The sequence below is a fragment of the Dendrobates tinctorius genome, unplaced genomic scaffold (assembly GCF_039654945.1).
Source record: "Dendrobates tinctorius isolate UK_male_01 unplaced genomic scaffold, ASM3965494v1 ptg000064l, whole genome shotgun sequence".
NCBI classification, from domain to species: Eukaryota; Metazoa; Chordata; class Amphibia; order Anura; family Dendrobatidae; genus Dendrobates; species Dendrobates tinctorius.
The window spans coordinates 55,873,751-55,945,839 of NW_027361732.1; the positions used below are offsets into that span (position 1 = coordinate 55,873,751).

The 72,089-nt window shown below is 43.9% G+C and overlaps 1 long non-coding RNA gene across 1 annotated transcript; it reads left to right on the plus strand.

The window, feature by feature from the left end:
- Nucleotides 1-26,809: 26,809 nt before the first annotated feature.
- Nucleotides 26,810-46,225, plus strand: LOC141094623 (uncharacterized). The gene is made up of 4 exons (XR_012233132.1): nt 26,810-26,895; nt 36,201-36,257; nt 40,874-40,955; nt 46,029-46,225. It is a non-coding gene; the product is annotated as an uncharacterized lncRNA (long non-coding RNA).
- Nucleotides 46,226-72,089: the final 25,864 nt, after the last annotated feature.

Sequence of the window (72,089 nt, forward strand, 5' to 3'; positions counted from 1 at the left end):
CCATGTACAGCATGAGCCCCACCCAGGTTCCCAATGTACAGCATGAACCCCACACAGCCTCCCCATGAACAGCTTGAGCCCCACCCAACCTCCCCATGTACAGCATGAGCCCAACAAAGCCTCCCCATGTGCATCAGGAGCTCCACACAGCCTCCCCATGTACAGCATGAGCCCCACACAGCCTCTGTATATACAGCATGAGCCCCACACAGCCTCCCCAAGTACCCAAGTACTGCATGAGCCACAGTTTCCCCATATACTGCATGAGACCCCACACAGCCTCCCCATATACTGCATGAGGCCCACACAGCCTTCTTATATACAGCATGAGCCCTACCGTCTCTCCACATACTGAATGAGGCCCCACACAGCCTCCCATATACTGCATGAGGCCCCCTCAGCCTCCCCATATACTGATTGAGCCCAACACAGCCTTCCCATATATTGCATGACAGTATACAACCTTCCCTTAGCCTCCCCATGTGCAGCATGTCACCCCCATAGCCTCCCCATGTGCTGCACATCACCCAAATAGAATCTCAATGTACTGCACGTCACCCCCATAGAATCCCCATGTGCTGCACATCACCCCCATAGAATCCCCATGTGCTGCATATCATCCCCATAGAATCCCCATGTGCTGTACGTCACCCCCATAGAATCCCCATGTGCTGTACGTCACCCCCATAGAATCCCCATGTGCTGGACGTCACTCCCATAGAATCCCCATGTGCTACACTTAACCCCCATAGAATCCACATTTGCTATATGTCACCCCCATAGAATCCCCATGTGCTGTCACCCCCATAGAATCCCCATGTGCTGTACCTCACCCCCATAGAATCTCCACGTGCTATCACACCCATAGAATCCCCATGTGCTGTCACCCCTATAGAATCTCCATGTTCACCCCATAGAATCCCCATGTTTACTCCCATAGAATCCTCATGTCCACATCCATAGAATCCCCATGTGCTGTCACCCCTATAGAATCCCCATATTCACCCCCATAGAATCCCCATGTCCACCCCCATATTCATACACATGAAAAAGAAAACAAAAAAACACCTCGTCCCGTTCCCAGGCACCCTGCTTGTGCCTCTGCCTCTGGAGTGCTAACTCTCCGGTGCGCCAGTTGTTTCACACGCTGATTGCTGGAGGAAGTGGCCGGAGGCCCCTCCTCCACCAATGCTGACAGCGGGCAGGAAACAGCGGGCGGGAGAGCATGGTGCGGCCCGCGGACCTCAGGTTTCCAGCCCCATGGCTGTCTCGGTCCGTGGGCCGGACTGAGACAGCCAGAGGGCTGGATGTGGCCCGCGGGCCGCACTTTGCCCAGGTCTGCATTAGACAGTAAAAAGACATTGGTGCTTTTTTGGAGAACCAGCAAAATATCACAGGGTAATACTGTACTATTTTGTTTCACCATCAGAATGATGGTGCAGAAAATAAAATCTGCTGATAGGGTTTCATCTGGCATTTTATAAAAAGAGAACAGTATGATGTCCAGCTCTGAACTCTGAGAAACCTTCACAAAGAGAGAAAAAGGAGAGGAAGAAAAAACAGAAAAAGCACATTGATGGCGTGATTAGAAAGATGTGAGGAGTACAAGGAGGGAAAGAGACTGATGTCAAAATACTAGAAATGTGTAAGGACTGGCATCAATTCATGTAATCTCTAAAATTCCCAAGTACGCTGACAGTTTCAATTGAATTATAATGATAACGATAAGGTGAAATATACAGAATATATTTTGCAAATATAATCTGCAGCACTTTAGAATTCCAGGAGTACATGTACAGGCAAAATCTTTCATTCATTCTATGTCATTGAATGAAAGGGCTAACAATCTGTGAGAGATTAGAAGTACCACAAGAGATAAAAAAATAAAAGGGTAGTTCAAATAAAGCCCCCTGAGACAGTCACCCTGACAGTATGTGTGAGTGCACACCTATAAGGTACATTACAGTAAAAGGATGGTTATGGGGCAAAATTTAGGAATAGTGAAAGGGGGTAAAAGGTGAAGCACTGGAGAAGTACCGTACATTTCAAGGAGCTGGTGCAGCATGGAAAAAGTTTTGGAAATGGAAAAGGGAGGGTCGGATAATGGAGTGTACTAGTCTTCAAATGGAGAACATGGATGCGGTGATAGACAGAATGTGGGAGGAGCCATAGGGTGGTGTACTACCATAAAGAATTTAATGGTGAGAGTTATAGGTTAAAATTTTTATGCTAAAGTGAACAGGCAATAAGTTTTGTGATGTGTACAGAGGTGAGGAATAGGTTTGACTGGAGAAGAATTTACTGTGGAAAAGAAACATAGATATTGACTTGAGTTCAGGGCCGGCGTTTGGGACAGGCAGACCAGGCAGATGCCTGGGGCCCCCACCTACAAAGAGGGCCCCCTGCATCTGCAGTCCATTTATGAAGTGCCCAGATGGTGTACAGCAATGAATAATGCTGTGCATTGTAGTCCAGAGCGTCTGTCTCGCAAAGCCCCTTGAGCACCCCTGTCTCTTTATTCAGGTTAAAAGTTGAGAGTGAGGGGGAGTGGTCGATTGCAGCACAGTGACAGCCAGGAAGATGCCTGAAGCTCTGTATGTCTCCTCCTGAGTCCTGATCATGGCTGCTCCTAGCACTGTCCTGAGAATGGATATGCCTAAGTGAAGCCGCAGAACCTGGTAAGAGCAGCAATAACACGTTAGAGTGCAGTGATTTACTCACTATGGTCCCAGAGCTCTGTGCTGATTGCTGTAGGATCAAGATTCACAGCCACATACAGCAGCGATCAGCTTCAGCTCTGACCACAGTCACTAAATCACTGCTTGTAATGTGACAGGGTGACCTCCTGTCACTACTGTCTGGATGACACAGACAGGGATATTGTCTGCTGAACCAGTGTATTTATAATATAGAAATACATGAATTCCCATGTGAAATAATAAGGGTAAACCATACATATATAGAGTACAGGTGTGCATAGGAATCAGCATTTTTGGTGAATTTTTTTTTTGCTGCCAAAGCCTGCTCTCTTGGCAGTAAAAACACTGCTTTCAAAATGCCCATTTTTAGGGTATGTGCAGATGATCCGGAAATGGCAGCGCTTTGGACATGTGCTGCCATCTTTTGAGCGCAGGTGATTCCGCATGTGTTCATTGAACCATGCGGAATCACCGCGTCCAATACGTTCTACGGGTGAGATTTCTCTTCTTATGCTCCAACAAAGTGTTAATCCGCACAGCAGGGAAGCTCACTCAGTGCACAGGTAATTGCGTGAACTAGTGCTGCAAGCATGTATACAGCAGTTCTCCGTCAGCCGGTGTGCCACTCCAAGGAAAATAGCCACAATGAATACAAAAATTGAAAGGAACGCATGGCACTCAACGGTTAAAAAACTTCTTTATTCCAATACTTTAAAACATTGGCGTAGGGAGGATGGGAGCAGGAGTGGAATGGACGACAGCCGTTTCACACTGCAGTAGCGCTTCTACTGCAGCGCGAAACGGCTGTCGTCCATTCCACTCCTGCTCCCATCCTCCCTACGCCGATGTTTTAAAGTATTGGAATAAAGAAGTTTTTTAACCGGTGAGTGCCATCCGTTCCTTTCAATTTTTTTCTTATGAACTTTTATGATTGTTTTTTTCAGCCTGTTCACATTATGCATTCACATTATACATTCATATGATTACTTTGTTATTATGGCCAATGTGTCTATTATGTATCTATCTCCTTGTGATATTATCTTATGGTAATTTATGTCTATTTGTTCTGTTATTCCCCTGTTTGGCAATTTAATAAATTTATTTGAGCCTTTATCAATCTGGACTCTTTTTTGGTTTATTCATCTTTTGAGAAGGTTATAAGTGTACATGTAATTAAATGTTTTAAGTAAAGAAAAGATCTGAGGATCCAATTACGCTGCCAATTGCAGCATGAAACAAGTGTTCATAGGAACGATAATCTCACAGTCTAAGCAGGCTGCCAATAATCAGACAAACAACCAAAACATTCATGTGTCGCATGAAATGATCTTTTTATGCTCCACAATAGATCATCTTTCTTGGCAGTGCATCCTGTATAAGTTGAACAGCGAGATCATACCATGTGCATCTGAGGAGCAGTCTGTCTGTGTAAACAGACTACTAAACAACTGATCAGCAAACAAGTGGCTGATCGACAGTCGCTTAGGGACCAACGTCAGCCCATGTGAATGGTCATTTAGTCTAATGCTGGATATACACATCACTGTGACACAGTCCCTACATTTGTCTGATACTGTCCATGTTGCAGAGACTGGCCATGGGTCTCTGGACCCAAATTTGACTGTCTCACATTTGCCTATGAGACCGTTGAGTTCGGGTCAGGAGTGTAAAACTACAGAATCCTACTGATTTTGGCGGACTATCTTATAAGTATGGGTGTTACGAATGGGTCACCGAGGAGGATAGCAGGACCAGGCTAAGCCACCAGAAAACCAGAGAGGTTGGTAACTAAGTGGATTGCAGACCCCTGATCCTATCCACACAACTAGCAGTAGCGGTGGAGCGTACCTACGATGCCCTAGACGCCTCGGCACAGCCGGAGAGATAACTCAGCCTAAAGCAAGAAAGGTGAAATCTAAACTGCCCCGAAGCAGACCCCAAAGGAATATATAGCCCCCAAACATATATTGTCAGTGAGACAAGCTGAAAACACAAACGCAGGCAGAAAAATAGATTGAGCAAATGATGGGGCCCAAACTGACTAGACAGGACAGGAAAGGAAAGACACTGTCTCCAATCACGCAAAAAACACTGAAAAATCCAACACGTCTTATGCACACAAAAAAAACACTCAAGTCACACGACTTTGCCCCCATTATATCAGCACTCTGGTATATACTGAAAGCAAAGCAAAAAGAGACCAATATAACAGGGGACAGAACAAACTGACACAAGCAGTAACATATGGGCAGTGATCCAGCACAGCCCCAGCAAGGAGCAAGCTGACCCGCACAAAGCAGAGATAGACAAAACCAGATCCAATGCAAAAGGATTAGCAAATGAACCACTGAGCTGAACCATGCATGAACAGAGAAGGAGGCATCAAACCTCAGAAGGTACAGGAAGAAAATCACCAGCAGGGATTGAAGGAAGTCAGCTGTCTTAAATACACCAGTTAGAAACTCCAGATCTCCAATCATCATCATCAGGTGGCAAGCCTCTGTCAATCTGACCAGCTCCACTACCTACAGTAACCACCAGAGGGAGCCCAGAAAGAGAATTCACAACAGTACCCCCCTTGAGGAGGGGTCACCGAACCCTCATCTACGCCACCAGGCCGGTCAGGATGGGCCCGGTGAAAGGCACAAACCAATCTCTCAGCATGAATGTCAGAAGCAGAGACCCAAGAATTATCTTCCTGGCCATAACACTTCCACTTGACCAAGTACTGGAGTCTCCGTCTAGACAAACGAGAATCCAATATCTTCTCTACCTCATGCTACAAATTACCTTTAACCAATACAGGATCAGGAATCGCCGCCATGGGAACTACTGGCTCCACAAACCTCTTCAACAAAGATTTATGAAAAACATTATGAATCTTAAACGTAACTGGAAGAGCCAAATGAAAACGGGGTTAAGGATTTCCAAAATCTTATAAGGTCCAATAAATCTTGGCTTGAATTTTGTAGACACAACCTTCATAGGAATATTTTTTGAAGACAACCAAACTATATCACCCACTTTAGACCGGGGACCAATGGTCCTATGCCGGTTGGACAACCGTTGGGGCTTTTCCTGACAGTGGGACAACTTATCCACTGCTTGGTCCCAAATCTGCTGCATTCTATCTACCACAGAATCCACACTTGGGCAGGTCGAAGATTCCACCTGCCCTGAAGAACATCGCGGATGAAACCCAAGTTACAGAAAAGAGGTGACATCAAAGTGGCAGAACTAGCCCTATTGTTTAGCGCAAATTCGGCCAAGGGCAAAAATGAGACCCAGTCACCCTGATCAGTAGATATGAAACATCTCAAATAGGATTCCAAAGTCTGGTTTGTTCTCTCAGTCTGCCAATTGGTCAGAGGATAAAATTCAGAGGAGAAAGATAACTGAATTCCCAGTTTGGAACAAAAAGCTCTCCAAAATCTGGAAACAAACTGGACTCCTCTGTCCGACTCAATGTTCTCAGGAATCCTGTGCAAAAGAAACACCTGTTGTAAAAACAAAGGCACCAACTCAGAAGAAGATGGCAACTTTGGGAGAGGTACAAGATGGACCATCTTAGAAAATCTATCACAGATCACCCAGGTAACAGTCATTCTCTGAGAGACAGGAAGATCAGAAATAAAATCCATTGAGATATGGGTCCATGGCCTCCAGGGCACTAGCAGGGGCATCAACAAACCACTAGAACGAGAACAGGGCTTGGACCAAGAACAAGTCCCACAGGACTGCACAAAATTCCTGACATCACGAGATAAGGCAGGCCACCAAAATCTCACCAAATCTCTGGTACCAAACATACCAGCCAACGAGGAGCAATGAATTTCAGACATTACTCTTTTCCTCCACTGGTCAGGGACATACAATTTTCCCATAGGGCAACGTTCAGGGCACCTCTCAAATTGGGTGAGATGGCGGAAAGAACTACACCCTCATTTAGAATGGTAGCAGGCTCGGTCACATCAAGAGAATCCGCAAAGAAACTCCTAGAAAGAGCGTCCGCCTTATCATTCTTAGTGCCCGGAAGAAAAGAGACCACAAAATTAAAACACTTGAAAAACAAGGCCCACCTAGCCTGTCTAGGATTCCAGCATTTGGCTGATTCAAGATAAATCAAATTCTTGTGGTCGGTGAGGACCACAACTTGATGTCTAGCTCCCTCCAACCAATGTCTCCACTCTTCAAATGCCTGTTTCATGGCCAACAATTCCCGATTCCCCACGTCATAGTTACTTTCAGATTATGAAAATTTTCGAGAAAAGAAGGCACAGGGATTCATCTTAGAGGTTACCAGATCTCTTTGGGACAAAATGGCTCCTGCACCAATCTCAGAAGCATCTACCTCCACCTGAAATGGGAGTGAGACATCAGGTTGCTGTAGAACCGGAGCAGAAGTGAATCTCTGCTTAAGCTCCTGAAGTGCCGAGACTGCCTCTGGAGACCAATTCACCACATCAGCGCCAGTTTTGGTCAAATCAGTCAGTGGTTTCATAATACCAGAAAAATTACTTATAAATTTACAGTAGAAATTAGCAAACCCCAAGAACTTCTGGAGAGCCTTCAAAGAAGTTGGCTGAACCCAATCATAAATGGCCTGTACCTTGGCCGGGTCCATTTCGATAGCAGACGGGGACAAAATGAATCCCAAAAATGAAATCCTCTGTACACGAAAGAGACACTTCGATCCCTTAACATACAGAGAATTTTCCCTCAACATCCGGAACACAGTCCGGACATATTCCACATGAGAATCCCAATCACTGGAAAAGATCAAAATATCATCCAGATAAATGATCAAAAACTTATCTAAAAAGTCCCGGAAAATATCGTTCATAAAAGATTGTAAGACAGAAGGGGCGTTAGTGAGCCCAAAAGGCATCACAAGGTACTCAAAATGTCCCTCCGGAGTATTAAACGCCATCTTCCATTCATCCCCGTGCTTGATGCGAATAAGATTATACGCCCCCTGATGTCAAGTTTGGTAAACCAACAGGCACTTTTAACTCTAGAAAATAAATCAGAAATCAGGGGTAACGGGTACTGACATTTAACAGTGATTTTGTTAAGGGAACGATAGTCAATACATGGCCTTAATGAGCCATCTTTCTTGGCCACAAAAAAAAAACCAGCACCTAAAGGTGAAGAGGATGGTCTAATATGACCCTTCTCCAATGACTCCTTGATATAAGATCGCATAGCATCGTGTTCGGGTACCGATAAGTTGAAAAGTCGACCCTTGGGAAATTTACACCCGGGCATTAACTCAATTGCACAGTCATAACTCCTATGAGGATGCAAAGACGCAGACTTACTTTCATTAAATACATCAGAAAAATCAGCCAAATAGTGAGGAATATCATGAGACTGGGGAGAGGTGGAGAAAACAGGAGTGTCACTAAGAACACATTGACAACCCCAACTCACCACAGACACAGATTTCCAGGATTATGAGTTTGCAACCAAGGAAAACCTAGAACAATAGTATCATGCAAATTGTGCAACACCAAAAATTTACAATTTTCTTGGTGGTCCGGGGCGACCCGCATTATCACCTGGGTCCAAAACTTGGGTTTATTCTCCGCCAAAGGAGTAGCATCAATACCCCTCAAAGGGATAGGAGTCCGCAGGGGTATCATGGAAAAACCACAACGTTTGGCAAAGTCAAAATCCATCAGATTCAAAGCTGCTCCTGAATCAACAAAAGCCTTAGCGGAAAATGTAGATAAGGAGCAGATCAAGGTAATCACCAAAAGGAACTTAGGCTGTACACTGCCCACCGCAAATGTGTGAGCAAAACGCTTTTCTCTTTTAGGGCAGACAGAAATAGTATGAGAGGCGTCCCCACAGAAAAAACACAACTTATTACGCCTTCTAAACTCCTGACGTTGCGCCCTAGACAAAACCCTATCGCATTGCCTAGGTGCAGAAGTTTGTTCGAAAGGCAGCAATGCCTCTCGTATAGTTTAACATTCACGTAAACGCCGATCAATTTGAATGGCCAATGACATAGAGTTGTCAAGACCAGAGGGGACAGGAAATCCCACAATAATATCTTTTACGGTTTCTGCCAAACCCTTCCAAAAGAGAGCTGCTCGGGCATCATCATTCCATTTAGTAAGGACTGCCCACTTTCGGAATTTTTGACAATATAACTCTGCAGAATCCTGACCCTGGTTCAATGCCAATAAAGTTTTCTCAGCTTGATCAATAGCATTAGGTTCATCATACAACAACCCCAGGGCTTGAAAAAACACATCCACATTAGCCAGAATAGGATCTCCGAGTGTTAAAGAAAAGGCTCAATCCTGGGGATCGCCGCGCAGCAGGGAGATGACAATTTTAACCTGCTGCACAGTGCTCCCCAATGAGTTAGGTTTCAAAGCAAAAAAGAGTTTGCAATTATTCTTAAAATTCAAAAATTTAGACTGATCCCCAGAAAACACATCAGGAGTAGAGATTTTTGGTTCAACAGCAGATGACTGAGCGAGATAGGCAGAAATTCCCCGCACTTCAGCAGCGAGCTGCTCAACACGATCAGACAATTGCTTAGTCTCCATTTAGACAAAAAATATCCTCCTACGGCCCCAGAAAAAAAAGAGGAAAAAATATACAAAAAAATTCTGACTTTTTTTTTTTTCAATTCTTTCCTTCTTTAGAGTACCCTAGAGTCTACAGTAAGGCTGGTGATTCTGTTATGAATGGGTCACTGAGGAAGATAGCAGGACCAGGCTAAGCCACCAGAAAACCAGAGAGGTTGGTAACTAAGCAGATTGCAGAGCCCTGATCCTATCCACACAACTAGCATTAGCCATGGAGCGTACCTACGATGCCCTAGATGCCTCGGCACAGCTGGAGAGCTAACACAGTCTAAAGCAAGAAAGTTGAAATCTAAACTGTCCCGGAGCAGACCCTAAAGGAATAGATAGCCCCCAAACATATATTGTCAATGAGACAAGATGAAAACACAAACGCAGGCAGAAAAATAGACTGAGCAAATGATGGGGCCCAAACTGACTAGACAGGACAGGAAAGGAAATACACTGTCTGCAATCACGCAAAAAACACTGAAAAATCCAACACGTCTGCTGCACACAAAAAAAACACTCAAGTCACACGACTTCACCCCCACTATATCAGCACTCAGATATATACTGAAAGCAAAGCAAAAAGAGACCAATATAACAGGGGACAGAACAAACTGACACAAGCAGTAACATATGGAAGGTGATCCAGCACAGCCCCAGCCAGGAGCAAGCTGACCCGCACAAAGCAGAGATAGACAAAACCAAATCCAATACAAAAAGATTAGCAAATGAACCATTTATCTGAACCATGCAAGAACAGAGCAGGAGACATCAGACTTCAGAAGGCACAGGAAGAAAATCACCAGCAGGGATTGAAGGAAGTCAGCTGTCTTAAATACACCAGCCAGAAACCCCAGATCTCCAATCGTCATCATCATTATCAGGTGGCAAGCCTCTGTCAATCTGACCAGCTCTACTACCTCCAGTAACCACCAGAGAGAGCCCAGAAAGAGAATTCACAACATATGGGGACCTCCCGAATCTTCGTTGATTAATGATAGTGATCCAAAAGCCATTGATAAACTTTAGATATCTGTTCAACCAACAGCTATCTTTCCAACTCCCCCGTACGCAAGAGCGCTCGCTCTGCCAAGTGCTCTTTTGTTCTCTATGAGTGAGATGCTGCCAGACACATCTGATGGTGTCTTATCTCTTAGGGAAGAAAAGGATTGGCAATCCAAAATTGCACATGCTGGATCCTTCTTACCCATGTCATCTTCATCTGGTGACAGTCAGGAGGCCCCATACACTGTAGGCCAAAACCACGTTTATCGGAGGGTATTCCTGAAGTTAGTCTAATGTATATGGGAGTCTTAAGTTTTCAAAGGAGACATCCCATCCAAAACACATACACAGACAGTCGAGAGCAGGGTGCACATGGGAAAATTGGAAGGAACAGCTGTGAATGAGGAATTAGCTAACAGTTAGTGAAAGTGTATGAGCACATTACCATAAACCCAAGACAGTTACATAGGAGTGAAGTACCACATAGAAAAATTAATTTTACATTTAGGTGTGCTAGTAAATGGAGAAAATAAAAGATTTTAAAAAGATAATCACTAGATATAGATAAATAAATGTTACAGACTTCGAACAACCTGTGAACTGGTGTTTTGTATTAGGGCCCCGTCACACATAGCGATTCACCAGTGATCCCAACAACGATATCAACTTGTCAGGATCGCTGGTGTGTCACTACATGATCGCTGCTGAGCTGTCAAACAGGCAGCTTCACCAGCGATCAGCACCAGCGACGCCGAGCGGGCGCGTCGCTGTGTACGTTAGTTACCAGCGCGCGGATGCAGAGAGCTGGTAACTAAGGTACATATCGGGTTTCTAAGTGGCGCGCGTCACTTAGAAACCCGATGTGTACCTTGGATACCAGCTCCCTGCATCAGCGCGCTTGTAACTAAGGTACACATCGGGTTTCTAAGCACCGCGCGCTGCTTAGAAACCTGACGTTTACCTTGGCTACCAGCGCGCTGATCGCTGGTCGTTGCTCTCCCGCCTGCCACACGCAGCGACGCGTGCTGGCCAGCGGGAGACCAATGACCCAAAAAAAGTCCTGACCTTTCAGGAATGATCAGCGACAACCGGCTGGGGGGCCGGTCGCTGATAGCTGTTACACACAGCGATATCGCTGGTGAGATCGCTGTTGCATCACAAAACTTGTGACTCAGCAGCGATCTCGCTAGCGAGATCGCTATGTGTGACGGGGGGGCTTTAGAGTATGGGAGATATCACAGGCAAATGTATTCTATTGTACGTATGGATAATAGTATGGTCGCCACTCGTGGCAAGTCAAATCGAGTGCACTGGTAGAAACTGTATGAACCCACAATAATAAAAATAGTAGATACCTCTCAAAATGGAAAAAATGTTAGCATATTTGACATTTAATACCATCTCTTTGCTAATGACATCCAATACAATACTAAAAGTCATAGACTGAGGCACTCTGGTATCTTGATAAAGAATATGTAGTTATTTGAAGAAATGTACAGCTGTTTTTACAGACGACCAACACTACAGCCCATCCCGGACCTTTTTCAAGGCTTTGAGGAACAGCCGACAGCACAAACAGATTTATTTAGGAGATGCACGCTTCCAGTCCAAAGACCCAAATGGACATAAAGGTTCCAAACAAATAGTAAAGAGGAGCAGCATCCAATCAGGGTGAAAAATTGCTAACAAAATTTATTCTGCCATAGAAAACATACAATGTTTCGACCACAATGGTCTTTTTCAAGTATGGTACTTGAAAAAGACCATTGTGGTCAAAACGTTGTAGCTTTTTCAAGGCTTGTCTCGCTCAATGTTCTAGTGTCCAGCTGTCTCCATTCTATTGGATGTCATCACCACAGAAATAGAATTGAATGTCAAAACTGATCATTTGTCCATTTTGAGCCGTTTAAAATGAAAAGACCTAGGAATAAACCTTGGGGAACCCCAAAAGCATTGGGAAAGAGGAAAAGAAAAAGAGACAGCAAATGACTGAGTTAACAATACCCTAATGCAACCTACTGAAGAACTGGTGGTCTATGGCATCAAATGCTGAAGAAAACTCCAGATGAATCAATAGAGAGTAGCAGCTCTGAAGGACAAACACCATTAAGTTAAGAAAGTTAGATAAAAAAACATTCATGAGCAAATTTTACTATTTCTTCAATATTATATATTTCTTGAAATAAAGAAAATCAAAATCTGCCCACCATATGCATATTTTTATGGTTTGTCAGCCCTAATTTGGTCATCTTGTCCATTGTTGTGTTACGGAATGATCCATCTGAGTATTTATTAACCAGAGTTATTAATGAACCTGTTTGAATCAGCTCATCAGCAAACAGTTCACACAGACCTGTCAAATGACTTTTCCCCCCTCATTCACACACATTTATAGCAGCCAAGGTGGCTAGTTCTTCTCTTTACATCATTTACAAACAAATGCAAACGTGAACCAGCTGTAGAATCTTCTAGGTTTACACATTACAGGCAAACGATCATCAGTTTTTACTAAAATTACAACACACAAAGCCATCAGATCCTTAACTTTACTTGCTTTTTCTATTCAGAATTAGTAAAAACTTTATTCTAGTTGTTATTACCTATTTTAGGGTGTTTGCATTCTTCACGGATGTACTGTACTCAAGATTATTAGAGAAGGAGCTTTTGGAATAGTAAGTCATTCATGTAAAAGATTACCTAATGATATCCTGTTAATAGTAAATCATTAATTAGCAGAGTATTGTAATGCTGACCACACACACATAATTACTGGCAAGAGGCCAACATTGCATTGTGTGTGGCCGAAAAAAGACCCCTAAAATTCAACAGGATTATTATCATTGATTGGATAATACAGAATAGAGCTAAAAAATACTCCATTAGCCTGTTTGACAGTTATCCATGAGCCACTTAATTTGAGTCCAAAAACGTAAACTTTTATATTCTGGTTGGATTTGGTAATAGCTATGTCAGGGTCTTAACTTTTAGTTGATGGGGTCTACCTGATGAACAGTGCATTATCATCATGATTGTGGATTGTTTAAACAGATGTTTTATCCTATTTTCCATTTCCTCATATACATATATATTGTGTGAAAAAGTGTTTGCTCCTTTCTGATTTCCTATTCATTTGCACGTCACACGTAAATGTTTCAGATTAACAAACAAATTTAAATATTATACAAAGATAACACAAGTAAACACAAAATGCAGTTTTTAAATGAAGGTCTTTATTATTAAGGAAAAAAGAAATCCAAACCTACAGGTTTTTTCTCCTGAAGATTTCTCTCAAATATCCCCTATCCTCTGGAATGCCATACCTCAACACGTCCGATTATCCACCACCCTCGGATCCTTCAAACGGAACCTGAAAACCCATCTTTTCAGGAAAGCTTACAGCCAGCAATGACCATTCTGCCGCCTCACCACCGCCTGAGCTGCCGCCTCATCACCAACAGAGCTGCTGCACCCCCGACCCTCTGTCTCTTCCCCACTATCCCGTAGAATGTAAGTCCGCAAAGACAGGGTCCCCTCCCTGTGTGAAAAAGTGATTGCTCCTAAACTTAATAACTGGTTGGGACACCTTTAACAGCAACAACTGCTATAAGGCATTTGCGATAACTGGCAATCAGTCTTTTGCAATGCTCTTGAGGAATTTTGTCTAATTAGTGTTAGGGCTGGCGGAACGCACCAAATTATAAAATAATAGTAGGTGCGTTCGCAGCCCGGAGTCCACCGTGCAGAGGTAGTACACTGCTGCTAAGTAATGGCGGAAGAATAGAGCGGCGTAAAAACAGTTACACATGGGTTACGTCACCCAATGTGAACAGGTGAGAACACTGTTAATGCACAGAGTCGCACAACCGCTTAACGTAAATGTCGGAGCCTGTTTAGCTCACAGAGCCCGGCCAATAGAGCGCACAGTGTACGGCCACAGAACTCTACTCCAAGGACATGGGGTTAGAGTCCTTCTAAGCCCACTGAGCGCGCGGTGTCGCTGCCACGAGCGCCGCTATAGACGCTGGCTATGAAGTGGAGCACGTGCACTGAGGTGTGCCAAGTCCATGGTGAGGACTGATGCCTGACTCAACCTCTGTCCTACCTACACCTAAGCCTGGGCGCTAGCAGGCCAGGCTGCACAACACATGCGTACCAAGGGTTGGGGTTTCTTAATGAGTCATTCACCAGAGACATTCATATGTGCATACATCACTCACTCCACATAGTCTGTAAATACAGTCTTATCCTAGCACATGGCTGAGCGGCCATGCTAACCTTTTATAGCCGCGAGCATCCGGGACCTTCCTGGCTTCTCGGATGGGCCAATCCGAACAGGCGCAGGACCTGAGCACGTGACCTTCGATCTCCAATGGGAGATCACTCCACGGGCATGCTCAGTGGCCCGACATGGGGACTTAATCCCTGGAGAATCTTGCTGCTGTGCAGCATGTATTGTCATAGCTGCACCAGAGGTGGCAGCAGCAAGCAAACCCACGGAGCTAGTCTGGGCAGAGCGCCTGGACCGACGAGTTTGCTGAGCAACCTCCTCTGCAGCTGGAGAGGAATGGGAGACCGCTGGAAGTAAGGCTCGGGATTCTCGCTGTGCAGCGATAGAAATCCGACGCCTAACAATACCCCCCCTCCTAGGGCCCCCTCCCCTCTGAGCCTCACTGCATTCAAACTCCGCAATGAGAAGAGGAGCGTGGATGTTCTCCACTGGCTCCCAGGTCCGAGCCTCTGGACCACGACCCTTCCAATCCACCAAATAAAACTTTTTGTCCCGCATTACCTTGCATCCCACGATGGCATTGACCTCAAACTCATCCGAAGACAAGTCTGATGTCCAGGCAGATGACTCGGAGAACCGGGACAAGTGAACAGGCTTAAGGAGGGACACGTGTAATGTATGGTGGAAGAGCCAGACGGTAGACCACAGAGCTGATCTGCTTGAGGACCTTGAAGGGGGCAATGTAGCACGGTGCGAACTTAGTGGACTCTACCCGCAGCCTGATGTTTCGGGCGGAGAGCCACACCAAGTCGCCAGGGGCAAAAGTCGGAGCAGGGCGCCGGTGTGCATAAGCGGAGGTCCTCATTCTCTCCTTGGAGGCCTGGATAGCATCCTGCGTGCGATCCCAAATGTCACGTGCCTCCACCGCCCAGTCTGCCACCCTAGAGTCGGTGGACGACACGGGCATGGGCACGGGGACGCGCGGATGCTGGCCGTAATTTAAGAGTAATGGGGTCTGACCAGTTGAGTCAGCCACAGCGTTGTTCAAGGTGAACTCCACCCATGGCAGCAAGGATGCCCAATCATCCTGACTGGCCGAGACAAAATGTCACAGATATGTCACCAGGGTCTGGTTAGCTCTCTCAACCAACCCATTCGTCTCGGGATGAAAGGCCGAGGAGAGATTTAGCTCGATGCTGAGCAGAGAACAGAGCTCTCTCCAGAACCGAGACGCAAACTGAGGACTCTGGTCGCTGACAATCTTATCCAGCATGCCGTGCAGGCGGAAAACATGTTTAATAAACAACGCTGCCAGGCCCCGTGCTGAAGGTAGCCGAGAGAGTGGTACCAGATGCACCATCTTGGAGAAATGATCGGTGACCACCCAAATGACGGTGCTGCCACTGAACTTGGGCAGACCCACCACAAAGTCCATACCGACCATTTCCCAGGGCCTGTCAGCAACCGGCAGAGGGTAGAGTAACCCAGCGGGCCGCTGCCGAGAGGACCGATTCTGGGCGCAAGAGACGCACGCCCGTATATAGTCCCTGACATCACAGGCGATATGCGGCCACCAGTACGTCCTCGCCAGAAGCTCAGAGGTCCGTTTGGTCCCAAAATGTCCACCCGCAGATGGGCAGGGACAAAAGTCTTGCCCGGAGGTACTGACTCGAGGGCGACCGGAGCCATGGTCCTCAGGCTCTCAGACGGGAATATCAGCCGAGGCTCCTCCTCCTCCGATGACACCACGGAGCGGGAGAGAGCATCGGCCCGGACGTTCTTCTCCCCGGAGAGAAAATGCAAGGTGAAGTGGAAATGGGAGAAGAACAAGGACCATCTGGCCTGGCGAGAATTCAGCCGCTGGGTTGTTTGTAAATAGACCAAATTCTTGTGGTCGGTGAACACCTGGAAAGGGTGGCGAGCACCCTCCAGGAGGTGTCTCCACTCTGTAAAGGCCAACTTCATTGCTAGCAACTCCCGGTCCCCGATGGAATAATTCCTCTCCACCGGTGTGAAGATCTTGGAGAAGAATAAGCATGGGTGCTTCCGACCTTGCGAGTCCTTCTGGAACAGGACCGCTCCAGCACCGACGGAAGAGGCATCCACCTCCAGAATGAAGGATTTATCCACCACGGGGCAATGTAGAATGGGAGCGCTAGCGAAATGGTATTTAATAGAGGAGAAGGCCTTGAAGACAGGTTCTGACCACAACTTGGGGTTTGCACCCTTCTTGGTGAGGGCTACCAAGGGCACTACCGAAGTTGAGAAGTGGGGAATGAATTGGCGATAGTAATTTATGAACCCCATAAAGCGCTGCACCGCTTTGAGAAAATGGGGTTCCTGCCAATCCATCACCGCCTGTAGCTTGGCAGGATCCATGGCCAAACCCTGGGCTGAGATGATATAGCCAAAGAAAGACAAGGACTACTGCTCAAACACTCACTTCTCCAACTTGGCATAGAGGGAGTTTTCCCACAGGAGGTCGAAAACTTTGCAAACATCTCTCCGGTGGGAGTCAATATCTGGAGAGTAGATGAGAATATCATCCAGATAGACTACTGCCGAGGTGGTAAGCATATCCCGGAAGATATCGTTCACAAAGTCTTGGAAGATGGCTGGGGCATTACAGAGCCCGAAGGGCATCACCAGATATTCATAGTGCCCATCTCTGGTGTTAAATGCCATCTTCCATTCGTCTCCTTCACGGATGCGAATCAGGTTGCAAGCCCCCCGGAGATCAAGTTTGGTAAACACTCTCGCTCCCCGTAGCCTATCAAACAGCTCTGATATCAGGGGTAGAGGATACTTATTCTTAACGGTGATGGCGTTAAGACCCCTGTAATCGATGCAAGGACGTAGTTCCCCACTCTTCTTCTGGACGAAGAAGAATCCCGCCCCCGCTGGTGACACTGACTTCCTAATGAATCCTCTTGCCAGATTCTCCCTGATGTATTGAGACATGGCCTCTGTCTCTGGGAGAGATAGGGGATAGACTCGACCCCGAGGAGGCTCAGCACCGGGCAAGAGGTCAATAGGACAGTCATAGGGGCGATGCGGTGGAAGTGTTTCCGCCGCCTTTTTGGAGAACACGTACGCATACTGTCTATAGTGTTTGGGAAGCGAGAAAAGATCTGTGGGGACCTCGTTGGAGGCAACCTGGACGCATTCCCTCAGACATCTACCCTCACATGACTTACTCCAACCAAGAATTCTCCCCGAGGACCACTCTATATGGGGAGAGTGATATCGCAACCAGGGGACCCCTAGAAGGACGTTGAGCGAAGGTAGATGACATAAAATTGCCCTCCGCTCCGGAATCCACGCAAACCTCCACCGCCAGAGTGGAAGAACCAAACCCAAGTGTCCCCTTAAAGGACAACTTGGAGGAGAATGCCGCGGATTCTAGTGAGCCGCCTCCTACGGCCACTAGGGGCGAGCGTCTTCCCAGCCGCTGTGGGCACTGGTTAGCAAAGTGACCGGACTGCCGGCAACCATGACAGATCACAGGGGCTCGAGCGGGCCGGGGCCTGGATCCCTCGCGGGAAGCCCCCTGACGCTCGGACGCCCGATCGGGAGATTCCAGAGGTTTAGAAAAACTGGGTGCCAACCTAAACCTCTGCCTACACTGGGTCCGCTCCAACCTTCGCTCGGCAAAGCAAAGGTCTATACGGGTGGAGACGGTGATAAGCTCCTCCAGTGTAGCAGGAATCTCCCTGGTGGCCAGAGTGTCCTTCACATGGCCAGCCAAACCTCTCTGGAATGCCAGAATGAGGACCTTATCTGGCCAATCTAATTTCGAGGCCAGCGTCCGGAACTGGATGGCAAAGTGGCTGACCATGGACGAACCCTGTGATAATGCCAGCAGCCGAAGCGCGGTGTCATGGGTGACTCGTGGTCCCAGGAAGACACGCTTCAGAGTGTCCAGGAACCGAGAGGCACTCTGCACCACATGATCACCACACTCCCACAGCGGTGTGGCCCACTCCAAAGCCCTGCCCGACAAGAGGGAAATAATAAATCCCACTTTGGCCCGCTTGGAGGGGAATCGTGCTGCCAGCAGCTCCAGCTGTATCGAGCACTGGCTCACGAAACCCCTACAAGAGGCACTATCACCTGAGAACTTCTCGGGCAGTGGGAGGCGGGACAAAGTCGGGGCAGGGATGGCAGTGGTGACACGGGAGACAGCCTCTGTGGCTGCCTGAACAGCGACCGCAGTAACATCCGCAGCTGAGGCTGGACGCTCGTGAGCCGCCAACCTGCCCTGCAGCTGCCCGATGTACTGCAGCAGTCGCTGTTCGTCCGCCATTGCTAGCCAAACCCTGGCGCTAGGATAATGTTAGGACTGGCGGAACGCACCAAATTATAAAATAATAGTAGGTGCGTTCGGAGCCCGGGGTCCACCGTGCAGAGGTGGTACACTGCTGCTAAGTAATGGCGGAAGAATAGAGCGGCGTAAAAACAGCTACACGTGGGTTACGTCACCCAATGTGAACAGGTGCGAACTCTGTTAATGCAGAGTCGCACAACCGCTGAACGTAAATGCCGGAGCCTGTTTAGCTCACAGAGCCCGGCCAATAGAGCGCACAGTGTACGGCCACAGAGCTCTACCCCAAGGACATGGGGTTAGAGTCCTTCTAGGCCCACTGAGCGCGCGGTGTCGCTGTCGCGAGCGCCGCTATAGACGCTGGCTATGAAGTGGAGCACGTGCACTGAGCTGAGGTGTGCCGAGTCCCTGGTGAGGACTGATGCCTGACTCAACCTCTGTCCTACCTACACCTAAGCCTGGGCACTAGCAGGCTAGGCTGCACAACACATGCGTACTAAGGGTTGGGGTTTCTTAATGAGTCATTCACCAGAGACATTCATATGTGCATACATCACTCACTCCACATAGTCTGCAAATACAGTCCTATCCTAGCGCATGGCTGAGCGGCCATGCAAACCTTTTATAGCCGCGAGCCCGGGACCTTCCTGGCTTCTCGGATGGGCCAATCTGAACAGGAGCAGGACCTGAGCACGTGACCTTCGATCTCCAGTGGGAGATCACTCCACGGGCATGCTCAGTGGCACGACATGAGGACTTCGTCCCTGGAGAATCTCGCTGCTGAGCAGCATGTATTGTCATAGCTGCGCCAGAGGTGGTAGCAGCAAGCAAACCCACGGAGCTGGTCTGGTCAGAGCGCCTGGACCAACCAGTTTGTTGAGCAACCTCCTCTGTGGCTGGAGAGGAATGGGAGACAGCTGGAAGTAAGACTCGGGATTCTTGTGGTGTAGTGACAGAAATCTGACGCCTAACAGTTAGTCTTTGTAGAATTGTTGTAGTTCAGTCACATTGGAGGGTTTACTAAGTATGAACTGCCTTTTTAAGGTCATTCCACGGCATCTTAATTGGATTAAGATCAAGAATAGGCCACTCCAAAGTCTTAATTTAGTTTTTCTTAAGCCGTTCAGAGGTGGACTTGCTGGTGTACTTTGGATTATTGTCCTGATGCATAACCCAAGTGCGCTCCAGCATGAGGTCATGAAAATTACACCAGATTTAATGGGACATTTACCTTCCAAAAAGCTCAACTTTTGACTCATCAGTCCACAGAGTATTCTCCATTTTTGCCCAGTCTCTTTTTTAAGGTGGAGTCATGAACACTGACCTTAATTGAGGCAAGTGAGGCCTGCAGTTCTTTGGATGTTATTGGAAGGCCTTTTGTGACTTCTTGGATGAGTCGTCCATGAGCTCTTGGGATCATTTTGGTTGTCCGGCCACTCCTGGGAAGGTTCACCACTGTTCCATGTTTTTGCCATTTGTGGATATTGGATCTCACTGTGGTTCGCTGGAGTCCCAAAGCTTGAGAAATGGCTTCAGAACTTTTCCAGACTGAAAGATCTCAATTGTTTCTCATTTTGTTCCAGAATTTCTTTGGATCAAGGCATTATGCCTAGCTTTTTAGGATCTTTTGGTCTATTTCACTTTGTCAGGCTGGTCCTAGTTAAGTGATTTCTTGATTGAGAATAGGTGTGTCAGTAATCAGGCCTGCGTGTGGTTAGATGATTTGAGCTCTATATGTGATAAAGTTTTAAGGGAAGGTAATCAATTTTTCGCACAGGGCCCTGAAGTTTTGGATTATTTTTCCCTTAATAATAAAGACCTTTATTTAAAAATTGCATTTTGTGTTTACTTGTGTTATTTTTGTCTAGTATTTAAATTTGTTTGATGATATGAAACATTTAAGTGTGACAAAAATGCAAAAGAATAGGAAATCAGGAAGAGTGAAAACTCTTTTTCACACAACTGTATGTATACTGTCCCTAAATGCTTAGCATACCTGAAATTGCATCCTAATAATAAACAGTCCATAAATTTAACAAGAAGTTGACCATGTTAAGTATGTACAGTATGTGCCGTCATATAGCCTGCAGTATCAGACCCACAATTATATTGTCTGGCCCCAATTGCTAAGTAAAGAGCATCAAATTATCTTAGCTATGGCGCAACAGAAAAATGATCATAAATCTTTGGTGATATGGATTAGTCTTTAACAAATTTAATACATTGAGTCAAATGATTTGTACAAATTGTGGTAGCACAGTTGCTCAGAGATTAGCACGGTTGCTTTGCAGCGCTGGTTTTCGGGGTTGAAATCCTACCAAGAACAACATCTAGAATCAGTTTCTCCCTGTGATTGTGTGGGTTTCATGAGGGCACTTTGATTTTTTACCACACTCCTTTTACCACACTCCTTTTACTTGATAGGGAATTTAGAATGGGAGCACCAATGGGGACAGTGATCATGAAAGTGCTTAAACACTGTGGAAGATGTTATATACAGTAAGTGGGTAAAATATATAAATTAAAATTGATCATGCACATCTCAACATTGAAATTGCAACACCATGAAGGAAAAGTCATGGAATTATGGAAATCACAGGACCGCCAGACATATTAATGATATGCAGATTATGGAAATATGGAAGCAAAATTTGTTGATTTATTCATTATGAGCAGAAATAAACTCACATGTGTTAGGTGTCGGGTTCCTGCCTCTGCACAGCAGGAATCCCAGGCTTTGCCTTCTGCAGTTTCCCATTCCTCTCCAGCCACAGAGGAGAATGCTCAGCAAAGACATCGGTCCTGGCGTCTTGCTCAGTCTACTACTGTCGGCTTGGTTACTGTTGTCAAACAGGGTTCAGTTATGGTAACCTGCAGTAGCCAGCAGCGAGCAGCTCTTGGGACTAAGTCCTTCTTTCGGCCCACTGAGCATGCCCGTGAGAAGTCCTCTCATTGGAGGTCTGAGGTCACGTGCTCAGGTCCTATTGCTGCTCCCATTGGACCCTTAGGAAGGTCCCGGAAGGACGCTGCTATAAATCGTTCACATGGCCACTCAGCCATGCGCTAGTGTACACTCTAATACTCATGGTGTGTATGATGATGGATGCATGTATCTGGTGACTACCCTTGGAAACCCCTACCCTTGGTTGTGTCTGTTGTTATAGGGGTTCAGAGTTAGAGTTGGCGCCAAAGGTTGGCTGTGCTCACGCCACTGTGCTACTGGTACTCTGCACACACTAGCGCCCGATGGTTTCGCCCACTGCAGGGCACTATCGTACCACGGCAATTTACAGTCACCGCCTGTGCGGCACCATGTGCAAGTTTAGCGCTTTCCTCCCTAGTCCAGGTGGTTATTGGCGTTCGCCAGAGCGGTGCCGTGCGCATGTAGTGTGCTTTATCTATTTAGTTGTTTCCTCCTGGCACTGCAGTTCCGGTGCTGAGCACTAGTGTGTCTAGAGGGACTCTGACCCAGTGTCTTAGGGGTAGAGTCCTGTGACTATACACGAGTGTTCACACTGCCGTGCTCTGTGAGCTTAAACAGGCCACGACATTTATATTTGGCAGCCGTGTGGCTCTGTGAGGTAACAGAGTCCACCAAGGTACACACAGAGTGAAGTTAACCCCGTGTCTTCCTTTATTATACCGCCATATCACGTCCTCCGTTACTAGCAGCAGTTTACCATCTCTGCATGGTGGACTCCGGGTTGCGATCGCACTCACTTATATTTTATATTTAGTGCGATCCGCAACCCTAACAATATGTTACGTCATATTATCAATGAGATTCTTGTCTGAGAAATGTTCTGCCACACTTTTTTGCACTTGAACGCGCAAATTATCAAGAGCCACTGCTGGTAGCTCTCTTTGCAATTGCGGACCAATGTGCTCAGTCGCCAACATTCAGAGACACTGCAGTCCATGGTAACATATTTTGACCATCTAGGGCCACAGTAGGAGAAGCAACATACAGCCTGATTTTGTGTTGAAAAATGGCTCAGGGAACATTTTGGAAATTGTCGCAACAGTGGTTCGATGACCATTTCACACCACTGGTTCGATGACCAAATTAATGTAATGTTGATTTTTTATTTTACATGAAATGGAAACTATAATGGACCAACAACTGTACATTAGGCCTCCACGAACAAGCCAGATTTTCAGCTACAGGTGTTCCTTTAATGTAATGAAACCACTCTCAAAGGCTATCATGGTGCAGTCCAAGGCAGCAATGTAGGCTAAAACAAATGTACATCATCTTCGGTAATGTTTCTTGAAAGTAATGAGAGCTGGAGATATCACGTGGACAATGCCATGAAGAGACTTTCACAAGGGAGGGTGAAACTTTCTCAAGAACCATTTTTTAACATGACAATGCCAGGTTGCGTGTTCCTAATGCTACTGTGTACAGCTTGTGTAGCCTATACCTGCTACCTGCTACCATGACATCCTACAGTATCTCCAGACTTGTCTCCCATTGAGCAAACGTGGGACACCATTGGTTGACAATTACAAAGGGTGCTGCCAGCCGTGGATCTTGAAGATTTGCATGTCCAAGTTCATTCAGCATGGCTGAGTATTCCTCAGACAACCATTAATAACCTCATTAATGGCATGCCAAGGCATGCAAGTGTGTGTATTTCTGAGTGTGCACTTCATACTTTATACGAAACAAGTCAAGATATTTTGAAAATTTTGTTTCCACTTTTTCCTCATTTTTATATCATTATCATGTTTATCTATCCTGCGTGTGCCATCATTCTGACATTTCCTTCTTGGTGTTGCAATTTTATTGTTGAAGAGTGTATTTAAAATCAGTATAAAAGTGTTAAATGGAACTTGTCACGGGAAAAAACACTATCATTCTGTAGATATGACGTTAATCTGCAGGTTAATAGTATTCTGAACCTGCCTGGCGAGGGCACTTAGACCTCGCTGCTGGGAGGAAATTAACTTTATTCCTCCGGGTAGCGATTGGGCTTCAGCCATTCAGCCATGGGGGCGGTGCCAGTGCGGGTCCAGTCCCAGCTGTGTGTATAGTGAGTGGCTTATGTAACCACACCCCCTTGCTCATTATTAGGGCCTGCTGTCAGTCAGTGCCACGGACAAGGTTACAGCTAGCGCTCTCTATACGCAGGGTGAGATGTGACTGAACTCACCCGACACCACCCTCATCACTGAAACCCGAATGCTACCAGAAGGAATTAAATTAATTTCCTCCCTGCAGATGCATGTCTAAGGCTGCGTTCACACGTAGCGGAAATCTCGCGGAAATTACCGTGAGAATTCCGGATTCCATTCCGCGGGAAAATCGCATTTTAAATTCCTGCGATTTTCCCACAGAAAAGCTAGCGTTTTGCAAGCGTAATTAGCTTGCAGAATGCTAGCGATCTGTAGCATCGCTTGGAGAACTGATTGACAGGTTGGTCACACTCGTCAAACATAGTGTTTGACGAGTGTGACCAACTTTTTACTACTGATGCTGCCTATGCAGCATCAGTAGTAAAAGGTAGGATGTAAAAAATAATAAAAAAAATAAAAAATATCGTTAGTTTTACCTTCCGGCGTCCTGCGCAGCCTTCCGCCTCTCTCCACGCTCCCGGTCCCAGTAATCCTTTGCGAGAATGACCGCGATGGCGTCCGTTCTCGCGGGATCGCGACGTCTTGCGGTCATTCGCGATGCTTTGGTCACTGGAGCATATAGCAAATATGCACAGTGATTGGTTAAAGCTGTCATATGTCTCTCTATTCAGAAAAGAATTACTTGTGGGAGACCGAAACAGCATTGGAAGAGGAGGGGCAGTGGATTGGTAAAGTGAGTATGCAATACTTTATTTAGTTACAATGTTGCATGACATCTAGTTATATTAAAAAAAATATTCAGAGGTGGACAAACCCTTTACTGATTTGGAATGCAGAAAATGCACTAAGAATTTGACAGTTCACATATTCATGGTGAAACGAGACAAACATCAGTGCTGTTTGTGAAACAAAAAGGTTCAAATGGTCATACGATGAGTTTATGCATTTATCAACATTACCAATGCCATAACAAATGGGCGTTTTGGTCAGGATTGGGGCTGTCCTGGGGAGGGACTAAAGTGTCCCTTAATTGCCAACACTGATGTTGGTCACTGTACCCATGTGGCGTATACGGTTAGTGTGCCAATATATCAGTGCCATAGTGTCTACATAGCTGCTCCTAATAACTCCTTCATACATTATCTGCATAACAATGCTGCCATGACCACTCTATGCAAAGCTAATGCAGTATACGGAAAGTTATTTGGTTACACAAAACAAAAAACAAGCAGGAATCTATTTTTTTTTGTCGCATATACTGTATGTAAAGGCCCCGTCACACTAAACGAGATCGCTAGCGATATCGCTAAAGAGTCACCGAATTTGTGACGCAGCAGCAATATCGCTAGCGATATCGCTATGTGTGATACTTACCTCCGACCGGCTCCTCCGCTGGTTATCACTGATCGTGCGAGAACGTCCTGGGCCGTTTCTCGTCGGCCGCTTCCTGCTGGGCTTCCTGCTGGCGCCGATGAGCGATGCGTGGATGCGGGCTGGAGGACGTCTTCATCGCCGCGTCTGACAGGTAAGTAACGACCGCCAACCGCTGCTATGTCAATGGTGATATCTGCCTGTTTGGCAGCTCACTAGCGACCATTTAGCTATGCACCAGCGATCCTGACTGGGTCGTATCGTTGTCGGGATCGCTGGTGCATCGCTAAATGTGACGGTACCTTAAGAGTGGTGGACTGTACTAATGTGCTCCTAGCATTGAAGACACCAATCACGCTGTTATGTATATTATAATGTGAATAGTGTCGTGTGGGTTTAGATATACATTATTCAGTAATGTATAGAGTGTGATAAGCATTAGATGTAGCCTGGTTATCTTGGGGAACAAGTATTGTTCATATAAATGTAATATGTTTAATGTATGCAAATGCAATGCATAGTGTTGGTAAAAGTATATCTGACCTATTACATATAGTAGGGATAGATAAAGTTGGGATTAGCGCATAGTGGGAGGGGCAAGCCCAGTAAAAAGTGATTGCGTCCTGAAAGTTATGGAAGTACTGGGGATGATGGACATAGAACCGCAAGAAGGGAAAGTAACAGTTCCCGGGTTCACTGCGGAATTCCCTGGGGCTGAAAAGAACAGTAAATACATGGAAAAACGGAATGCCTCACAGTGTCAATGTGCCTGGTAGCCTTGAATTTTCCAGCAGCAATCCAAAAAATTCCATCTGATCATCGGATCACAATGAGAGGAAGAAAAAAGTTGCCGGATCACACAGCTGAATGATGAAAAACAATTCTTCTTTATTTCACACCATCATATAAACGTGTAGATATATCCACAAAAGGATGAAAACAGAAATTTCTTCTCTGGGAATATTTCACAACAGAAATCAGTATATGTAGAGTGAAAAACAATCACTTGCTCTACATATATATTCACCCATAAAATAAACCTTTGTTCACCTGTAGCTTATATACACTGCTAAAAAAAAATAAAGAGAACACTAAAATACCCCATCCTAGATATCCCTGAATGAAATATTCCAGCTGCAAATCTTTATTCATTACGTAGTGAAATGCATTGAGAACAATAAAATAAAAATGATCAATGTAAATCAAAATTAATATCCCATGGAGGTCTGGACTTGGAATGATACTCAAAATCACAGTGGAAAATCAAATTACAGGCTGGTCCAACTTCAGTGGACATGTCTCAAGATAAGGAAATGATGCTCAGTAGTCTGTGTGAACTCTATGTGCCTGTATGACCTCCCTACAATGCCTGGGATTGACAGACGCATCAAAAAGGCGCATGCGGAGGCATCTGCATTCATCGGCATGGCCTGCATACCTAATGCTAAAGATAGGGTATGCAGACCGCATGCCGACAGAGGCGGGGCTGAACGGAGGAGGTGCCGCCGGGGGCAGAGCTTCACGGAGGAAGCCCGCAGCCGTCTGCAGCTCCTCCATACGCTAGTGAGAAACTAGCCTAAAGTAAAAACACGTCAGGTGAGTGCAATCTGATTGCATACCCTACTATCTCCAAAGGATGACTCTATTGTGCACTTTTATTCTCCTACAGTATTCCCTATTGCTACCTGGAGCCATGACATGAAATAACTATGGCATAACAGTAATACAAGAAGTAGCAGCAAGTGTTTCAGGAAGAACATGCTGAGGATATAAATTAATGTCATTTAATAATGTAGTATCAAGGAGGAAGTGCCTATATACATAATTAGATCAAATATGTGAATCAATTCAAAGCTTAACCATATGGGTGCTCCAGTCCACTGAACTGCCCAATTTTCAGATGCCTTTGAAGCACTTATCAGAACAGAAGGCGTTAAAAAACAGCAAGGAATGTGGGACTACAATTTAGTTCTCACCCTTTTCGTGTTTCCCAGGGGGCTTTTTTTGTCTATTTTTCAGCATGACATCCAGCATCCTGCTACATGGGCTAGCAGCTGCTTTCTGTTTGATGTGTGCTTTTCACCTTAAGGCAATTAACTCATTACTGCAAACTACATCTGCAAGTTCTGAACTATCCTGTAATAGCATAATAGTTTAATGGTGGAAATAAATGAAAGTTTAGAAATTTCTTTTGAAGCTGCATACAGAAAATGACTGATATCAAATATATTCAGTTATGGAATGCAAATACACCTAGGCCTATTCATCAAAGTCTATGGTAAAATTTGCATGTTCATACTTATTCAGCTTTCATAAATATATATTTTTTAATATTGGAAAAACCTTTTATATTTATGAGCTGGAAAATAGTAATGTATACAAGACGGTCCACTAAGAAGACCTTTGCTACCAGCATCTAGTGCCATTATTTCAATATATTTGCATAATCACATGCATAGTTTATTGTGAAAAAAAACGTGAAAACCCATTGGATTTTTCATGGTCCCTTTAACTGTGAAATGACCAGTTAAAAAGTTTATTTCTCTTGATCTTGGGGAGTAAAGGCCCATTTGCAAGGGTCAAAAATTGGCCTAACGAGTACTTGTTCCCAATTGTTGCCCTGTGTAAACATGTCTTCTTGCCAAATAAGGAAATTCTCATTTATTCACAACTTTAAGCTCCATTCAATGTCCATGTCTACTTTTATATTCATTGTAAAATGGACTATTGCTCTTTCGCACTTCATCCATATTGCCACTGTTTTGCATCCGTGCGGCATCTGTTTTTTTAATCCTTTTTTTCATTCAATTTTTCATCTGTTTTTAAAACCTGAAGGATGTAGACTGTCTGAACATTTTGTTATCCATTGACTTTCCGCAATGGATCAAAGTTATATGGAACACTTAAGGAAAAATAATATCTTCCATTTTTTATCCATGTTTAATAGATCGCCATAGACTTTAATGCCAAGTATGTAAAACAGTTGAGAAAAGGACCTGCTTTGCATCTCATGCATTGTACACAAAGATTCTACTCTAAAATGGATCTTTATATGGATCACATTGTAGTGTGTAGCCTGAGAAAAAAACAGAAAGCACACGGACGTGTACAACAGAAGTGACTGTAGCCATGCTAGGACATAAAAGTTATCGCTCTCTGCAGCACATGCCTTCATGTGAACTGCTGACTGTAAAAAAAACTGAATGAGGATCCTGCTGACCATATGAGCTTTCAATGTACAGAAGAGAGAAAAGAGAAAGAACCCCACTGACCATAAGAGTTTACACTCTACAGAAGAGGGAGAGAGGATCTAACTGACCATAAGAGTTTACACTCTACAGAAGAGGGAGAGGATCTCACTGACCATAAGAGTTTTACAGTCTACAGAATTGAGAGAAGACCTCGCTGATCACAAGAGCTTAAACTCACACGTAGCGAAACTCTCGCGGAAATTACTGCGAGAGTTCCGGAATTCCATTCCGCGGGAAAATCGCATTTTAAATTCCCGCGATTTTCCTGCGGAAAAACTAGCATTTTGCAAGCGTAATTAGCTTGCAAAATGCTAGCGTTTTCCAAACGATCTGTAGCATCATTTGGAGAATTGATTGACAGGTTGGTCACACTCGTCAAACATAGTGTTTGACAAGTGTGACCAACTTTTTACTACTGAGGCTGCCTATGCAGCATCAGTAGTAAAAGATAAAATGTAAAAAATAATTAAAAAAAATAAAAAATGGTGTTATTCTTACCTTCCAACGTCCCGCGCAGCCTTCCCGCCTCTCTCCACGCTCCCGTTCCAAGTAATTCTTTGCGAAAATGCCAGCGATGACGTACATTCTCAAGGGATTGCGACGTCTTGCGGTAATTCGCGATGACGTCGCGCGAATGACCGCGAGACTTCACGATCCCGCGAGAACAGACGTCATCGCGGGCATTTTCGCAAAGGAGTACTGGGAACAGGAGCGTGGAGAGAGGCGGGAAGGCTGCGCGGGACGTCGGAAGGTGAGAATAACTATTTTTTATTTTAAATTCTATTTTTTACAGGGATAGGTACCCAAAGCCCGGAGGACAGTCTCCTCTCCTCCGGACCGTGGGTACCATCCGCAATTGTTCTGCTTACTTTTTGAATGGTGGGCACAGCCACATGCGGAAAGTAAGCAGAACAATGCATTCCTATGGGTGTGGGATCGCCGCGATTCCGCAAAATTAATGAGCATGCTGCGTTTTTTACTGCGAAGCGATTCCGCCGCGGTAAAAACCGCAGCATTAGCACAGCATTGCGGAATCCCATAGGAATGCATGGCATGCTTATTTTTCGCAAAATTGCGCAGTTAAAACCGCCACGGAAACGCAAAAAAAGCACCACGTGTAAACTCAGCCTTACTCTATAGAAGAGAGAGGTCCCCACTGACCATAAGAGCTTATACACTACAGAGGAGAGCGAGGACCCCACTGACCATAATAGTTTACACTCTACAGTAGAGAGAGGACCTCACTGACCACAAGAGCTTGCTGTACAGAAGAGGGTGACAACCTCGCTGGCCACAAGAGCTTCCACACTACAGAAGAGAGATTTACCCACAGTAAGGACCGTGGAGGGTTGTGCGACTGTATTCCCACAACCAAGTTGTTTAAACTCAATTTTAACTAAAAAGTCCAGAATTTTAGGAGGGCATTAGGGACCCTTCTGATCACTCTTGCAAACAGGAGATATTTAGAAAGATCACCAGCCTGAGGCTGCCCGCTCTTTTTACTATTAAAAGCGCAGCACCAGACAATATTCGTAGGAGCGAACACAGACTGAAGAGGGCTGCTGTGCAAGAACAATATCTGCACCCTTTGGAGTCCAGCAGCTCATCATGACGCACAATTCCACCTGCTTTGGAGTTGGATGTGGGCCCCTTTACCTCTCGGGCCCCTGTGTACTGCACTTGTTACAACAATGTTATGTCCGCTCATGTGTACACTTTCTGTATAAATCTGTTGCTACCGTTTATTGGTAGATATTGTGAACTCACTGTCTATAACACATTTAGAGTACACAGTTCTTTTTAACCCCTTCACTACCAAGGGTGGTTTGCACGTTAACTCCCGGGCCAATTTTTACAATTCTGACTACTGTCCCTTTATGAGGTAATAACTCTGAAACGCTTCCATGGATCTCGGTGATTCTGACACTGTTTTCTCGTGACATATTGTACTTCAAGTGGATAGTGGTAAAATTTCATTCAAATAACTTGCGTTTATTTGTGAAAAAAATGGAAATTTGGCGAAAATTTTTAAAATTTCGCAATTTTCCAACTTTAAATTTTTATGCCCTTAAATCACAGAGATATGGCACACAAAAAACTTAATAAATAACATTTCCCACATGTTTACTGTACATCATCACAATTTTGGAACCAAAAGTTGACCAGCGATTTCTCATTTTTGCAACACTATTTTATTTTTACGGACCACATCACATTTGAAGCCACTTTGAGGGGTCTATATGATAGAAAATACCCAAAAGTGACACCATTCTAAAAACTGCACCCCTTAAGGTGCTCAAAACCACATTCAAGAAGTTTATTAACCCTTTAGGTGCGTCACAGGAATTCTTTTGAATATTTAAAAAAAAATGAACATTTAACGTTTTTTCACAAAAAAATACTTCAGGTTCAATTTTTTTTATTTTACCAAGGGTAACATGAGAAATTGGACTGCAAAAGTTAGTGTGCAATTTGTCCTGAGTACGCTGATACCTGATATGTGGGGGGAATCACTGTTTCGGTGCATGACAGAGCTCAAAAGGGAAGGAGCGCCGTTTGATTTTTTCAATGCAAAATTGGCTGGAATTCAGTTCTGATGCCATGTCATGTTTGGAGAGCCCCTGATGTACCTAAACAGTGGAAACCCCCCACAAGTGACCCCATTTTGGAAACTAGACCCCCCAAGGAACTTATCTAGATATGTGGTGAGAACTTTGAACTCACAAGGGCTTCACAGAAGTTTATAACGTACAGCGGTACAATTAAAAAATCATATTTTTTCCACAAAAATGATCTTTTCACCCCCAATTTTTATTTTCCCAAGGGTAACAGGACCCTAAAAGTTATTGTGCAATTTTTCCTGAGTATGCTGATACCCCATATGTGGGTGTAAATGACTATTTGGGAGCATGGCAGAGCTCAGAAGGGAAGCAGCGCCATTTGGCTTTTTTGGCTGGAATTGAGATCGGACACCATGTCGCGATTGGAAAATCCCTGATGTATCAAAACAGTGGAAACCCCCCACAAATGACACCATTTTGGAAACTAGACCCCGCCAAGGAACTTATATAGATGAGTGGTGAGAACTTTGAACCCCCAAGGGCTTCACAGAAGTTTATAACGTACAGCCGTACAATTAAAAAATCATATTTTTTCCACAAAAATGATCTTTTCACCCTCAATTTTTATTTTCCCAAGGGTAACAGGACCCTAAAAGTTATTGTGCAATTTGTCCTGAGTACGCTGATACCCCACATGTGGGGGTAAACCACTATTTGGGCGCATGGCAGAGCTCGGAAGGGAAGCAGCGCCATTTGACATTTTTGGCTGGAATTGAGATCGGACACCATGTCACGTTTGGAAAGCCCCTGATGTACCAAAACAGTGAAAACCCCCACAAATGACACCATTTTGAAAACTAGACCCCCCAAGGAACTTATCTAGATTTGTGGTGAGCACTTTGAACCCCCCAGTGCTTCACAGAAGTTTATAATGCCCAGGCGTGAAAATAAAAAAAATCGTATTTTTTCCAGAAACATGATCTTTTAGTCACCAATTTTTTTATTTTCCCAAGGGTACCAGGAGAAATTGGACCCCAAAAGTTGTTGTCCAATTTGTCCTGAGTACGCGGATACCCCATATGTGGGAGAAAACTACTGTATGGGCACACGTCGGGGCTCGGAAGGGAAGAAGTGACGTTTTGGAATGCAGACTTTGATGGAATGGTCTGCAGGTGTCATGTTGCTTTTGGAGAGCCCTTGATGTACCTAAACAGTGGAAACCCCCACAAGTGACCCCATTTTGGAAACTAGACCCCCTAAGGAACTTATCTAGATGTGTGGTGAGCACTTTGAACCCCCAAGTGTTTCACAGAAGTTTATAACGACCGGGTGCGAAAATAAAAAAATCATTTTTTTCCACAGCAATGATATTTTTGCCCCCAATTTTTTATTTTCCTAAGAGTAACAGGAGAAATTGGACCCCAAAAGTTGTTTTGCACTTTGTCCTGAGTAGGCTGATACCCTATATGTGGGGGTAAAACACTGTTTGGTCACAAGGCAGAGCTTGGAAGGGAAGGAGCACCATTTGACTTTTTCAACGCAGAATTGGCTGGAATTGAGATCAGACGCCATGTTGCATTTGGAGAGCACCTGATGTGCACAAACAGTGGAAACCCCCCAATTATAACTCCAACCCTAACCCCAACACACCCCTTACCCTAATCTCAGCCCTAACCCTAGCCCTAACCCTAATGGGAAAATGGAAATAAATATATTTTCTTTTAATTTTATTATTTTTCCCTAACTAAGGGGGTGATAACGGGGGTTTTGATTTACTATTTATGGCGGTTTTTATATTTGGCAGCTGTCACACGCTAATAGACGCTTTTTATTGTAAAAATAGTTTTTACATCACCACATATTGAGAGCTATAATTTTCCCTTATTTTGACGCACTGAGTCATGTGAGGTCTTATTTTTTGCGGGACGAGCTGACGTTTTTATTGGTATCATTTTTGGGTATGTGACATCTTTTGGACACTTTTTATTTCAATTTTTGTGATGCAGAATGAAAAAAACCAGCGTTTCATGAATTTCTTTTGGGGGTGCGTTTACTCCGTTCCGTCTGTGGTAAAATTGATAAAGCCCTTTTATTCTTCGGGTCAGTACGGTTACAGCGATATCTCATTTAGGTCTTTTTTTATGTTTTGGCGCTTTTATGCAATGAAAACAATTTTGTTTTGTATGAAAAATAATTATTCTTGCATCGCTTTATTCTGCGAGCTATAACTTTTTATTTTTTTGCTGATGATGCTGTATGGTGGCTTGTTTTTTGCGGGACAAGATGACGTTTTCATCGGTACCATGGATATTTATATGCGTCTTTTTGTTCGCACGTTATTTCACTTTTTGTTTGGCGGTATGATAATAAATCATTATTTTTTGCTTTGTTTTTTATTTTAATTTTTTAAGTGGTTCGCTAAAGGGGTTAACTAATGGGACAGTTTTATAGGGCAGGTCATTATGGACGCGGCGATACCAAATATGTGTACTTTTTTCGTTTTTTTTATTTCCAAAAAATGAATTTATTAGGGAATATTTTTTTTTTTTTTTATTTAGCAATTTTTTTTTTATTATTTTTACACTTTTTTTTTTTTTAGCTTTATTACATTGTCCCAGGTGGGACATCATTGTTCTGTGACAGATCGCTGATCTGTCACATCACAGATCACTGTGACAGATCAGAGATCTGTCACAGGCACAGCACAGGCTTTCCTCATGCCTGCGCTTTGCAGGCACTGAGGAAGCCAGCTCCCTACAGGCCCCCGAAGTTCCCCGTCGCCATCTTGGATCCGGGGACCTGCAGGGAAAGAGCCCCCACAGCAGCGCTGCACATTGTGCTGCTGTGGGGGGCTCAGGGAAGCACGGAGGGAGCCCCCTCCCTGCCGATGCTTCCCTTTAACCCCTGGTACACCACGATCGTGTTTGATCGTGGTGTGCAAGGGGTTAACGTGTCGGGGGCGGTCCGTGACCGCCCCTGACACATTGTGCTGGGCGTGGGCGCCACTGATCACTATGACGTAATATTCCGTCCATGGGAATTAGGTCCAGGGTCACATGGACGGAATATTACGTCCATTGTAGGTAAGGGGTTAAGGCCTGTTTCACACTTCAGTTTGTTTCATCAGCCAAAATCCGCCGTTTTGCAAAAAAACGGATCCGCCATTTTTTGGGGCGGATCCGTTTTTTTTTCCATTGACTTGCATTAGCGGCGGATTTTGACAGATGTATTATAGAAAAAAACCTCGGCACACAGTATTGCATGAATCCAATATTTATTCTTCCAGAAAAACACGTATCGTTGGACCAAGATAATGCAGACAAAAAAATATCGACGTTTCGGCTATTCAGCCTTTCTCAAGATTTTATCTGCATAAACAGAGGTCCACATATATCACGATTAAGAATCCCTTCACATTCAATTCATATGGGTGATCAGTGAAAAAATCATTCACCAAAATGTCCGTCTTTGAGGCATAACGGCAGACGCCAGTGTGAGTAGTGCGAGGTTTTTTCTATAATATGTTCTAATTTTTCCTCTGAGCACCAGACTGGAGCAGTGAGCACCCCGTCACCTTCTAATATGGATTTTGACGGATGGTCATCCGATGGATCCGTTTTTTGACGGATCCGCCAAAATTTTGGCGTCCGCTTACTTGAGTGGACGGACGATGAAACGTTTTTTGTCTGCACGGATCCACTTTTTTACACTGAGCATGCCCGGAAGAATTTCCTTTCCAGAAATTTAACCCTAAATCCGTTCTGGCGGCAGGAAAAATTCTCTCTCTCTCTCTCTCCCTCCTTTTCCAGGCTGCGGTTCCCTTAAATTTTCAACTTCAGGGTATCCGTCAAAACAACGGTCCGGTGGCATACGTTGTCTCACAACGGAAACGGATCCGTCTTTTGCATTTTTTCACGGATTGCAACTGACCAAAAAAACGGAAGTGTGAAAGAGGCCTAAGTCATTCTCTTGATTGACTGTGTTAGTTCTCTCTCAGATTTTTAGCAACATATTCTGGGAATACTATCCTACTATCACAATCCTTTATTTGGCACTATATGCATAACTATTAGACTACATTCCCACGATGAGCTTTTGGTGTGATTTTGATGTTGCAGTTTTTTTCTGCACCTATTAGGAAATTTAGATTACTTTTTCATTGTTTTTTGAGTAAGTTTTTTTAATATGCATTTTTAGGCCATGTACCGTATACACATTCAGTATTTGGTCAGTATTTTACCTCAGTTTTTGTAAGCCAAAAGCAGGAGTGGAACAGTCAGAGGGAAAGTATAATAGAAACACTTCACTGCTGCATTTCTCACCCACTCCTGGTTTTGGCTTACAAATACTGAGGTAAAAACCCCAACAAATACTCAACGTGCACATGTAGCTTTGTAGTGTTTTTAATGCTGCATTTTTTGTCTCTTGCTAGTATGTCATGTGTAAGGGGTGTTCACATAATTGTATATAATTACATTATGCTGCTATATATGTATATCTATGTGTTGTGTAGATAGGGACAATGTAGTTTATAGAATTAGCCACTAGAGGGGGCATAGTAGGAATAGAAATCTAGTATGATAATTAGTTAACTTAGGAGAGGCCTACTGTCAGTAGGCCAGGAGCATTTCCTGATTATAGTTTGTAGGGTCAGGGAGCCCAGACAGTCCTGTAGGGCTTAGAGCCCAGGACAGCACAGTGACGCCACAACATTCACAAGATAGGAGCCCAGTTGTCCGGGGCTAGAGCACTGGAAGATTCAGCAACAGTGGAATGCAGGGCAGCACCAAGATGTGGCAGCTTACTACATGGGAAGATGCCCTTATGTCTGGGGCAAAAGTGACAGGGGAACTCCTGAAGGTGGTGAAGCTGGACAGTCGAAGGAACGCTGCGGTACCAGATGAAACGGTATGACCCTGGAGCATTCTAGAAGAAATAGGGAAAAGCACAGGAATAGACAAGGATGTATACTGTGATGTTCCAAGTGAAGTTGCTGTAACTGAACTGGACATACTGCAAAAGAATACAAGTAAAGTTGTCTGTTACAAGTTGAAACTGGACTGTGTCTCTCTTTGTGTGCAACCAGTAGGAGTGAACCCACAGCAGACGAGGTGGGACCCTGATGGTACAGAAGGCATTAAAAAAGGTACGCTGCAAAGGGGACATTGTATGCATGTGTTGGGAGACCAGGGCGTGAATGAGCAATCTATGTCAGCCACGACTACAGCCCTGACTCCCCTCACACATATTTTAAACGAAGTTGCATGGAAACCCACTAAAACCACAAGTGCTTTTATTAGAGAAGGTGACATGTTGCGGATTTGAAACATACATCGCAGTTCAGTTTACACTGAGTAAACAGGCACAGTGGCATGAGATTTCTATAAATCCCATCCACTTGGCTTGAACTGTAAAGCCCCCGTCACACATAACAATGTCCCAGCGATCCCACCAACGATCTGACATGGATGGTATCACTGGGACATCATTAGGCTTATCACCGGTGAGCTGCCACATAGACAGCCCCAGTGATCAGGACCAGCGATGCTGGACGCTGGTTTCTAATGTATACGTCAGGTATCCAGGAGCCGCGGCTCCTGGATACCTGACGTTTACATTAGAAACCAGCGTCGCTGATAGCTGGTCTCTAGCTGCCACATGCAGTGATGCGTGCTGGGCAACGGGAGACCAGTGATCGAAAAACGGCCTCATGGGCACACAGCCTAACTCTTAAGCCCCCGTCACACACAGCAATCTCGCTAGCGAGATCGCTGCTGAGTCACAAGTTTTGTGACGCAACAGCGATCTCACCAGCGAGATCGCCGTGTGTGACACCTATCAGCGACTGGCCCCCCTGCCGGGTATCGCTGATTGTTGTGGAAAGCCCTGGACATTTTTTTGATCGTTGGTCTCCCGCTGGCCAGTGTGGCAGGCGGGAGACCTGCGATCAGTGAGCAGGAGCTGGTAACCAAGGTAAACAGCAGGTTTCTAAGCGCCACGCGGCGCTTAGAAACTCACTGTGTACCTTAGTTACCAGCGCGCTGGTGCAGGGAGCTGGTAACCAAGGTAAACAGTGAGTTTCTTAGTGCCATGCGGCGCTTAGAAACCCGCTGTTTACTTTGGTTACCAGCTCCCTGCACCAGCGCGCTGGTATCTAAGGTACACAGCGACGCGCACGCTCTTCGTCGCTGGTGAAGCTGCCTGTTTGGCAGCTCACCAGTGATCATGTAGCGACACACTAGCGATCCTGACAAGTTCATATCATTGTCGGGATCACTGGTGAGTCGCTGTGTGTGACGGGGCCCTTAGGGTATATGCACAAGATCAGTAAACGCTGGGGGTTGGACGTTGCGTACTTGTGCTGCGTCCAACATGCAGCGGTCAGATGTTACAGATGTCTCTCCTGGCCCCAGTATGTCAATTTCTCTTGCAGAGACAAAAATTTCTCCAATAACATGTACACATGCGGATTGACATGTTTCTATTATACTTTCCCTCTGACTGCTCCACTCCTGGTTAAGACTTACAATAACTGAGGTAAAAAACTCAATGTATGCACATGACGTAGCTGTAGCATGCTCATCTGTATAAAGCCTTATTTACAAATTTCTGTAATAGGTCATTTCTTCTGACACAAAATACAGACTCTTATGGAGATCTTGCCTTTTTGCAAGGTTCCATGGATGAATAAATTGGTAAAATTAATTGATAGCAGTTAAAACTAGATGTGTATTTCCTGAAGGAAGTACAGATAGTGGTTTGAAATGGTGCCCGGGCTGCCCTGCCTGCTGCCCCTGCAAGACTTTCAACTCAGGATCCGTTTTAATTGTGGGTGCCTCTCAGGTGCCACTTTGGCCTCAGGGTCTGATTTGGAGGGTGGGACCCCTCAGGATCTGAATCCTTGGCCTGGGCTCCTCAGGGCTTGAATTGTTGGCGGGGATCCCTCAGGCTCCGATTTTGTGGGTGTTGCCCCTCAGGGTCCGATTTTGTGGGTGTGGCCCCTCAGGGTCCGATTTTGTGGGTGGGGCCCCACAGGGTCCGATTTTGTGAGTGGAGCCCCTCATGATCTGATTTTGTGGCCGAGGCCCCTCAGGGTCCGATTTTGTGGCCGGGGCCCTTCAGGGTCTGGATTTTGTGGCCGGATCCCCTCAGGGTCCGATTTTGTGGGTGGGGCCCCTCAGGGTCCGATTTTGTGGCCGGGGCCCCTCAGGGTCCAATTTTGTGGGTGGGGCCTTTCAGGGCCTGATTTTGTAGCCGGGGCTCATCAGGGTCTGATTTTGTGGTTGGGGCCCCTCAGGGTCCGATTTGGTGGGCGGGGCCACTCTGGATCCGTTTTGTTGGGCAGGGGCCCCTCAGGGTCCGATTTGGCGGGCGGGTCCCCTCAGGGTCCAATTTGGTGGGCGGGGCCCCTCAGGGTCCAATTTGGTGGGCGGGGCCCCTCAGGGTCCAATTTGGTGGGCGGGGCCCCTCAGGGTCCTATTTTGTGGGTTGGGCCCCTCAGGGTCCGATTTTGTGGGTTGGGCCCCTCAGGGTCTGATTTTGTGTCAGGGGCCCCTCAGGGTCCGATTTTGTGGTTGGGACCCCTCAGGGTCCGATTTTGTGGTTGGGGCCCCTCAGGGTCCGATTTTGTGGGTGGGGCCTTTCAGGGCCCGATTTTGTAGCCGGGGCTCATCAGGGTCTGATTTTGTGGTTGGGGCCCCTCAGGGTCTGATTTGGTGGGTGGGGCCACTCTGGGTCCGATTTGGTGGGCGGGGCCCCCTCAGGGTCCAATTTGGTGGGCGGGGCCCCTCAGGGTCCAACCCAGAGTGGGGCCACTCTGGCTCCGATTTTGTGGGTGTTGCCCCTCAGGGTCCGATTTTGTGGGTGTGGCCCCTCAGGGTCCGATTTTGTGGGTGGGGCCCCTCAGGGTCCGATTTTGTGAGTGGAGCCCCTCAGGATCCGATTTTGTGGCCGAGGCCCCTCAGGGTCCGATTTTGTGGCTGGGGCCCTTCAGGGTCTGGATTTTGTGGCCGGATCCCCTCAGGGTCCGATTTTGTGGGTGGGGCCCCTCAGGGTCCGATTTTGTGGCTGGGGCCCCTCAGGGTCTGATTTTGTGGTTGGGGCCCCTCAGGGTCCAATTTGTGGGTGTGGCCTTTCAGGGCCCGATTTTGTAGCCGGGGCTCATCAGGGTCTGATTTTGTGGTTGGGGCCCCTCAGGGTCCGATTTGGCGGGTGGGTCCCCTCAGGGTCCAATTTGGCGGGCGGGGCCCCTCAGGGTCCAATTTGGTGGGCGGGGCCCCTCAGGGTCCGATTTTGTGGGTGGGACCACTCTGGGTCCAATTTGGTGGGTGGGGCCTCTCAGGGTCCAATTTGGTGGGCTGGGCCACTCTGGGTCCAATTTAGTAGGCGGGGCCCCACAGGGTCCGATTTGGTGGGCGGGGCCCCTCAGGGTCCGGTTTGGTGGGCAGGGCCTCTCTGGGTCCGATTTGGTGGGTGGGGCCACTCTGGGTAAGATTTGGAGGCTGGGGTCGATCAGCCTCCGATTTGGAGGCTGGGGTCGATCAGCCTCCGATTTGGAGGCCGGGGTCGATCAGCCTCCGATTTGGAGGCCGGGGTGGATCAGCCTCCGATTTGGAGGCCGGGGTGGATCAGCCTCCGATTTGGAGCCTGGGGTCACTCAGCTTTCGATTTGGTGTGTCGGCCCTTTAAGACTCATTTCGGTGCGCCGGCCCTTTAACAATCACTTTGGTGCGTCGGCCCTTTAAGAGCTAGTTTGGCTCACTGGGCTTCTTCTAAATCAACTTTGGCGGACATTCTCTCTCAGGGGCATGTGTCATGTGATGAAGCTAGATTTGCATTTGTGCTGTGGGTTTCGCTTTAAGAGCTGATATTATGTGGCAGAAGGTCTGTCCTTGGGGCGTCATGTGACGTTCGTAGGCGTTGGCATAGTAACTGGGTCTGCCTGCGCATATCAATGAGCTTAACTGCCATTTGAATCGCCTCAGGGCACGTTTTGCAGTGCATTCCAATGACGGGAAAAAAAATTTTCAAACTCAAATTGCGCAAAAACTACAAATCCGATCGACACGAAAAATACTTATCACACCTCTCATGGACGCTGGCTTCGAAACGACACCTCAACGGCGTCTGTGCGTGTAGCGGTTCGGGCCGCATTAATTGCGGAAATCAACTGGAAAATAAGAAGAAGAATAAGTTAGCAGCGTTCGGATTACAATATAGTGGTTTTTCAAACCACTATAAAAAATATTATTTTATCAATTAAGTGTATAACATTTTTTTTTTTAATTATAAGCCTTCCAACATTTTACATTTCTTTTAGAAGTTTGAGTTATGGTCAGTAATGAAAAACTGTAAATCCGTTGAATGTATAGGACACATCATCTATTGGGACCCAAGAATTTACATAAATACATATTTAAATAGGAACTCATGGTGAATATTAAAGAGCGTGGTCATAAACAATGTGACTGGCTTGCTGGAATGTGAACAGGTTGCTGAGGTAACACATTAATCTCCCGGGGTGGAATAATTCAATCAATCTGTCCGCACATATCACCTGAAGGCGCCCACCTGTCCTCTTTTGCTGCCAAAAAAAACTGGAAAGGAGTTATCACAGTGCATTTGTAGAAAAGTGCTGAAACTTGCAGTCTCCTGTTAATATCCGCTCTTTTCTACAAGTTTATGGCAAATGCTTACATTTCCTTGGGCTCTGTTAACACTGAGTTTAGCACTGATACTCGGCTAAATTTTTCTCTTTGTTAGGGGAGCGTGGTAACATTATGTTTACATTGGCCAAGCGCTCAAGAATAAAAGCGGCTGAAGTCTCCCGACCTTTCAAAAACACGTAAGACATTTGTAATTTTATATTTCCTGTGCAAGAAATAGTGAGTAAAATACATTCTATGCAGAAAAGTCCACTATTTTTCATAGTCTTGCATTAAAATCAGTGTTTTTCTCCCATTTTCCCTTTTGACTTGCACCTAAATATGAATGGCTACTATGGATGACTTATTAGTGCAATTTTTTGCCACTTCTATTCTCCAAATTGTAAAAAATACTTGTGCACATTCCAAAAATCTTGGCTTTTTTTTTAGGATGTCTCCCGATGCTGACTATTTATATTAATATTAGTTTTGGCTGACTGTCCTATTAATCTCAATGGGTATTACAGAAATGTTTTAATTTGAAGAAGAAACATTCTGATTCTGTTGTGTGAAAAGCATTTTGAACAGCCTTTGCTGCATGTTTATATTTTTGGAGGCATGCTTTTGCTTAGAATATGGACAAAAAAATTGTATTTTAATAAATTGTTATAGCCAAATTATCATAGACAATAACAATAATAACCTTTATGCAGGGGAGGAAACAGGAAACAGAAAGAAGAGGAGCCCTGTCCAAAAACAGTATATGGGCCCATTGCAGTCCAATAATTTATCTGTGATACTGCTTGCTGCTTTGGAAAAGGAAGTGGACCCCATAAATTTTCAGACCCCTCTTCATCTGAATAGGGTGCACCAAAATCACATCTGCCGATGACTTTAAGCATCAGATTTCACAATGGAGTGTGAATTCCAAGCAAAAACAGAAAAGTTAGTCTTTGTCCAACTCACTGTTCACATTGGCATAAAGTAACGCATAATGCTGAATTCTTTTACTCAGTGAGAGAAAATGAAAACTGGAAGGTCTCAGTAGATTATTATTTATTTTGCATATTTCTATAATCATCATCATTGGGATTCACAATCTAACTTCTCTGTTAGTACAGCATATCTATGGAGTGGTGGAGGAAACCCACGCATATACATGGAGAACGCACAAACTCCTTGCAGATATTGTCATTGGTGAGATTAGATCGCACGACTGCAAGGAAACAGTGAACAGTGCTTACCCCTGGGCCACCGTGTATAAATTCTGAAATCAAAAAGAGAAAATAATCCAAACAGGTCCTCCATCATAGCCCATTTAAAATCAAAAGCCTTGATATCAATGTGCATGAAGCTTAATAATCTATTTTCTATTTGTTAAACCTTACTGGTGTCATAAGAAGTATTGACCTGCTTATGCCAGGAAATTTTCTGGACTGCATTGCCTTAATCCACAAAATTCTCTGAGTAAATAATTACTCTTTATGTTGGGTCGACATATGTCAGAGATTCCTATCCTAATCAATATAGAGGAACCCATTTCTCTCTCGCTAAACATGCATTGTGTGCACAATTATTGGCTGGTGAGTATTTTGACCATGTCATAATTTTAAAGCTTGTTTTCCAACTTCAAAATGTAGAAATGTGAATGCTTATTGGGTGAAGCAGATGAGGTGCTATGTATTTATGTAACAAGGGAGGGTGGGACCTAAGGAGATCAATACCCTTTATCAATGTGTGTAGAATTACTGAACAGCTCAGCAGATATTGGGGATCAATCACAGAATCATCAAACGTTTTGTTGCAAATAGTCAACAAGATCACAAAAAGATACACATTAACTGCCGAAGATTAGAGAAGAATCAAACATGAAGGGACCAGGAACCCATTATCCTCTAGTGCTGTCAAATACCAGAACTGCAACCTCCCTAGAGCGCCCAGAAGAAGAAGGTGTTCAGTCCTCAGAGATACGGCCAAGGAACGGAAAGCTGAAACCTGACCACCACTGAACAAGACACAGAATTTAAAATGTCAAGACTGGTCCAAGAAATGTCCAAAGACAGATTTTGCAAAGGTTTTATAGATTGATGAGATGAAAGTGACTCTTAATTCACCAGATGGATGGGCCCCTTTCTGGATTAGTAATGGGCTTAGACCTCACCTAAGCAAGATTAAGGTGGGGTACTGCTATGGACTGGTATAATTAAAGATGAGCTAGTTGGACCTTTTCAAGTTGAAGGTGGACTCAAAATCAACTCCCAAAACTGCTAGTTTTTAGAAGATACTTTCTTCAAGCAGTGGTACAGAAAAAAGTCTACATCTTTCTGGAAAACCATGACTTTTATGCAGGACAACGTTTCATTGCATAAATTGAAGAATTACATGGCCCCTTCCTTACTTGAACTGAAACTTATTGAGAACTTGTTGGCCCATCTTAAGGTGAAGAAAAAAAATTCACCTCTCTGAGCAGCGTCTGGTTGGTGTGGCCCAAAAAGTTGAATGTCAACAGATTAGGAAGTTAACAGACTCCATGGATGAAAGGCTTATGACTGTTAATGAAAAGAGCTAGAAGAGGATAGGATCAAGCGCAACCACTGTTAGATGCTCAGGGGTAGAACAGTAAGACAATACAAAAAGATCTAACCCCGGCACACTCCAAAATTATGAAGAGAGAACTTCACACTCTACACTGCCTCCACATTGAAGCGATCACAAACAAGGACACAGGTGGGAGCCACATGCCAGCTGCAACCTTCTGTACGACTGTCTTCCTGACGAAGGCTTGTGCCTGAGCCGAAACGTTGTTTGGAAACCACTCTTTTTTGCTTTTTTAAATATTGAGGTTTCAAGGTTATTACTCTTTTGGATTGACTGACAGCACTATGGTTGCTCAATAATAAAATTAATCATCAAAACTATAAATTGCTTAATAATTCTGCATACTGTGTAGACTACAGTACAGCTGGAACTAATTACTTAGTCTACTGTCGTCTTACCCTCATTATCAGTTAAGTAAGATTTTATCTAGATGGTAGATCATCAGTAACTTGGGTAAAGACATAAAATTAATGAAATTTGAGAGGAATTAAAAATTGTATTGACATTAAAATGTATAACGGTCTTTGTGTTGTAGTTATTTGAGAACTTATCTGTAGCAGAACTGAGTTCATTTGTTATGTTGTTACCATAGCAAATATATATTTATATTTCACATTATATGTTATTCTATAGTTCTAAGTATGTACAGTTGTGGCCAAAAGTATTGACACCCCTGCAATTTTGTCAGATAATACTAAGTTTCTTCCTGAAAATGATTGCAAACACAAATTCTTTGGTATTGTTATCTTCATTTAATTTGTCTTAAATGAAAAAACACAAAAGAGAATGAAGCAAAACATTGATCATTTCACACAAAACTCCAAAAATGGGCCAGACAAAAGTATTGGCACCCTCAGCCTTATACTTGGTTGCACAACCTTTAGCCAAAATAACTGCGACCAACCGCTTCCGGTAACCATCAATGAGTTTCTTACAATGCTCTGTTGGAATTTTAGAACATTCTTCTTTGGAAAACTGCTCCAGGTCCCTGATATTAGAAGGGTGCCTTCTCCAAACTGCCATTTTTAGATCTCTCCACAGGTGTTCTATGGGATTCAGGTCTGGATTCATTGCTGGCCACCTTAGAAGTCTCCAGTGCTTTCTCTCAAACCATTTTCTAGTGCTTTTTGAAGTGTGTTTTTGGTCATTGTCCTACTGGAAGACCCATGACCTCTGAGGGAGACCCAGCTTTCTCACACTGGGCCCTACATTATGCTGCAAAATTTGTTGGGAGTCTTCAGACTTCATAATGCCATGCACAAGGTCAAGCAGTCCAGTGCCAGAGGCAGCAAAGCAACCCCAAAACATCAGGGAACCCCTGCCATGTTTGACTGTAGGGACCGTGTTTTTTTCTTTGAATGCCTCTTTTTTTCTGCTGTAAACTCTATGTTGATGCCTTTGCCCAAAAAGCTCTACTTTTGTCTCATCTGACCAGAGAACATTCTTCCAAAACGTTTTAGGCTTTTTCAGGTAAGTTTTGGCAAACTCCAGCCTGGCTTTTTTATGTCTCGGGGTAAGAAGTGGGGTCTTCCTGGGTCTCCTACCATACAGTCCCTTTTCATTTAGATGCCAATGGATAGTATGGGTTGACACTGTTGTACCCTCGGACTGCAGGGCAGCTTGAACTTGTTTGGATGTTAGTCAAGGTTCTTTATCCAACATCTGCACAATCTTGCGTTGAAATCTCTTGTCAATTTTTCTTTTCCGTCCACATCTAGGGAGGTTAGCCACAGTGCCATGGGCTTTAAACTTCTTGATGACACTGCGCACGGTAGACACAGGAACATTCAGGTCTTTGGAGATGGACTTGTAGCCTTGAGATTGCTCATGCTTCCTCACAATTTGGTTTCTCAAGTCCTCAGACAGTTCTTTGGTCTTCTTTCTTTTCTCCATGCTCAATGTGGTACACACAAGGACACAGGACAGAGGTTGAGTCAACTTTAATCCATGTCAACTGGCTGCAAGTGTGATTTAGTTATTGCCAACACCTGTTAGGTGCCACAGGTAAGTTACAGGTGCTGTTAATTACACAAATTAGAGAAGCATCACATGATTTTTCGAACAGTGCCAATACTTTTGTCCACCCTCTTTTTTATGTTTGGTGTGGAATTATATCCAATTTGACTTTAGGACAATTCTTTTTGTGTTTTTTCATTTAAGACAAATTAAATGAAGATAATAATACCAAAGAATTTGTGTTTGCAATCATTTTCAGGAAGAAACTGAGTATTATCTGACAGAATTGCAGGGGTGTCAATACTTTTGGCCACAACTGTAGCAAATTACAGGGAATGTAACAGCTATTTAATTTTATCATAACTGAAACCAAGCAGTGATAAATATTCTTTTTTACAATGTATTTTTTTTATTGCACATTTTACACCTTTTTGGACATTATTAAGGGGCAGCCATCCTATCTGAGTTTCTTTTAATGGAATAAAATGATTTATAGCAGTTACATGGACCATGGACGACAGTAGTCAGGATATGACATTTTTTGCAATATGAGAGTTTAGAGACATGCTGTATAACCTGTAAAGAGGTCACTAAGCAGAGAGAGGGAGAATGCGTGCTGTAATTATCACCTATTGATAATGGTGGATGCTTTATTATCTACAGTGGGTACGGAAAGTATTCAGACCCTTTTACATTTTTGACTCTTCGTTTCATTGCAGACCTGAAAATGTCTGTCCACCAGTGTTCACTATCCAACCTAATGGAACTGGAGAGGATCTGCAAGGAAGAATGGCAGAGAATCCCCAAATTCAGGTGTGAAAAACTTGTTGCATCATTCCCAAGAAGACTCAAGGCTGTACTAGCTCAAAAGGGTGCGTCTTCTCAATACTGAGCAAAGGGTCTGAATACTTATGACCATGTGATATTTCAGTGTTTCTCTTATAATAAATTTGCAAAAATTTCTACATTTCTGCTTTTTTTCAGTCAAGATGGGGTGCAGAGTGTACTTTAATGAGAAAAAATGAACTTTTTTGAATTTACCAAATGGGTGCAAAGAAACAAAGAGTGAAAAATGTAAAGGGGTCTGACTACTTTCCGTAACCACTGTATATATACTGTAGGTGGTACGTTTAATTGTAATTCTGTGTTGATGAAATAAATGTGATTTTTACCGAACAGGACAGTCATATCTCCCGACTCCCCAATACACGAGGACATGGCAAAACATTGTATTTTCAAGAGAGAAAGAGGAAAAAGCCACTACCACACACCTCTATTACAACTGCCTGCGCTTTCTTCCCCAACAATGTTGAAGAAGGGTCGTGATGACCTCCTACACAACAGATGGCCATCCGTTCCAGCTGAAATTGGCAGGTTCAGCCAATAGTAATCTAATATGCATGGAGGCCTATACATACAGAGTAATAGCCTGGGAGAAAATTGAAAGACTTTAGAATTTTCTGCATTGATAGTTATATTGACAATGTAAAAAAAAAAATTAAAAAATGCTCGTAAATATGTAAAATGTCAAAAATATGTTGTAAGTTTAACAGGCATTATTTCTCAATTAGTAACTGTTGACCACAGGTTTTCTTATAATGTTATAGAGATGAAAGGATCAGGCAAAATTTGAATTTGTGTGGTCTTTCCTGGGAAATTCGATTCTCAAAAAAAGTTATTATTTAATGTCCCTTATTATGCTCTCAAGTCTCTCTAGATCACATACTCACCAGAGTCATAGCTAGGGGTTTGGATTGGGAAGGCAAAACTTCTCAGTGGACCCCAAACCAGGTATCCCTGAGTACAAATATGGTGGTGTACCGTAATAGTGCATTTAGGAAAACCTCAGCAGATGACCGTACTGTTAGAAAAATAAAACCTCTATACAAAGACCAACACTGATATTACTGCCATATAGTGACCATGTAGTGGTAGATACCAGTCTTGGAGAACATATAAGAGATTACAGTACAGTTATTGATGGTGACTTACAGCTGACGTTCTTTCTGATGGAATCGCTCACTTTTCCCGTCTTTTCCATCTGGCCCAGACTGACACGACAACTTCTTCCAGCCAGGACTCGTCTGCAGAGATTATGACAAAGACACATATAACCTCTCACATTTCCTGCACCGTCTAATTCTAAACACAACCTGCACAAAATCCTTATTCTGCTGATACCCCAATGCTGAGATGCTGCTGCCTTATGCGTCACTATTGCTGCACCTATTGTGTGGTACTGTGTGCCCTTTAATTTTGCTCCTACCAGAGCACTAGAATAGATCTCTCTTTCATTTCACTGATAAAGTATGTTGTCAACAAAAGTGCCCACAAACACTGTAAGATACCTCCACAGTGAATTTCTCCATAGTATCCTGCACATGCACAGTATGATGAACCTACTGTACCCCATCCCTCAACTCCCCTGGAAAAGTATGGTGCCCCCCAACACACTGATCCCCCAACTGTGACCCTCCCACACAGTCCTTAATGTAATATAATGCACCCTATAGTCCTCTATATAGTATGATGCACAACATAGTCCATACAATATAATGCACCCCATAGTCTTCTGTATAGTATAATGCACCCCATAGTCCATACAGTATAATGCATCCCCTTGTTCTTTGTATAGTGTAATGCCCCCCATAGTATTCTGTATAGTATAAGGCACCCCATAGACCATACAGCATAATGCACCCCATAGTGAGCAGGTACTAAGATGCAGTAATGGGTCGGAGGCAGAGCAAGGGTTAATGTGAGGTTTAATTTAACAGGTATACTCGCAGGAAGAAAACAGGGAAAACAGTATAAAGGGACATGGTACGTAACCCAGGGGAAACGGGTGTGAAGAATAGGGAAGGAAGTTCAAGATTAGCAAACTTATCAGTCAGGCGACTTCAGAATGCAGTTAGTTCAGGATGTGGACATTGGCGCCAAAGCAGTGGCGCGTAAGGGGTCCGGTATGGTCCTGGTAAAGATGGCGTCCTGGATCCTGGTGGCAGCGGTGATTCCTCATGGTCCGGTGCAGTCCTGGAAAAGATGACGTCTTGGATCTTGGCGGTGATGGTGATTCCTAGTGGTCCAGTCGGTGATCGGTGTGTCAGGAAACGACGAGCCGGACAGAGCACAGTCTTTTCCCCTGTCAGCGTACAGGGACAATGAGCAACTCGACTCAGGTACAAAGGAAGACCTCTCACAGCAGGTGCGCCAATTCTCCCATTGGTGCGTGTGCGTGCTGATGTCCTGGCTGGGTGTCCTGTCACTCACCGTCAGCGCTGTCAGCGGGGACGAGGTACGCGTTGTCGGCAGTCTCTGTTAGCAGCTTTTTTGCCTATGCTCCTTTTGGCCCTCTCTGGCTGTTGGTTTATTCACAGAAGTCCTGACACTGCCCTCCTGAGCGCTGCACGTTCCCACGTCAACCAACTGATAACGCTCTGTTGCCCTTTTATTTTAACCATGCCCCCTACTCCTAGGTACAGAGGTCGTCCTGGGGCCTTAGCTTTCCCCCATTAAACCTGGATGACAGCCCCGACAGTCCAAGATTCCGTCACAGAGTAGGTAGGCGTTGTCCGATTCTTCTCCTTACACATACAATATGATGCACCCCATAGTCTTCTGTATAGTATAATGCACCCCATAGTCCATACAGTATAATGCATCCCCTTGTTCTCTGTATAGTATAATGCCCCCATAGTCTTCTGCATAATATAAGGCACCCCATAGACCATACAGCATAATACACCCCATAGTCATCTGCATAGTATAATGCATCGCATCACCCATACAGCATCAAGCAACCCCCACAGTCCATAAAATACAATGCACCCCATAGTCCTCTTCATAATATAATGCACCCCATTATCCATACAGCATTAAGCACCCCCCAAGGTTCATCTAGTATAATGTACCCCATACTCCATACAGCATAATACACCCCATATTCCTCTGTATAGTATAATGCAACCTATAGTCCTCTGTTTAGTATAATACACCCCACTGTCCTTTGCATAGTATAATACTCCCCATAGTCCATAATGTATAATGTATCCCATAGTGCTGTGTATAGTATAATGCATCCCATAGTCAATTCAGTATAATGCAACCTATAGTCCTCTGTTTAGTATAATACACCCCACTGTCCTTTGCATAGTATAATACTCCCCATAGTCCATACTGCATAATGCACTCCATAGTTCTCTGTATAGTATAATGCACCCTGTATTCCTTAATATATTATAATGCATCACAGTCCATACAGCATAATGCACCCCATATTCCTCTGTATAGTATATTGCACCCATAGTCCATACAGTATAATGCACCCATAATTCTTTGTATAGTAAAAGGCACCCCATAGCCCATAGAGCATAATGCACCCATAATTCTCTGTATAGTATAATGCATCCCATAGTTCATAAAGCATAATGCACTCCCTATTGTCCGTCCAGCATAATGCACACCATAGTCCTCAGTATATTATAATGCTCCCCATAATCCATACATTGTAATGCTCCTCATAGTCCTCGGTATAGTGTAATGCACCCCATAGTCCATACAGTATAATGCACCCCATAGTCCTCTGTATAGTATACTGCACTTCCTATATACATACAGCATAATGTACTAATGTACCCCATAGTTCACTGTATAGTATAATGCACCCCAGAGTCAGTATTGTTTAATGCACCAAATAGTCCTCCATAAAGCATAAGGCATCCCATAGTCCTCTGTATAGTATAATGCACTCCATAGTCCACACAGTATAATGCACCCCATAGTCCTCCATTCAGTATAATGCACCCCGTAGTCCTTTGTATAGTATAATGCACTCCATAGTCCATACAGTATAATACACCCCATAGTCCTCAGAATAGTATAATGTGCCTCAAAGTCCATTCAACATAATGTTCGCCAATATCCTCTGTATAGTATAATGCACCCCATAGTGATCTGTATAGTATAATGCCCCCGGTAGTCCATAAATTATAATGCGCCCCATAGTCCTCTGTATAATGTGATGCACCCCATAGTCCTCTGTATAATGTGATTCATCCCATAGTCCTCTGTATAATAAAATGCACCCCATAGTCCTCTGTATAGTATAATGCACCCAAAGTCCTCGGCATACTATAGTGCACTCCATAGTCCTCAGAATATTATAATTCACCCTATAGTCCATACAGTATAAGGCATCCTATAGTCCTCTGTATAGTATAATTCACCCCATAGTCCTCAGTATATTATAATTTACCCCATTGTCCATACAGTATAAGGCACTCCATAGTACATATAGCATAATGCACCCCATAGTCCATACAGTATAAAGCACCCATAGTTCTATGAATAGTATAATGCACCCCATAATCCATACAGCATAATGCACTCCCTATGGTCCATACAGCATAATGCCCCCCCGTAGTCCTCTGTATAGTATTATGCACCCACCCCATAGTCCATACAGCATAATGCACTCCCTATAGTTGATACCGCACAATGCACCCCATAGTCCATACAATATAATGCACCCCATAGTCCTCCATACAGTATAATGCACCCCATAGTCCTCTGTATAGTATAATGTACCCCATAGTCCATACAGCACAATGTAGAGTGCAGGGCCCAGGTGGCCACACCCTATGCCCCACAGGTAGCTGTTAGGAACGGCGGAACACACTAAATAAAAACTAATAATAAAGTGCGTTTGCCGCTCTGGGTCCACCGCGCAGTAGGTGATATAACCGCTGCTAAGTGGTGGCAGGAGCAATATGGTGGAAATGCGCACAGGGTTAAATTTCACCCAGGTGCGCAGAGCAATCTCAGTTAATTCACAGAGATGCCAAATAAGTAAAAACACAAAAGACTGAGCCTGTTGAGGTCACAGTACTCAGTAAAAATGCACATACGGTATCAGGTCACAGGAGTAGCCCAAGACGGCGGCACTACGTCCGTCTAGACCTACCGTGTGCGGAGCGTCGCAACTGCAGACGCAAAGGGGCTGATACTGCTGCGCGGTGTGGACACTGCCGCTAAACGACAAGGCTAAGGCGCAAACGCAATGTCGGACGCTAGCAGCTGTGGATGGCGCAGCAGAGGAGCGCTGGCGCTGATTCTAACTCAGTCCCTAACCTCATTACATAATATCAGAGGGAAGGGGTTTTTTAATGAGTCATTCACCAGAATCATACATCCGTCCTCATACACACAGCATCAAGCAAGTCTATACTAGCGCATGGCGGCACAGCCATGCGCGCCTTTTATAGCAGCCGGGACCTTCCTCAGGCTTCCAGATCTCTGAGATGGACCAATGAGATCTGGAGCGGGACCTGAGCACATGACTCCCGATCTCCAATGGGAAATCATCCCATGAGCATGCCTAGACAGAAGGACTTAGCCTCAGGAGAGATTTGCTGCAAGGTAATCTCCTCTGCAGTCTCCTCTGCAGTAGATAAACAGCAGGAGACTGCAGAATGTGAGGGTCTGGATCCCTGCGGAGTAAACGCAGAAATCTGACGCCTAACAGGTAGCTATGCTACTGATACTCACCATATAGCTCACCTCACCGGACCCACCACTTCTCACAGTCATTAGTCTAATTCTCGTCACAACTTCTTATTATCGCCCTTGAGCACTGAATCTCTAGGCCTTATCAGACCTGAGAGGCCCGATGGAGTTCTGAGCAAGCATGCAAAAGCTCACCATGTGAAAACATCACCTTGACATTGCGTACACATCTGAAGAACAATCTAGGACCTCATCAGACCAGTCCAGGCTAGAGTGAAGAGTCCCAGGGAACAGCCCAGAGAATTCAGCATTGGCAGTGGTGATAAAACATTAAGAACCGCATAGGTGATGATGCAGAGTGGTGTTGCCGGAGAAGTGTGTAGCCCCTCCATTTTGCTGAATCTGCTCGTAAAAAAAATTTCAAACTTTTAGTGGATTTTTCAAATATTGAAGTAAAATTCAATTCCACTCAAATTTATTCGCTCATTTCTACTATATAGTTATTGCAGAAATAGTTCCATGATAGCTTCAGTCCTGCCGCAAACTTTCTAATATTGCACAAAGAATGAAAAACAGAGAAAACTGAATTTAAGCAGCAGAAAAGCACGCGCGCAGTCATTTTATTCCATACACAACATTGTAAAAAGTTCAGACAAGATATGAGACTCTGGGTTTCAGCTATCTAATAACAAGTTAACTCTTGATTGTCTTGCAGTGAAAAATGAAATCTTGTAGAGGAAATTGTCACCATCCAACATCTTTGATGTGAAAATTACCATCTGAAGTGCTGTACACAATAAGGAACTCCTGTATTGTCAAAGCATGTGTTCACACTGCCTCTTCCTTTATTTAGGCGAAAGGTTAGAACAGAATTCACAAAGTAGAGAAGAATGTCGAAGTTTCACTAAGTTCTTCTTTCAAAATGGTCAGTGATCATTCAGTTGTCTGCATGTACACTGCATTGAAGACTTTCTAATACATTTTTGTCATTTTTAAAGAAGTCAAGATAAATGTGAGATATCATGGGTACAAGTGAAATAATATGATCTTACATTACCAATGACAGATCTCTCAAAGCCTTTTTGGCACTACACTGAAAGTATTGCTGAAAATCTGACATAACATTCTAATGAAATTCCCTTTGATGCAAATGGCCCCTTAATCAGAACGTTAGGTCAGATTTTCAGTGATGAACAGTCAGCTAAGGCGATGTTCACATCCAGTAATCATCAGTTTTATCCTTGGAATCAACTATAGTCCAAGATTAAATATTTGTATATCTACATGTTGTTAAGGCCCCGTCACACTAAGCGAGATCGCTAGCGATATCGCTTAAGCGGCACCGATTTGATGACGCAACAGCAACATCGTCAGCTGTGTGACATGTAGCGGTGATGTGGCCCCCGCTGCGATGTCGCTGATCGTGCTCGAACGTCCTGGGCCGTTTTTAGATTGTTGGCGTCACGCTGGTGAGCCTGAATCGCTGAGTTTGACACCCTTTATAAATGACGAGCGACCTCGTTGGCGACTCATATCTCTGCGGCGCAGGCGGGCCTAGGTTTTCTTTTGTAAATGCCCCTCCTCCATTTATTTAAAAAATCTTTTAGCCATTTTTGGGGCATATAACATAGGATTACCCAGCAATCTTTTGCCAGCCGCGCCCAGCCCCCGCCATATTAGGCTCTTTGCTGCGTTACCTTCTGTAAGCTCGCTGTTATTTGAAATCATAACTCTATTAAACATTTCTTTTTGGTATTTTTTGGTATTTTATTTGTTTTTTTTCCTTTATGATAGTTTTTCGAGTCGTGCCCGGCTACGCCATATAACACTGTTTTTAGAGTTTTCTTTAGTAATTTCGTCAGCTATCAATTGTATGCAATGTTAACATAAAACATGTCCAGTTATAACACTTGCGTAAATTTTTTTCATAACTTCTCTCATCTTTACCGGTTATTTTGCAGTTTGCACATAATCAACATGAACACCGCGGAGCGTGTGGTTGTGGCAGCTGCATTACTGATGGAGGGAGATCGACAAGAAGAGGCACGGATGGAAGAGAGGCATTCCAAATGAAAGCGTCGCATGTGGACCAGAGAATGGCTGGAGCAGAGGTCCAAATTCTCCCACATGCAACTACTGAGAGAGTTGCAGGAGAAGAATCCGCATGATTTCCGGAATTATCTACGGATGTTGGAGGAATCATTCAAGCGCCTACTGGAATGTGTGAGGCCACTATTTGAACGCCAGGATACAAAGATGCTTGCAGCTGTTTCAGCAGACGAACGTTTGGCAGTCACGCTGCGATTCCTGGTAACCGGACGCTCGATGCAAGACTTGCAATTTTCTGCTGCAGTTTCTAGATCACTCCTCAGCGTATTAATTCCAGAGACATGCAACGCCATTGTCCGCAGTCTACAGAGCTACATGCCTTTTCTCAAATCGGGGGCGGACTGGCAAAAAATTGCATCTGATTTTGAACATATTTGGCAGTTCCCTAACTGTGGTGGCGCTTTGGATGGCAAACGTGCGGATCACGCAACCACCTAACTGCGGATCGTATTATTACAACTACATGTTGTAATACAACTACAACTACTACTTCAGCGTGATCCTCATGGCCCTTGTTAATTCCAGTTATGAGTTTATTAACGTTGATGTGGGCATGAACGGCAGGGTTTCGGACGGAGGCGTTTTGGAGAACACTATTTTTGGGGAACGCTTGAATAACTGTGAACTGCACTTGCCAACCAACATGGACACAACCGCCAACCTTAACTTTGTTTTTGTGGGCGATGAAGCCTTCCCCCTTCATGCGAATCTTTTGAAACCGTACCCACAAAAAATTTTGACAGAGGAAAGGCGTATTTTTAATTACAGACTGTCAAGGGCACGACGCGTTGTTGAGAATGCCTTCGGCATCATGGCCAACCGCTTCAGGGTTTTCCACACACCAATCAACATGAAGCTGGAATCTATAGACTCTGTGGTGTTAGCCTGTTGCATGCTTCACAATTTTCTTCGGCAGCGCGATGCTGTAGCTTACAGTCCCCCTGGCTTTGTGGACTCAGACAGCAATGGTGACGTGGTGCTCGGAGAATGGCGAGAAAATGATCCCGCTATTGCAGGACTTCAACCAGTCAATCAAGGCAGGAGCAAGGACGATGCGAAGGCCTGCTGAGACAAGTACTGCCAATACTTTAACGGGCCTGGTGCAGTGACTTGGCAACATCAAATATAGTCGGCATTTAAACTATTTTTTTTGATTATTTATTATACTTTCTGGTAATAAAAACCATTTTAAATTTACAATGCTTTCTTGTTATTTCACTAATATGTGCAATAAGGGAGAAGGACAATACGGGAGTGATGGGGGGAAGGATAAGTAATGGGGAGAGGGCTAATGATGGGTGTGATGGGTAGAGGGGAGTAATGGGGAGAAGGCAATTGATGGGTGTGATGGGGAAGGAGAAGTAATGGGGAGATGGCAAAATGATGGGTGTGATGGGGAAGGAGAGTAATGGGGAGAAGACTAATGATGGGTGTGATGGGGAAAGAGGCGTAATGGGGAGAAGGCAAAATGATGGGTGTGATGGGGAAGGAGAGTAATGGGGAGAAGGCAAATGATGTGTGTGATGGGGAAGAAGAAGTAATGGGGAGAAGGCTAATGATGGGTGTGATGGAGAGAGGGCAGTAATGGGGAGAAGGCAAATGATGGGTGTGATGGGTAGAGGGGAGTAATGGGGAGAAGGCAAATGATGGGTGTGATGGGGAAAGAGGAGTAATGGGGAGAGGGCTAATGATGGGTGTGATGGGGAGAAGGCAAATGATGGGTGTGATGGGTAGTGGGGAGTGATGGGGAGAAGGCAAATGATGGGTGTGATGGGTAGTGGGGAGTAATGGGGAGAAGGCAAATGATGGGTGTGATGGGTAGTGGGGAGTAATGGGGAGAAGGCAAATGATGGGTGTGATGGGGAAAGAGAAGTAATGAGAAGGCAAAATGATGGGTGTGATGGGGAAGGAGAAGTAATGGGGAGAAGGCTAATGATGGGTGTGATGGGAAGGAGAAGTAATGGGGAGAAGGCTAATGATGGGTGTGATGGGGAGAGGGGAGTAATGGGGAGAAGGGTAATGATGGGTGTGATTGGGAGAGAGGATTAATACGTATGATGGACTGAGAGTATATAAACAAATTTGGAAACAGAATCTGTAGCAATACAAAACTTGTAATGCCTGGACATATTAGCAAACTCTGTTGCGTCCCCATAGAGGCCGCAGTATAAATATGACGCATCAGCGTTCCCCAAGTAGCACGTGCGCCGTGACGTCATGACACTCAGGTGGGCGGCGTTAATGCGGCCTGGAGGACACATGAGTGACAAAGATGGCATCCAGGCGTTCAGTACCATGGGGGGGGAGCCAGAAGTGCGATTCTTAGTACAGCAATTGGATGCACGGGACTACGAGTGCACAAGACACACCCGTCCCATGCTCCACAAGAAGCGGGTACTACGAAAAATCAGGAGAGGCCTAATGCGGAACTTTGGCATTGAGCGGACCACCACGCAGATCCGCAAAAAGCTGGCCGATCTGCGATACCGCTCAAGTCACCGCATCGCCAGCATCCGCACAGAAAACCAAAGGGGACAGGGTGAGTGTTTTTGACCGGATCTGACGAGGTCCTTTTTGTGTTTTGTTTTGTATGATGTCTATTCACGTGTACTTTACCGCACCATAACAGATGGACCACGTTGTGCCTTTGAACAGTGTCGGCATGTAAACAGCCTCTTCTGTGTCCTGCGTGAACAGAAAATGCATGTTACATCACAAAAGAAATTTATCATCAAACTATAACACAAAAATACAGCAAAAGTTTGCATAGAATATCACGATCATCAGTCACAAGCGTTCATGTTAACTGCAAAATAATGTGAGGACGGGACTCGCATCAATGGTTATTAACTGTCCTTCCACGGTATGTGAAAAGGATAGTCCTAAAACGGTAAAGTTGGTTACTTAGCTGTACATGAAGGGATAAGTTTTGCTATGTGGTAGATTAATCCTTTTTAATTTAAAATTTCTAGTCCACTAGGGCATGTACATTGCAATGTTTATTAGAAGAAAACAAGGCACTTACATCTCCGACAGGGGAGTCCTGCTGGATCACAGGGTCTGGTGCCAACATAGAAGCCATTTTTCTTGGTACTTCTTGGTGCCTTGTGAAAGCAAGATCAAAGTACCACAATTTGGGGACATATACGTCTTCAGACCCGGCTCCAGACTTGCTTGAATTCTCCACTTTGTTCAGTCCTTTCCTGTATACAGTGCGGAGGCCCTGAATCCTTTTTTTGACCACTGCCTCATAGGGATAATGTTTTTTTGAAAGCTCAACCAGTTTTTGGTACGCCTCCTTCTTTTTCATCCTGTTGCTGTAATCCGCCGACTTTATTTTCCACAAGCAAGGCATCGAGCGGTACATCTCAATGAAGTCACGCAGAAAATCTTGCTTATTGGCCATCTGAAAAAAAGAAAAAAAAGGAATCAGTGAGAACGGCCCAATACATGTAACATTTGTTTTATTGTAATGTACGATTAAATAAAATACATAGATGGCCTACAAATGTTAACACAGCTAGGATCATAAAATGGTGGTGGTGGGCGCGGCAGGAAAAAAAATGGCTGCCCATCCCAAAGCGGCCCCTACAATAGCTTGTTGTTTTAGCATATCCTCAATGGAGAATAGTAATGGCGGGGGTGGGCGCATCAGGAAGACTGAAAACACCAAACGTGGCAATTTAACAGCAATACAAAAATGTGTAATCGAACTACGATAACATACAATACATTGATGACCTACAAATCTTAACGCCGCTATGATCCCAAAATGGCGGTGGTGGGCGCGGTAGAAACAATAACATGGCTACTCATGCCAAAGCGGCCCTCCATTTGCTTGTGGCAGCATAAACTAAAAATGGACAATACAGTAATGGCGGGGGTGGGCGCGGCTGTAAAAATGAAATGGCTAAATATGACCTTAGAAATGCATACAATGCCTATGGAAAGCATAAAATAATTGTACAACATAGTTAAAATGAAATATAAATGATAACTGTCCGATAAATGGAAATGAAATACAGAGCATGTGATGACGGCGGGCGCGGCTGGAAAAGTAAAATGGCTGCTGTATATAAAAACATATCTAAATGTTGAAAAAAGTTCTAAAAAGTTCAATGCCACAAACATCAAAAAAAAAAAAAATAAAGTGTGCCTACCTTACAAGACAGAGTTTAAAAATCCTGAAGGAATAAATCCAAGGCAAACGCAATAGCGGCTCAGACTGGATCGCAGGAGCAGGAAAGCAGAAGGCTCGCTGTGGCTCGCAGGACGCAATATGGTACGCTGTTGTAATATCATATGAACCTCGAGGACAATGGAAGGGAGCACTAATACGTCGTATTTTATGACGCGGTCGACCATTCACAAAGCGAGAGCTTACCAGTGACCACCAATCTGTGCAGAGGGGCGTGGAAAAGGTAACGCTCAATCTTGCCTATCGAGGTCTCAGTCTTTTACAATACATGCTGTGTGACACGTCCCAACGACCGCCGAGGTCTTTATACAGATCGCTGATCGCTGCTGTGTCGTTTATGAGATCTGCCTGTTTGACAGCTAACTAGCGACCATGTAGCGATGCACAAATGATCTCTGCCAGGTCGTGTCGTTGTCGTGATCGCTGATGCGATCGCTTAGTGTGATGGAGCATTTAGCTATCTGTTGTAAAGGGCGGCTTTTTCTGACATATCTGCTTGCGGACCTGCAAGTTCAGAGGTTAGTGGCTATTCCCCATGGCTTATAGGAATATTCACTGCAGCAGATCCACAGCTCCATTGATGACCAACCGAAGGATGACCAACTTAAGGAAAACATTTTTTTTGGTAAGCATGGATTTATTCTGCACTGCCGAATAATTGAATGTCCGGACGTATATCATATAGAATGTGGTTTTTATTCAACGCGTTTTAAAGTTCTCAGACACATTTATGTGATATAGAAGTCTGTGAACTTTGAAACGCGTTAAATAAAAACCACATTCTATATGATATACGCTCACCCCAAAATTTTTTTCCTTGTGTCTTACCATGACATTGCTCTCGGCACTACTCCAAAAATAAAGACACTTACACATCCCTGTAAAATAAAAAAATGAAATCACTTTTATTCTTGCTTTTGTAATAAAATCTAACGTGATATAAATGACCCAGGGCCTTAGTAATTATCACATAACAGATTTCATTGATTGGGAAATAGATTATCGGGAGAGATAAAGCTGATTTTGTGATAAACACGTAATCGGCATTATGTTATTGTGTAATTAAAGAGAGGTGAAAGGGATCAAAACCTGGAATCTTCCTTTACAATCCTGCCCTTTGGCAAGGTGTTATTTCTGCACTGTAACTGCGTGCAAACTTTTAAGACTGGTGGCTGAGGCCAGAAGGGGACTGAATGGAATGTTTGATGTTGACGAAGAGCCGGCATCTCGCTCTCCCTCAAGCCTCATTCAGCTTAAAGTTCTATTTAATTATATAGTACCACATTTCCTTTAACATCTGGACATATTTCTCCTTGTACTCGATCTGTCACGATTTTTAGAGAGGAGACGCCATTTCAGCAAAAACAACATATGGAGCTGAAAGTTCATGTGTGTTTTGTTTTTTGCCTACTATGGCAGGTGGAGTCATAGATTAATCTCTTACTTCATCGAGCACAAGCCATTTCTTATAAAAATAATTCATATTTACATCTTTGAAGAATGGCAATTTTACCGGTTTCAGAAATTGTGGTCCTTTAAAAAGTTGAGGTTTTTTTTACTGTTATTAATTATTATTAGTTACTTCAATCAATTTTTGTCTACACAACTATATGTGACAATAGATTTTTTTTTTTTTTTTACTGGCTTTACTGCTTTAGACCAGGGTTCCCCAACTCCAGTCCTCAAGGCCCACCAACAGATCATGTTTTCAGGATTTCCCTTGTATTGCAAAGGTGAAGCAATTATCACCTGAGCAATACTAAGGAAACCCTGAAAACATGATCTGTTGGTGGCCTTGAGGACTGGAGTTGAGGAACCCTGCTTTAGACAACCCTCATTTCAGAGCTGCAAAAAGCATTGAGTACTTTTGAAGACGTGGGGCACCCAAACATTATACACACATGGCCCGGGATTTTCCATAAACACAATATAATGCATTTCTTTCCCATTGGTAGCACTGCAGATTGTAGCTGCTTGTTCAAGATCTAAGCATCAGGAAGCCATATATTTTTTCAGAAGATCTTTCTAATAAAAAAAGATTGTCAGAAGCAGGTAATCTCTAACATTTGCATGTGGATGTCGTTAGATTCATACCATATGATTACTATACAGTCATGATAAAAGTTCTCTACTGCTCAAAGCAAAAAAAAAAGTATAGTTAATGCTACAAGGTGCCACGTGTGGCTCAGCTGAATGGCAAAGACGTGGACTAGACTCTAAGCCAAGTTGGTGCATTGCAACCATTGGTGTCAATGCCATTTTTGGACAGAAAAGAGCCTGAAAAAGAAATTCGAACACTTCCGAAACGCGTTACCAATAAGGTCCCTCCTTTTTTATCTCCTGGTCACATCAGTCTCCAGACTTGACGCCGAATTTTCTCTTTTCCTTTCCCATCAATGTCAATTTTAGGAGTTAACCTTTGTTGGAATCAATTAGCAGCTGCACGAGGAAAGTAGTGTTAAGGCCATGTCCTGAAGTACTGTTTTCTCTATTTATGTAAGAATGATCAACCATGCAGAGCGGAACAAGCAGAAGACAAAGTTGCATGATACTATCCAAGCAGCAGTTCAATCCAATGGTTCATGGGCATCAAAGCCATCTAATCGGGCATTGGTGGTGCATCTTAGAGATGTCTACCATCTGAGAAGAAACATTTTTGACCAGAATCACAATTTATTACTGGAAGATTCTTCAAGTCAGCTCTACGCTTTAAAACAAAGATTTACCTAGCACGCTGTTGTAGGCCAACATCTGTTATGATAAGATATGCAGTATTTTAGTACTTGATATCCACATGGTATGAGAAGGATGAACACTATACTAATTTTTCAAGTTAGAGAGAAAGATAGCAATGAGCATTTTAATTAGAAACCAAAATAAGCAGTGTATGAAAATGGATATCACATTATCACATTCACAGCAAGCACTATAATAATAAGTAGAGTTTAAAGAGTTTTTCCCAAGACTAAAAGGTTATTCCTTAAAATAACAAGTTTTCTCAATCTAGCCAGAGGAATGGGTAAAACTGGCTGATTGCTAGGGGTTGACTGTTGGGACCCCCATCAATATCTGAAATCCGGTCACAAGAGCCCAAAGAAAAGGGCTCTACAACCCAATTTTGAATGAAGCTATGTACTTGGCTTTAGGCCCCGTCTCACATAGTGAGATCGCTGAAGCGCTACCGATTTTGTGACGCAACAACGACCACGCAAGCGATCTCACTACATGTGACACATAGCGGCGCTGATCGTGCTCGAATGTCCTGGGCCATTTTTTCATCGCTGGCCAGCGTGCATCGCTGTGTTTGACCCAACGAGCAACCTCGTTAGCGATGCAGAACTCAGGGACGCAGGCGGGAGTTGTCAGAATCGCTGCTGTGTGACGAGGTCGTTATACGGATCGCTGGATCGTTGCTGCGTTGTTGGGCAAGTCTGCCTGTTTGACGGCCATGTAGCGATCATGTAGCGACGCACCAGCGATCCTTACCAGGTTGTATCGTTGTCGGGATCGCTGGTGTGTCGCTTAGTGTAACAGTACCCTTTTTTCGCAAGTCCCAATGAATGGAGCAGAGGCTGTGCACGTACACCTCTAATAGAGGATAACTTTTTTAATAACACTTTAAATGTTATCCTTTATCCATTATTATGAGTTACCTTACTGAATGCTCAGGCATCAATGGTTCTACTACAAAGAGATCCCAAAAACACACACTTCCGCCTCATACATTGTCTGTGGCACTGTGATAAAGTAAAGTGCTTTGCTGTTTCTGGGAATTGGATCTCTGCTCCATTCAGAGAGTCTCTGCAGTGCTCCATTCTCAGGATCACTGGGGCCTTAGCAGTCACATCACTAGTGATCAGTAAGGGGCATTATACATAACAGACTGCTGTCAGCTAACAGATGTCTCTCCGGACTCCTCTCCCACTACCAAGCACTCATGCGGTCTGCAAATGCACAACTGCCATACTCCTCTGGTGGTGCGTTATCTTGTCAAGAATAAAAGGATTGACTGTCCAAAATCTGAACATGCTGGATCCTTATCTCCCCTAACATCACTCGGTAGGGGAGAGTTAGGAGGCTCCCATATGAATACCAGCGGGATTGGCTGACCTGAGCCTGATTTGTATGAGGGCCTTAGGTTACCCACAATCGCTATGGCTAAGGGATAACTTTTAACCTTGAGAAAACCTCTTTAACACTATACCTGGGAAAACCTGGCAATCTAGTATTGAAATAACAAAAGGCAGGAAACTACTAAAAGGCAATCAAAACATCCAGCACTAAAAAGAAAACAAACAACAATGTTTTCTGGCAGTTAGGTACATTGTCTACTCAGATTCCAATCTGCTAGCCTTCATACTGACGCTTTCACACCAGTGTATTTGTAAAGCTGCACAATGACAACGTATCATGTTGCATCAGTGTATCATCAGTATTACAAATGTGTTATACCAATTGATATCTTCTGAACAGTCCTTTTGAAAAATGAATAACATATGAATAATATACAGAAGCAACCATTTATTAAAGGGACTATCACTATGAGAATCCAATACAATCTGCAGGCACCGTGGCATAGAGCAGGGGAGTTGAGTAGATTGATATATAGTTTGGTGAAAAAAAGAGTCAGATAACCCGAATTTCAATATTTAATCCTCTGCTCGCTCTGGGATTTTCAGTCCTGTGGGCGGTCCTATCACAACTATAGCGGTATGTACTCTTAGGCCGGTTTCACATTTGCGTTAAAGGCCGCAGCATCGGCCTGCGCACGGCCGCCGCGCCTCCGTCTGTAGCTCCGCCTCCGGGCGCAAGACGCTGCATGCGTCATGCGTCCCGTCTTTATCACTGAGGGTGCAGGCCGTGCGCAGTATGCGTTTGGCAGCACCTGCGTCCTTTTGACGGTGTGCCGAGCGCAACCAAATTGCAACAGGTTGTGTTTGGCGCTGGTCGGCGCACCATCAAAAGGACGCAGGCGCCGCCAAACGCATACGGCCTGCGTCCTCAGTGATAAAGATAGGGGACGCATGCCTTTAACGCAAATGTAAAACTGGCCTTATCCAAAGAAAGCTGTCAGTCACGGATATGCCCGCCCACTTGACTGAAAATCCCAGAAAGAGCAGAGGAATAAATTATTAAATCATAGGTTATACCGAACCTTTTTTCACAAATATATATCAATCCGTTCAACAACAGATTGGACTGCATTTTCATGGTGACAGGTTCCCTTTAAACATTCTCTATAGAGGTCCGTGAAGGTTTTCCATCAAATGATACTAGAACATTTTTAAATATGTTCCATGGATTATTATTGGCTCTTTATCACAAATCGAAAACAATATTAAATTATTGAAAAATATACTTGTGCAAATGAAATCTAAGGATCAATGCACACACTTAAGATATGCTGTAGATTTTGTTGTGGAAATTTCCTATCAACTGAAATACTTAATTTAGATGAATGGAACTGACTTTTACTCTCTTACTCTCTTTTACTCTCTCTTTTACTCTCAGAAATTTCTGCAATAAAATATTCATTGTAGGAATTTACCCATCAGGGTCTGTCCACCAGGGACAGATACACAGCAGATTATTTGTTGCAGATTTGCATGCAGAAAATCTATTGCATACTGCAGCACTACTGAAGTATATCCGATCATAACAAAATTTCATCTACACACTGCAGAGAAAATTGCCAGCAGCATTTCTGCAATGAAATCAGCAGCATTACTTGCTGCCTCGGATATCAAGGCTGATTTTCCTCTGCAGAATGCTCACAGAGGATCAGTCCCATGGAAATATACTCTAAGGCCGGGGTCATACTTGCAAGTGTGATGTGAGAAACTCAGAGTCTCTCGCATCAATACCTGGCACTCGGGACCGGAGTGTGCGGCTGAATGTATTTCTATGCAGCCGAACACTCCGGACCTGAGTGCCGACGGCAATGTCGGGTATTGATGCGCAAGTTTCTCGCATCACACTTGCAAGTGTGACCCCGGCCTAAGAGTGTTGTTTGCAGCAGTGATGAAGAAAGCATAAGCTGAACCCACGGGAATGTATACCGGTATATTTCACCCTAATGACCTCCGGCAGATAGCCATGAGTTAACAGCACATAGTCATATTTGCTGAACCTAGATAAGAAGTTCTGCTATCATAATTGTAATGATTTTCAGATCAATCTGGAAGGTGGTTTATAGCTTTTCAGATAATGGATACTTATTTTCAATGGACCAATTTACCAGTTCTAGAGTTCAAATGCAATTTCCTAGAGAAACAGAATGGTGCATAAGGTTATGTCTTCTCAAGGATATCCTTTCTCAGTAATAAACTTTATGCACATTCTCTCCAGGAAAGTAACCCACAGATATGAGACGTACACCAGTAAGGCCGGGGTCACACTGGCGAGGAATACGGCCGAGTGAGAGGCGCTAAAAGCACGCATTAGACACGGACCAATGATTCTCTATGGCGTCCCTCGCACCAGCCGTATATTTCTCATCCGTATTCTACGGTCCGTGCCAATCGCAGCATGCTGCGATTGTCAGCCTACTACGCCCGTAGTACGCCAATGCAAGTGTATGGGTGCGCAAAAAATACGGATTACACACGGACTACACATGTGACTTGCGAGAAATACGCACCCGGTGTCTTTTAGCAAAGCCGGCAATTCAGTGCGCTATACAGTAAACTCACACTGACAGGTTTAATAAAGAAATGAAAGAATAGATATATACACATAGAAAATATATATATATATATATATATATATATATATATATATATATATACACTCACTGGCCACTTTATTAGGTACACCTGTCCAACTGTGTGTTAAGACTTAATTTCTAATCAGCCAATCGCATGGCGGCAACTCAGTGCATTTAGGCATGTAGACATGGTCAAGACAATCTCCTGCAGTTCAAACCGAGCATCAGTATGGGGAAGAAAGGTGATTTGAGTGCCTTTGAACGTGGCATGATTGTTGGTGCCAGAAGGGCTGGTCTGAGAATTTCAGAAACTGCTGATCTACTGGGATTTTCACGCACAACCATCTCTAGGGTTTACAGAGAATGGTCCGAAAAAGAAAAAAAATCCAGTGAGCGGCAGTTCTGTGGCCGGAAATGCCATGTTGATGCCAGAGGTCAGAGGAGAATGGGCAGACTGGTTCGAGCTGATAGAAAGGCAACAGTGACTCAAATTGCCACCCGTTACAACCAAGGTAGGCAGAAGAGCATCTCTGAACGCACAGTGCGTCGAACTTTGAGGCAGATGGGCTACAGCAGCAGAAGACCACACTGGGTACCACTCCTCTCAGCTAAGAACAGGAAACTGAGGCTACAATTTGCACAAGCTCATCGAAATTGGACAGTAGAAGATTGGAAAAACGTTGCCTGGTCTGATGAGTCTCGATTTCTGCTGCGACATTCGGATGGTAGGGTCAGAATTTGGCGTAAACAACATGAAAGCATGGATCCATCCTGCCTTGTATCAACGGTTCAGGCTGGTGGTGGTGGTGTCATGGTGTGGGGAATTTTTTCTGGGCACTCTTTGGGCCCCTTGGTACCAATTGAGCATCGTTGCAACGCCACAGCCTACCTGAGTATTGTTGCTGACCATGTCCATCCCTTTATGACCACAATGTACCCAACATCTGATGGCTACTTTCAGCAGGATAATGCGCCATGTCATAAAGCTCGAATCATCTCAGATTGGTTTCTTGAACATGACAATGAGTTTACTGTACTCAAATGGCCTCCTCAGTCACCAGATCTCAATCCAATAGAGCATCTTTGGGATGTGGTGGAACGGGAGATTCGCATCAGGGATGTGCAGCCGACAAATCTGCGCCAACTGTGTGATGCCATCATGTCAATATGGTCCAAAATCTCTGAGGAATGCTTCCAGCACCTTGTTGAATCTCTGCCACGAAGAATTGAGGCAGTTCTGAAGGCAAAAGGGGGTCCAACCCCTTACTAGCATGGTGTACCTAATAAAGTGGCCAGTGAGTGTATATATACACACACACACACATTCTATGTGTCTATATCTATTCTTTGGTTTCTGTTATAAACCCTGTCATAGGGCTCCATTATATGTCCATTTTGCAAGCCTGCAAGAAAATCTCACCATACGGATGCTAACATGCGCAAAATACGCGACCGCACCTTCATTACGGATGACATACGGATCACTGTTTAGGGGCCATTCATCCGTATTACGCATGCAAAATACTGACCGTATTTTGCGTCGGTTAGTGTGACCCCGGCCTAAGAGGAAACAGTGATACTCCTGAAGAGCCCTTGCGGGATATGACCGTAGTGATGAAAGACTGCAATCCGCTGTCCAGGCGCAATCATGTGTAAACAATTTGTATGTGAAGAATTGCAAGGTGAGAAGGTTTGTTGTATGCTGGACGTGGTCAGGTGACTTGCAGGACAGAATCTTAAGAAATAAAAGCCCTACATGCCAAACCACAGGCAGATTTGGCGCCAAGAGAAAGACAAAAGTATATGTGGACCAGGGATTGCGCTGTGGCCAGCATGACAGGCCTCAGCAAGAAGTCTGCGCCAACAGGGTGCCAGTCACTGCATTACAAGGTTTGGGCTATGTACGGGAAGACCCAGAGTTCTGATCTGGTGGAGACCAGGACCTGCACCCTACGCTGGGAAAGACCCAGGGTCCAAACATCGCCTGTCAAGAGCAAAGCCTCAGTCCTCTCCGCTCCAGAGATATTCTCCAATGTTCAAGCAGTGAAGATCTGCGAGGAGACGACTGGAGAGACACACCTGAGCAGGGCCGTCACTTCCAGTTTTAACATACGGCAACAGGGCTGGCCGGGGTCAGGACAACAGGTTGCGAGGGGGCCGGTTGGTGTGTGGGAGGCTCAACGCGATTTGCAACCTAACGGGAAAACCCAGTGACCCCCCACTACGGCCACAGTTAAAGAGAGAAGGGCAGAAGTATTACACAGTGAAGAACATTTGTTGCTATTTCACTCGTAACGTTATTTGTTTTTTTGGTTTGATTTGCCTGATTATCACCAACTGTTTACTTACAATATTTATTTTCAGTAATTCCAAACAGAGTTATATTGTTCACTGACTGTTCCTGCCGTGCGTTATCTGTGCGTTGCATCCAGTCGCCTACATTTCACACCAGCTATGGAAAGCTGCCAGCACTGGTGGTGGCAGTTTAACTTCTTAGATGCCACAATCAATAGCAACTGTAGCATCCAAGTGGTCAGATAGAGCAAAGACCCTTCTGTTAACCCATCCTCCCCCTACCACTGAAAGTCCCCATATCATTCTTCTTTGTAATACTATTAAGCCCTAAGTGGCTAAAATATAAAAAAATAGTTTAAGATTTTTTAAATTAAATGACTATTTATCTCACACTGTGAAAACAATAAGAAAATGCAGAATTACTTTTCTATTTTCAGTCACCTCACTTCCTCCCTAATATATATAATGTTCAATATCATATTTACCTAACATTCATACCAATAAAAAAAACTACCGGTATATGCTGACCCTAAATCAACAAGGCGTTACACAGCTTCTAAAATCTAAAAGTCGTGGTTTTAAAAATATGGCATGCAATAAGTATATACAGCACTCCAAGCTTTGGAAGGTGCTCGGATAGGGTCCATCTCCAAAGTACGGGAAATGAAGATAAGAATCCAGCATGCTAATGTCAGAGGAAATATTGATTTATTATGTACATTCCAGAATTGTGCAAACATATAAGTCAATATTCCTTTTGATATTACAGTGCCAGATTCTTTTCTACATTTAACAATATGGTGACCGAAACCATTTTTTAATATTTTGAAAGTAATAAAACATAAAGGCTATGCGCGCATGTTGCGCATTTCATGCGGTTTGCTGCTTTTTTTTTCCCCGCGTAAATGGTCCAAAAACGCAATGGAATCCTTATGCAAAGTAATTCAATGACAATCCTGAAGTGTTGTGAACATGATCAGTAAATTTCTGTCTGTACTTGCAGTGTGTTTTATTTTTTGCAGCATGTCAATTCTTTTTGCTTGCATTTTTGACCCATTGAAGGCACAGGAAAAAAAAACGCACCAAAATCGCAGCTTATTTCTCCGCAGTGTTTTTGCTGCCAAGAGATGCAGAAATTTCTGCTTCAAATACGCAACGTGCGCACATACCCTAAGAAGTATAGAAATTTGGAATCACTGGAGACATATTGACCTACTTTTACAATTGAAGGATATATGAATGACATTACAAGCTGCCGTTTTGCAGAGAAATACTTTTCTTTACACATTTCTATGGAATATGTATTTATTTACTGCTAAGAATCACATTTCCAGGAAACCAATTATCTGTTTGATGGTTTCCAACAAAAGAGATCTTAAGGAGAATTATAACAATGTGTTCCATGTATAATACACCTACTTAAATCGCCTCCGTTATGACAGATTCTCATCAATTGTCATTTTACAACCATTCTTCTATTGCTCACACACATTCGGTGAACAGTACAATGCTTGTGAGGAACACACCTTTTTTTAGGGCAGATAGAGATGCCCTTTAAAGCCAAAGATTCCATTTATTAGTAGATAGCATTTAAACAATGAAGTATCACAAGTGAAGCAAGAAACCACACCATGCTCACATCACAAAAACCCCCAACCCAAGGCACAACAGCATAGCGTGGGAAGCTTTCATTTTTATCTTTATAAATGTCAGCAATTGGCTCGTACACATATACACACATACAGTGAAGGAAATAAGTATTTGACCCCTTGCTGATTTTGTAAGTTTGCCCACTGACAAAGGCATGAACAGTCTATAATTTTAAGGGTAGGTTAATTTTAACATTGAGAGAATATCAAAAATAAAATCCTGAAAGTCACATTGTATAAATTATATAAATTTGCATTTTGTAGTGAGAAATAAGTATTTGATTCCTCTGGCAAACAAGACTTAATACTTGGTGGTAAAACCCTTGTTGGCAAGCACAGCAGTCAGACGTTTTTTGTAGTTGATGAGGTTTGTGCACATGTCAGGAAGAATTTTGGTCCAGATCATCTTTAAATCATTAAGATTTTGAGGCTGTCGCTCGGCATCTCGGAGCGTCAACTCCATGGCCCTCTTGCTCTTCTCGAGGAATGGGCAAATATTCCCCCAAAGACATTTTTTTTGTAAAAACTTCACTAAAAAATGTGGTTCGTGTTTTATTTCCATAGAAGAAACAAATTCCATATTAATGCCAATGGATTTCAAATGGGATGTCATAAGAGCTCCTGTAGGTGTGATGTGTAGAGTCCCAATAGTTTTCTCCATACAGTGTACAATTGTAAAAAAAAAAAAAAAAAAAAAAAAGTTGAAAGAGAAAACGACGATTACTGGCTGCACCACTGTGATAGACACGGACATTTTTAGCATCTCTAACGTGGTAATTTGTAGCGCGGATGGCTCTGGCGGGTGCATGAGATCTAAGAACCACGGCTTCTGTCAGAACTATTATTTCTTGTGTAACAAGGATGAAAGATCTATATATATATATATATATATATATATATATATATATATATATTAAAAATGTCTAAGGTCTATTTATTTAACATACTAGTGCACGACATGCGTCGCTATTCTGTCCATTCTAAGAAGGAACACGCTTTCTTATTTCATCATTGCGATTGAAAAAAGACTGAAATTCATAATTTACCCATTTATAAAAAAAAGATAAAAAAAATTACATTAAAGCAACACAAAATGTGTTTTGATCCCTACAAGAAGCAAACAGTTGACAAAAATATTTAAAGTAAAACTTTTTGTATCAATTGTACTGCATTTTTAACGTTGTTTCAAGTCTTGAATGAGGCTTCAATAATAAATACATAAAAAAAAATAAATAAATAAATAGGGCGCGTGGCACGGGACATTTGTTTGTTTTGTTTCAGAGAACAGAAGCAAATAATTAGATATAAAAACTCAGGTGAAAAGCTTTCAACGCCACAAGGCCACACACAGACCGGGATACGATTAATCCTGTGCCGGTCTGAATTATTCAGTAGCCTTATAAATGAGCTTCCTGCTGAAAGCACCAGATTTATTGATCTCACTTTTGTTTTTGTTGGCTGGCATTCGGAATAAGCATAAAACACTTCATAAGATACCGTCAGAGATTTAGGAGAGTGGCGTGGAGTTGCTGACCTTTACTTTTTGGAGGTCTGCTTTAAGACTTGAGACAAATGTTCAGAACAGGAAACGATGGTTTGTTAATAAGCCAGGTAAATAATTTCCTAGACTTCTGGTGGGAAACTTGGCAGTGGCAAGATTTTGACCTCAGTGGAAGGTAACTTTCCAGAACAGACGTATCCTGAAAGCAGGCTATTTGTTTCAAGTGAGGCACATCAACACTTTGACACAAATGGCTTCACCGCATTCCTGCGTGTCATTTGCAAAGGTCTGCTAGACTTTTTAGCGAACAAGTCAAGTGGTTCACGCAGTCAGGAAGGGGGAAAGAAAAAAAAGTCGACGTTCGCATGAAGATTTCACATCAATCAAGCTATGTACACAAGATAGAGGATCGTGATAAGTGTATCTGACAACGTTTATGAAAAATGGTAAGAAATAAAAATATATAAAAAGGAAATCAGAAATCTGACGTTCTATATGATAAAATTTTTGGACTTTGATTATGGGCTTCTGCTGCTATAGCTAATCTCACTCTTATATACCCTACCACTGTCAACTAAACAAATGGGGTTCCCCCTCCTACTAAGAGCTTTGCTAAAAACTACTTGGGGGCCTCTGCAGGAATATTTGCAGAATAGAGAACATTTTCTGAGTCTGATTTGTGGGGGTCACTCCCCTATTTATTTTATAACAAATGAAAATGGCTCTGGAGGAGCACAAGAGCTTTTGCTATTGGCAGTCCAAATATATATATATTACTTCTAGGGCGAGAACATGTATTTAAGGCAGTTCCACAGTTCCTGTATGTGAAAGTGACGGCACGTCAAGTGCAATACTTAATATTATACTGGTAAATCACCGATGCAAGCAACTACAACCAGGAATAGTAGTCACAGATTTTAGATTAAACAATATATATGTCAAATTGTGGAAAGTAACACTTAATTTCCAATGGTGCCTTCTTATTAATACTTGTAAATGAAATATGTTAACATCTTAGGAGCCATTCATGTCACACTTAGAGTCTACATCAATTGGATGAATTCCTGATGTACAACTGAAAATGGAAAAAAATATATATCTTAGCACCGTTTTATCCAGTAGATAGAAAAATATTAAAAATTGAGAGCCCTCGGTAGTTGATATATTATAATAGCTAACCCAAAAGATGGTAACAAATGGCAAGCTTTCGAGACTAGATGAAGAGTCCTGAGTAGTCTTGAAAAAGCTTGCAATGTGTTACCATCTTTTCAGTTAGCCAATATAATGTATCAACCACTGAGGACTCTGAAATTTTAATATGTTCCTGTAGTACACTGATGAATTCCACTACATCGGCACACAGTGGCATACATAACCCAGAAGTGCTGACCTAGGAAAACCCATAGAGTATGGAGCAGATGCAACAACGGATCTGCCAGGACCCAAGACCGCATCGCAGATATATTAAGCTCATGACACCTCGTTTCCAATCATTTAAAACATCTTATGATGCGATTTCTCCATTTGCTTATTATGTCCTGTATGTATTCTTATAGGGAATGTGTCATTCATATTCGATTTTTCAAAAACACATTGATCTTCCTTTGTAATTGACCCAGCGTAGCCTCTGGGACAGAAATACACTAAGCTTCTTCCCAAATTGGACTGATATTATAAAATGGGTCGCAGTAATAACATCAGCAGTAAAGTGGTCATCAGGATGCTGTAAAACCACATCCAACATTTGTGAGTGTAATTGTTCCCAGAGTATTTCCTCCTCTTTTTCTTTAGATTATTTTCAGCTCAGGTGCAAGCGTT